General features: G+C 37.8%; 2 protein-coding genes and 1 pseudogene across 2 annotated transcripts; 1 reads left to right on the forward strand and 2 right to left on the reverse strand.

The window, feature by feature from the left end:
- The first annotated feature begins 21,274 nt into the window (after window positions 1-21,274).
- LOC136209423 (alpha carbonic anhydrase 4-like) lies at window positions 21,275-24,319 on the forward strand (annotated as a pseudogene).
- Window positions 24,320-39,513: 15,194 nt separating this feature from the next.
- On the reverse strand, window positions 39,514-43,105 carry LOC136208668 (uncharacterized). Its single transcript, XM_065999767.1, has 3 exons — window positions 40,675-43,105; window positions 40,404-40,583; window positions 39,514-40,303 (listed from the first exon to the last, which is right to left on the reverse strand). The coding sequence occupies exons 1-3, from the start codon at window positions 40,936-40,938 to the stop codon at window positions 39,614-39,616; spliced, it is 1,134 nt and encodes a 377-aa protein (XP_065855839.1). The 5' UTR covers window positions 40,939-43,105; the 3' UTR covers window positions 39,514-39,613.
- A 219-nt stretch (window positions 43,106-43,324) lies between these two features.
- On the reverse strand, window positions 43,325-45,593 carry LOC136208669 (calcium-binding protein CBP-like). Its single transcript, XM_065999769.1, has 5 exons — window positions 44,981-45,593; window positions 44,134-44,180; window positions 43,873-44,048; window positions 43,757-43,775; window positions 43,325-43,592 (listed from the first exon to the last, which is right to left on the reverse strand). The coding sequence occupies exons 1-5, from the start codon at window positions 45,501-45,503 to the stop codon at window positions 43,488-43,490; spliced, it is 870 nt and encodes a 289-aa protein (XP_065855841.1). The 5' UTR covers window positions 45,504-45,593; the 3' UTR covers window positions 43,325-43,487.
- Between the last annotated feature and the right edge of the window lie 16,054 nt (window positions 45,594-61,647).

Below are 61,647 nucleotides of genomic sequence, written 5' to 3' on the forward strand. Positions count from 1 at the left end.
AACATTGGAATCAGATTTTACATTTCATACCTTAAGGGTAAATATGGACTTCCCTCATAAGAATTTGAGAAAATTTGGACTTTATCCTATGAAAACAATTACTGATTCCGAAAATAACGTGTAAAATTTTACTTCTACTTTGTCTCCTCCATTGTAATTTCCAAAATTTAAAGCAATTGTTACATTTTCTTCTTTAAATTCATATTTTTACCTCTTTGAATTTCACGTGTTCTTTACATATCTGGTTAAGATTTCAGAATATAAGAAGTCCAAATTTATTATCTCGTCCAGTGTCTATAAAAGTTCAAAACGGGACATAGATATATTATATAGTGTTGATTTTTGTGTTATATATAAAAGGTACGATTTGGAGCTTCACATAGTTCATGAAAACCCTCAAGGAAATATAGCTGTTATTGGAATTCTATACAGCTATGGCCAACCCGATCCTTTCCTTTCCAAAGTACATTTCTTCTTTATTTAATTTAATTAAATTACTCTTTTAAATTTAATTACATTACTCTATACTTTTTATTTATTTATTTACTACTTTATATTATATTATATAATATGCAGTTGTTACCTTATATTAAATCAGTTACAAAAACGGAGACGGATCTGGGAATAATTAATCCAGGAATTATGGAATTTGGAAGCTGAGAGTATTACCGATACAATGGTTCTCTTTCATCACCTCCCTGCACTGAAGTTGTTATTTGGACAATCCTTAACAAGGTAATTAATTACTTCTAAATTTACACGTGACTTGTAAACATATTACACAAATCCAGCAAATTCTTAGATTAAAATCCACATCTGAGCTTTACAGTAAATTATGAGCTATCATATTAAGTGATCTAATTTAGTTTATGGACCTAAAGCATATATATACATATAAAGACTATGAGCTTATTTATATGTAGATACTCATTTGTAATATACAAATTCTATGATGAGCAGAATAGGAATTACAATAATTAGAATTAGGTTTTTTCTATAAATAGAAGGTTATGGTCTCTAGGATATGAACATTCAAAATCTACAACCTTTCATACTAAGTATAGATGTACTAGTTGCTTGTAGCCCTAGAAGACCTATCACCCTAAGACGTTTCAGATTCACTTCAATCTGATGCGTATGGATTCAGGTAGCTTCTGTCAGAGATTAATATAAGATATATGATTGAGCCTTAACTATCAGTTCAAGCTTTTAGTTCAATCGGTTCCATGACATGGTATCAGAGCCTCTAGGACCAAACGGTCGAGGATTCGAGTTGTGGCAACCTCATTAATTTGTGAAATTAAAAACACATGGCAGGATGGCCCTGTGTTGTGCATGCTGCAAGCCCAATGGGCATTTGCGTGTGGGAGTGTGTCAGAGATTAATATAAGTTTATGATTTTGTGGTTTGTGGATCTAATTCCAATAAGTAATTCCAACAAAATTGATATAAAATACTTAAAAATATTACTATGTCCTCCTATAATTTTAAATGTTAGCAGTAAGATAGGTACATAGTAAAATTACATGTGATATGAAAACACGACATTAATCACATTAGATTAACACGATTATGTTAAATTTGTTTTGGGTTGTTAGGATTGGTTTATTTAACATTTGTCGGATAGTTGATACGATATGAATAAGATAATGATATAATTAAGAAGATTTCATTAATTATATAGTCTTGGGGATATTTGATAGAGATGGTGTTTGACAGGTGGAGAGTGTCTCAGTGGATCAGGTTGAAGCTTTAAAGAATGTTGTTGATTCTGTGAGTATTTTTCATTTCTGTTTTTATTTGCATTTCAAGTATATTTAAATTGTATGAAATAGTATTAATATTTGATTGAATTTTGTTATTATTATTTATAGGGTTTCCAAATGAATGCCAGGCCAATTCAACCATTGAATGGGAGGGGACTCTATTTATACAATCCCTAGGACATTGGATTTTATTTCTCAACATTCCGTATGTAAAAGTCCATTGGACTTGAAGCGTGTGCAACACCGATTCATCTTATCATGTGTTTTTAATTTCACAAATTAATGGGATTGTGAAGATTTGAATCTTGATCTCAGAGGTTCTGATACTATGTTAAGTAACCAATTGATCCAAAAGGTTTAATTGATGTAGTTAAGGTTTAATAATAGTTTTTATATAAATCATTAGATATAATATCGATCTGAAGAAACTGAACAAGAATAAAGGAGAAGTAATATTATTGATATAATTATTACATAAGAAAATAAAAGTTACTGGATAATTTTGAACCATGTAGCAACAAATAGAAAAGGAGAAGGAATTGTTGAGGCTTGCATGAAACAATTTTTTTAAGACAGAATTTACCCACTATGGACTGGTCGTCCTCTTAGATATAAGAACACTTAATTGAACTCAACGCATCGAAAAGAGTTACCACCACAAATAAAGAGCAAGAAATGCAATTAAAATCACCCAACACAACCCGAGACCAGCAATTGAAGGAAAAATAAGCAGAAGATCCTCCATGAAAAGGCGCTTAAGCCTATCTAGTGGACAAATATATACAAAAGTAGGGGTGCACATAAAAATCCGAAAAACCAAACTGAAAATAAGGTTAACCGAAACTGATGGACTAGTGTACGGTTTTTAATTTTAAATATAATGATTAATGGTTACGGTTACGGTTTCTTTATTCCAATAACCGCGGTTAACCGAAACCGACCGAATCTCAATTAAATATTAAAAAAATATAAAAATGAATTTATTTATATGGATAAACAATTATTTAGTCCATATAGTTTTTCATAACTCATTAATCAATCCACTATTTAATTATAAGGTCTCTAAATTTTTTCACTTTTAATGGTTTAGTCCTATCAAATATTAGTATCAAATGAGATGAAAATATGTAAATAACTTTCAGTTAATTTGTTATTGTCTCTCTAATTCTAGTTTATACGGCTTTTTTTTTCTTTTATGTTTTTGGATTTAGAAACAAGGATAAAATTTTATTACTTGTTTTCCAAAACTTTATAGTCAGAAGTTTTATTAGGGGCAATTTTGCATTTTTTTTCCGTTTAATTGTTCTTTAACACATTTTTACACAGAGATTTGATATAGTGACTAAACAATTTAACGGAATCAAAATTGAGGGATCATATGATTATTTTAAAAAATTCAGGAACTAATAATTAGTGTATTATGTGAAACCATAAGGGTTAAATAATTAGTATATTATGTAAAATCACACGGACATAATGCACGTACATCTCCCTCTCTGCAATTAATCTCTTCAACTCGCCATTGACACGCTGTCTCCCTCACAATAAAATTATAATTCTTTTATTATTTTTATTTTTATTTACTAATGGTTAGAAACCGAAATAAAAGGTTAACCGGCCGAAATAATTGGTTAACCGATTAGTGGTTAACCGAATTTAATGGACTAGTGCATGGTCAGTGTCTTTAAAAAACCGATTAAATGGTTAACCGACCGAATTAACTTTAATGGACTGGTTAACCAACTACGTGCACCTCTATACAAAAGTAGCCCGGAAAAAGAAGACGAGCAAACTTACCTCCTAAGCAATGAGAAATACAGTGAAAAAATTGTTTATTCTTCTAAACATCGCAAATTTGAACTCTGCCAAAGTACGAAAAAAAAACCCAAATACCACCATTGAAGCCATATGTATCAACAACATCCACTTTAGAAAAATCGAAGTTTCCGACAAAGATCATAAGCTCAATTGTTAGGTATCTAAGTCTCCAACAAAACCAAAATGTGAGGATTAAGAGGATAGATTAAGGCCTTATTTATTTGGGGGAAAATACTCTGCAGTTTTTTAATTTTCTAGTGTTTGTTTGGGCAGGAAAATAAATTAAAAGAAAATAAATGGCAGAATTAAAATTAACTTTATAAATATTTGAAATATTCTATTAAATAAATGAAATAAATAATAAAATTTAATTTCATCTGAAAAGTTATCCTATATCCAATACCATCCTCTTGAGTTGATGATATTACTTTAAACAAATCTAAAAAGCTAACGAAAACAATATGTAAGTTCATGCTGACCAATCAATCTTTGAACCAAGTCCAAATGACTATTATTAAGGAAAAAAACTTCTAATACATAAGAATTATAGCATGAGTGAAAAGTAGGGCTGAGCATGGATCTTGGGGATTCTTGAATCGAACCGAATCCCTAAAAAGATCCAGAACTGAATTGAACTGTTGAATTTTTCTTTAGGACCGAACTGAATTAAACTGTTAACTTAATTAGGTACAATTCTGGAGATTTTTAAATTCCTACTATTACTGAGTAAATATGTTTGAGATTTTATAACTAGACCTAATATCCGAAAAAAAGAAGATCTAGAACCGGATTGAACTATTGACTTTTTTTAGGACCAAACCGAATTGTACTGCTGACTTTCATAGATACAATTTGGAGATTTTCAAATTCCTGAATTGTACCAAACTGTACTCACCCCTAGTGAGAAGGAATTCTAATCACTTGAATTAGATTTTGAGTTTAATTCTTATTATACTTAAAAACCCTTAATTGATAACACGGGATATTAAAAAAAATGCTTCATGTATCAAGAGTTCTATGAACTTGTCTCAAAATCTGCTTGATCCCTTGAATTTATAAAGTGTTTTATTAGCTCCCTCAACTTTTTAAAAGTAACTTATTGATCACCTAATTTTGTTCAAAGTGACGTATGGACCTTTGAATTTTCTTAATTACAGTGATCTATTAGTCCTAAACTTGTTTAAATTGATATATAGTTCAAATTGTCCAAATCTATGATAAAAAAAAAATCAAAATCTAAAAAATAAAGTTTGTGATTCTAAGAGTATCTCCAAGAGACTCTTAGTCCATTCTCTATCAGGGCCGGCTCAGGACCATTTGAGGCCCTAAGCGAGATATGAAATGTAGGCCCTTTATACATAAGTAAAATTATAGACATACCTATATATATATATATATATATATATATATATATAATCCTCTCTTTTGAGATAGAAATACCTTAAAATTGAAAAAAAAATTGAAAAATATATATATTCATGTGACAAAAAAAAAATTAATATTTATCTAAGAGCTACTTGAGATACAAAATCAATAATTAAATTTTACATCTCAAATTAAAATTTTAAATTCAATATCCTTTAGTGTCTCATTTTTAAAATAAAGTTAATCCATATCTTTGAGTAGTATATATATCAACTTTTTATGTTGTTTAAAGTTTAAAAAAAAAGACGTTGCAAGATTTTGATAAACGGTAAAATATGGATTTGTTAGATTGATATATAAAATATGGATTTGGATGGAAGACTAAATAAATTAATTTTTATGATGGGCCCTAATTCCATAATATATGATATATTATTCTTCTTTTTCTAAATTATATCTATAACATATTAAACTAAAAATATACATGAGGCTTCCATTTTTTTGGGGGCCTAGGTGGTGGCCTTGGTTGCCTTAAAGGCAAGCCGACCCTGTTCTCTATAAATAATATAAATAATTGACTCTTAGTGATTTGAGAAGTGACTAAAATATTGCAGCTCTAGCAATACTTTTCGTATTAACTCCTTATTTATTATTTTATCACTAAAATTATTAATTATTGTTATTGTTAGCGATATTTTGCGAATATACTAATTTTCAACCTTGTCACGTGTGGTTAGGGTGCGGGCGTGCCAGAGAAGATTACTTCTCAATTAAAATGGTTAAGTTTATGGAATTTGCGCGCCAAAACTTGAATTCTAAACGAAACGATTGGCGAGGGACGCAAGGATTGAAAAAGTCCCTCTTGGGTCTCTAGCGCCGTTATAGAAACTTTGCTAGATAAATTGTTTTATTTAAGCTAATGTGAATAAATTGAAAACGTGAAAAATAAAGAAATTGAAAGATGCGAAATTGACACAAGATTTAGTGAAAATTGGTATTTTATTGATGAATAAGTGTTTGAAACATGAAATTGGAAATGAATTACAATTGAGAAATTTCTATATTAGACATATAGGTAATCAATTGAATTGGAACAAACAAATCAATACAAAGAATTGAAATGCGATAAAATAAATTGAAATTCAACAACAAACTCGGAGCCACAATAGCTATCTCGGATTGAAGTTTAATTTTGGTGTAGGTGCGAGGTCCTCGGAGAGCTGCAACCGGTCGGGCCCGTACGGTATGTGCTTTGTGCAATGACTAAACGTTGGTAGGCAAATGGGGCAGATTTAAACTTTGACTTTGGGGAGCTTGGTTGGAGTGCTTAAGAACACGAAATTGGACGAGTAAATAGTGTAAATTGAACTTCGGGAGGTTAGGAACAACTTTCTATAAGGGATCGAAGGCTAAAACGAATTGTAAACAGACGAAATTGAGTATTGAAAATGACTAGTTGAATCTGGAAAAATCTGGAAACAAAATGTCTAAAATGATTTGAGGTGCAAAGATCAGCTTGTAAACGGAGTATCCGGACACGGAATTAAGTGAATCAAAAGGCTAGATCGAAATTCAGGACGTTAGGAACAACTTTGTCGAAGGGATCGAAGGCAAAAAATGACGTTAAATGGATAGAATTGGGCTTTGAAAAAGGATGGACGAATCTGGAAAATTACTTCAGAAATGAAATTCTAATTGAAAAATTGAGCAGAGTAACAACTTAGAAACACTAATTTGAGTTGAGAAACTTGAAAAGAGGCTTTTGGAACTTGAATTGAAGCTAAAGGAAGCTAAATGAAGGATTAAAACTAAGAAAAACGAAGAACGAAAAGAAGAACTTAGAAGAACTTGAAGAACTAGGAGCTAAGAGCTAAAAACTAAAAAAAGAGCATTGGGAGTAACCTTTAGAGAGCGGTTTTGTTGTGTGTTGAGTGTGTGTTTTAGTGTAGGGGAGGGGGTCTATTTATAGTATTTTTAAGTGGCGTTTTGGTAATTAGTTAGTGGTATTAGGGTATTTTGGTCTTTTCATCATCAACTAACTCAACTAACTCCAACTAACACTCCAACTAACTTCCTCAACTGCCGTTGACTGTTTCCGGAAGAGACGATACGCCCCGCGTAATGTCCTACTACGCCCTGCGTGTTGTGGCTCCTGGGCCTTGTGCGTTTCATTGATGATTTTTACGCGTGGCGTCTCTGGTGTCACGTCCCGCGCAAAGGAGTACGCCCTGCGTATTAGCGGATACGCCCTGCGTATCCGTGCTTCTGATCTTGGAACACTCTGCGGATGCGTCTTACGCATGACGTATTGGCAAATACGTCCCGCGTAAGAAAGTACACCCCGCGTAATGTGAAGGACGCGCTGCGTATTTAAGTCTCTGACGTTGATTTCTCCGGACGCCTTGTTTACGCGCTGCGTATTGAGGACACGCCCCGCGTGGTGCCGGACTCTCTCATGGGTTGAAGGTTAGCTTACACGTGTATTATTTTCTAGAAAATATAAACTATATCCTAAAAACATGACCCAAGCATTTTATATACATAAAAATAATTATTTTATTTTTTGGGCCAACAATTGCCCCCCTCTTTTGTACATAAATGAATTAGTAATAATAATATTTATGTACAAAAGAAGTTTTATTAAATACTTTTTCTTTTTTAAGATAATAGAGAAAAGAATCCTGCAGGATTTTAGAATTTGAATTCCTTGGAACTCTCTATCTTAATCAATCTACAACTCTTCTTTTTTCTTTTTCTTTTTGTTATCTTTGTTTCTGCCATTTTCTTTTCCCCAAGCTCAAGAACATTCAGAATCAAGCTCTCAGTCTCTCAAGCATGGGTATGCAATCTATTCTTCTTCTTTATTTTCTTTCTTTTTGATTTTTCTTTTGCTTCTGTATGTGTAGAATCACATTTTATGAGAAAATAAATTGAACTGGAATAAAACATAAGAATTTTAGAGCTTTTACGTGGAGATGGAATTGTATTGCTGAAATTTTGCCTCTGTCTGTCACAGCTGCGAACTCATATTCTGACACCATTCGTGCTGATTCTCGCCTAGGCATAACCCTTGGCTTGCAGAAGGTAATTTTTGTAAATTCATGATCATGTATTGGAAGGTGGCGTCCATAGGCTTTGATTGATTGTGTCTGTACTTCCAATTTCAGGACAGTGTCTTTACTATTAGCCCTGTCGCTATGAATAACTCGCCTTTGCCCCCTTATCCCATGAGTAGTGCTACCGAATTAGCCCTTCATAGAGAAACTTATCAATTTCCTGCGAATAAGAAAGGTCTGGTATTCCCTCGTTGTTACACTGGGTGGAATGACCTTGTAGATCGTTTAGAGTTGAGGTATGCAAGTGTTTGGGACCAGGTTAGCATCAGGGATTTTGTTCGTTTGACTCGTCATGAAATTACTCCTTGTGTGAATGTGCTTGAAGGAGTTTTGAATTATTGGTCACCGACATGCAACTCATTGATTCTCCCGCTGGGTCCTATGTCTATCACTTTACGTGATGTGGTTGCTTTGACGGGGTTGCCTATTATTGGAGAGGAAGTCCCAAGTTGTGTAGATACATACGCATTCCCTGGAGTGCAAGCCATCTTATCTAAAGAGGCTGGGACGTATGTCCAAATAATTAAGAAGAAATTGGATAAGGCGGAGTTGGATGATGAGGATCATGTGCATTTCCTGTGGATGATGCTTAGCAATTACATTTTTGAGCCGTTGGGTCTTAGGCCTACCGCTGAAATATTGATTATTGCTAAGGCTTTAGCTTCAGGCCGTCGTTTAGCTCTTGGCACCATGTTGTTGGCTTCAACCTTCCACCGTCTAGCTCTTACGGTTGAGGGGAGACCATTTGTAAAACCTCGGGGTGGCTTGTGGTTGTTACAACTGTGGGTTTTTATCTACTTCCCTCATTTGGCTACTGTTTCATCAGTGGGGGTTTCAGATCATCTTGGTGTAGACGTTTGCTACAGCTCTTCGAGTTTGGCCGTTGGTGTGGTTGTGAGATTTCTTCGTACTTTAGTGCCATCCCCTCACAATGAGTTGTTTCTCTTTTGGAATAAGAGTAATTCCTGTCTACCATCCTGGGCGCTTTCTTACTTGTCTGCTGCCCCCCATGAAGGTACTAAATGGTGGATGACGGTGTGTGCAACACGTCGGTTACACCACGGGGTGAACCGAACTAGAACCTCGAGATCTTCAAATCCTGGTCTGACTTTGTATGCACCTTGTCTTTGGGCACGTCAATTAGGATTTTTCCAAGCTATTCTAGGGCCACTCCCATTTCCTACTTCTTCTCAGCGGTATGGAGCTAGTGACGAAGATATAGCCGCTGCGGTTCTGGGCGCGGGATATGATCAGGGACCACTTCTGCTTGGATCGGATCGACCTTCGTTTGATGCTTGGTGGGATACTGTTTTTCAGCAGTGTATTCCACCCGTTGGTAAGCTCTTTTTTTTATTTTGTTTTGTATGTACGTTTTTATATATATACATTCTTTTCTTTTTTTTTTTTTTTTAGATTCGAGCGGTAGCTCGGGAAAGGATAACAATCTGACCCTTCTGGTCCCGAATGCTCTTGAGATAAATGAAACGGGCAAAGGTAAAGGCAAAGCAATCATGTTGGATGGGGGAGGGCAGGTACCTACCACGGCAGGCCCTTCTATGAGACCAGGAGAGAGAATTGATTCTGACGAAGACCTGTACTTTGGTTTTGAGGATGGAGCGCTGGATCAACTAGGGGCACGTTGGGACGTGACTTCTTCGATTAGAACCCTGTCTCTTGATGATGGCTCGACCGAGGTGGACATGACTCCATTGCAACTTCCAGCACGAACACATCTTCCTTCTGCGTCTTCTTTAAACCGATTGATTGCCGCACCATTGTCTCAGGTTTGTATGATTTTGTGACTTTATTATTTTATGAACTACGTTTGGGATGCTCGAGTCATATTGTTTGATTGAATTGTCATTTATGAATATGGCAGGAATCAGCTTTAGTGCGTTCTCCATTAGTTCATGTCGGTCTTAAGGCTGATAATCCTTTTGCTGGTTTGGATTTTTCGTTTTTGAAAGGACCGCCTAACGCCGTAGCTGACTCATCCTTGCCTAGTGATGATTCTTTGAGTGATGCTCGTGCCAATCTCAGTAAACTTGTCGCCTCTCCTCTTGACTCTTGGACTCCGACCCGTGTTGAACGAGCTATGATTGATTTTGACCTTATGATGGGTGTGTGTGTTCATCCCTTCAAGACTGAGCCGTTGAAATCCGCCAAGAACCACGTATTATTTTGCTATCAGTCCTATGTTACTGAGAAAAACGTGGCAGCAGGTCTCGCAGCTCGAGTTAGATCAAATATGGCAGAGTTAGAGGCCTACAGCAAGAAGTTTAATGCTCTGGTTGATGCTGAAGAAGCGGATAGGCAACGATTAGCCAAAATTGCAGCTGTAGAGGAGCGGCTTGCGGTATTGGAGAAGGAGGTGGCTGAAGCTCGAGCGTTTAAGGAAGATATGGTTAGAGCTAGCTCCGGGTTTAGGGCTTGTTTCCCGCGGATGGAGGAAGAGTTGGGCCGTGAGAAAGATCGATTGGCCAATCATTATGATGAGATGTTGGCATGGCACCGACAGAGCGAGCAACACAAAGAGGCTGCCTCCAAACTTTGTGAATCTTGGGCGAAATACCCAAAGCCTGATTTTTGTTTGTTTCCGTGAGGTACGTTCACGGGTTGCCCGTACTTTTCATCTTTGTTTTGAGTTTGTACGCTTATTCTTTCATTTATTTATTTGTGTAGCACAAATGGACATTGTTTTGTGAGTTGATTGCCGTTTGAACATTTGCTAAGTCATCTATTTTTGGCCATGGCACACTTATTCTTTTATTGATGAACATTTATAGCACTTGCAAAGACAATATATAAATGTCCAGAAAAATTGTAAATGCCCAGAAAAAGAGCGCATACGCCCTGCGTGCACCTGGTTACGCCCCGCGTATTCTCGCTCCTGGAGTACATCTTCTATGCGCGTCTAGTACACGTCCTGCGTCTTTGGGGCACGCCCCGCGTATGAGAATGCACGCCCTGCGTATTTGTGCTCCTGGAGCTGTCTTTTACACGTCTGGTTTACGCCCCGCGTATTGTCAAACACGCCCTGCGTATTTGAGCTTCTGATCTTGGAACATCTAAAGAAGAGATTTACGCGTGGCATCTTTGGCATTACGTCGAGCGTAAATGAGCCTCTGGGGTGTGACTTTCGTGCGTGCCTGAGTCACGCCCTGCGTGAAATAAAGACGCCCCGCGTACTTGGCTTTTAGAGCTGTCCTTCGGGATGTGTTTCCTCTATGCCTTGTTGGCTGGCTACTTCGCACGTTACGCATCATGTGTTGTGCGTGACGCTCCCATCGGTTCCTGTGTTAATTACGTCCCACATACTTTGAAAATATTTCTTCAAATATTTACCGTTAATGTATCTCCTATGTGGTTCTCCGTCTAAGCTCTTTAACCAATACGCGTTTCCAGGAAGCTCTTTGTGGACTTGAAATGGTCCTTCCCAGTTGGGCGACCATTTCCCAAGCTCACGGTCCTTCGTCCCGATTGGTAGAATTAGCTTCCACAATAGCTCGCCCTCTTTAAAGTTTTTCTTTTTTACTTTCTTGTTGTACACGTCTTCGATTTTCTTTTTCTGGATCATCATGCAATCGAGCGCCTTTTGTCTTTCATAATCCAAGTCTTCGAGTTCCATAGTCATGGCTTGCACATAATTATCCGGCTCTAAATCATGTTGACGCATCACTCGGAGTGAAGGAACGATGACTTCCAATCGTATTACCGCATCATGGCCAAAGGTTAGGAAAAATGGACTTACTCCGGTCGCCCGTGTCTTAGATGTTCGCATAGCCCACAGTGTTTCTGAGAGAACTTTGTGCCATTCTCTAGGATTGTCTTCTAGCATCTTTTCCAAGATTTGAATTAGAATTTTGTTGGATGCTTCGGCTTGACCATTTGCTTGTGCGTAAAACGGAGTGGAATGTATCAATTTAATTTCGTACTCTTCTACGAACTCGTTCATATCTTCGCCTGTGAACATGGTCCCTTGATCCGTGGTGATGGATTCTGGGATTCCGAATCTATGAATCAGGTTCTCTTTGATGAATTGGATCACTTGCGTTTGGCCGACTTGCTTCATTGGTGCTGCTTCTACCCACTTGGAAAAGTAATCTGTGGCAACTATGATGAAACAATGACCTTTTGATGAAGCTGGGAATATTTTCCCTATTAGATCAATAGCCCATCCTCTAAAAGGCCACGGCTTCACCACTGAGTGTAATTCTTCTGAAAGGACTCGTTGGATTTGGCCATACAGTTGACACTTCTTGCAACCCTTCGCATATGTGATGCAATCGCGTAGGATCGTTGGCCAGAAGTATCCATGGCGATTGATAAGCCATCGCATTCTCCTTCCAGACTGGTGAGCTCCGCATATGCCTTCATGGACTTGCTTCATGACTTCCATTGCTTTTGGGAAGCCGACACATTTGAGTAGCATTCCGTCGTAGCTCTTACGGTACAAATCACCTGCCATCAACATGTAATTTCGAGATTGAATGCTTAGTGAATATTTTACTTTTTTGGAAGGATCATTAAGGTAATCGATGAATGGTTTCCTCCAATCTTGAGCTAAGTTAATATCGATGTCGAATGATTCAAATTGGACGCCTCTATCCGCCACGGAAGGAAGGCCCTGTCTTCTGATGATAACGACTTTGTATGCTGTATCTTTGGAGATTTTCATTCCAGAAGTGATTTGGGCTAACTCGTCAGCTTCCCAGTTGTCATTTCTTGGAATATGCTCCAAACTGACCTCATCAAACATTTCCAGAAGTTGAATTGCAAACGCGAAATAAGGTAGCAAAGATAAACTTGAGCATTTATATTCTCCTGTTAGGTGCCGGATAACCAATTGTGAATCACCGAAAATCTTGACCTCTTTCGCTCCTAGGTCTATCAAGATTTCTAAGCCGATGATTAGAGCTTCATACTCAGCCTGGTTGTTCGTGCATTCAAAATCCAAGTTTACCGCTAATATTGTTTTAGTCCCGGATGGGGCTGTGATGATCACTCCTGCTCCGTTGGAACTGTCTGTGCTTGAACCATCGAACTTTAACTGCCACGGTTCTTTGTGCGTCAGATAAATTGGCAGTTCTGCTTCTTCGGGATATTGAAAGTTGGTTGGGTGGTCGGCCACAAAATCTGCAATTGCTTTCCCTTTTATCGAGGATTGCGGGAGATACACCAAAGTGAACTCGGCCAATGCTAGTGACCATTTTCCTATTCTTCTTGAGAGGATAGGCTGGTTTAGCATGTATTTGATTAAGTCGGTGCTAGCAATCACATAAACTCTCGCTTTGAGCAAGTAATGCCTCAACTTCGTGCAAGCAAAATAGAGGGCTAAGTACGTCTTCTCAACTGGGTTGTACCTCGTTTCTGCCGATAGCAATGTTCGACTTAGATAGTAGATGGCTTGTTCATGACGGTTTGCATTGTCTTGGGCAAGCAAGCATCCAATTGACTCGTCGGTTGCTGATATATAGAGCTTGAGTGGAGTATCCTCCCTTGGTGGCATCAACACAGGTGGGTTGCTCAAGTAAGTTTTGATCTCTTCGAACGCTGCTTGATGCTTGTCGTTCCACGTGAAGCTTTCTTCATCTTTGAGTCTTAACAGATCTGAGAATGCTCTGGATTTTCCAGCCAAGTTTGATATGAATCGTCTCAGGTAGTTTACTTGGCCCAAGAACCGCTGCAACTCCTTCTTGTTTTTCGGAGGTTGCGCTTCTTTGATTGCTTTTGCCTTATTGTCATCAATCTCGATCCCTCTTTGATGGACTAAAAATCCGAGGAAGTTTCCTGCTTTGACCCCGAAGGCGCACTTTAGAGGATTGAGTTTCAAATTGTACTTACGCATCCGCTCGAAGCTCTTCCTCAAATGGCCGACGTGTTCTGCCTCTCGCTTGGATTTGACAATGATGTCGTCTACATATACTTCCATGGAGGTGCCGAGTAAATCGTGAAAAATGGCATTCATTGCTCTTTGGTATGTGGCGCCGGCATTTTTCAAACCGAATGGCATGACGACCCATTCGAACGTACCAATTGACCCTGGGCATCGAAATGCCATTTTTGCAATGTCTTCTTCGGCAATGGGGATTTGGTTATATCCCGCATAGCAATCGCAAAGAGATATTAATTCATTTTTAGACACGGCATCTACTAGCATATCGGCAATAGGCATCGCATAGATGTCTTTTGGCGTAGCTAGATTTAGATCGCGGAAATCTACGCATACGCGTAATTTACCGTTCTTTTTTACTACAGGCATGACGTTAGATAGCCATACTGCGTACTTTGCTGGTCTGATGAATTTAGCCTTGAACAGCTTTTCTATTTCTTCCTTCACCTTGCCTTCAACCTCTTTGCTCATCCTTCTTGTTGGTTGTTTGAAGGGTTTGAACTCCGGTTTGATTGGCAATCTATGTTCCACTACGTCCTTGCTCAACCCGGGCATTTCATCATAATTCCAAGCGAAACAGTCTTTGAACTCCTGGAGCAAAACGATGATAGCTTCCTTTAACGTTGGTCGTAGTAAGCTACTGACGAACGTAACCCGAGGTTCCTCTTCTGTCCCTAGGTTCACTTCGTCTAGAGGGTCGACTGCCATGGAACCTTCATCTTCTAACTTCGGGTTTGCCCTTTTCAGATCTTGTAATTGGATTTCTTCTCCTTGAGGATCTAGTTCTGCTATTCCTTTGGGTGCTTCGATTTCTGAGACCCTCATGTCGTTCTCCTAGTATAGTTTCTCCGCTAGTTGTTGTGCATTCAGTTTTGATATAGCGGTTGAAGCCACCGCTTCTTTTCCGGATGTTGTCTTAATCATGGAATCTCTTCAATTATCGGTTCATCACGGAATGGCCTTCGACGGGGCACGATTGCCGTTGGCCTTAGGATATTATTAATCTCTTCGCCACATGATTGCTCTTTGTAATTGGATCCCACTCGGATTGGGCCTATAGATTCCTCGTAGAGTCTAGCCTCGACCACATCTGAGTAGGTTTCGAATGGTTTCTCGTTTTCCCGAATGACTTCCACCTCGTCTCCCTTCCAGAACAGAAGAAGTTGGTGTAAAGACGAAGGGATGCATGAGTTGGAGTGAATCCAATCTCTCCCTAACAGTGCCTGGTAGCTCGCGGTTGAATTTACCACGAAGAAAGCGGCCATGGTGGTGTGAGAGCCAACGGTGAGTTCCAATGGTAGGACGTCGTATGTCTTTGCAATTTCTCCCGTGAAGGCTGAAACTGACACTTCTGATGAGATTATATCTTCCTCTGATTTCCCTAAGGCTAGGACCACCTTCATAGGCATGATGTTAACGGCTGATCCATTATCGATGAGCACTCTGGAGATTGGTTTGCCATCTACATGAGCCTTGACGTATAGAGGTTTGATATGGCGAGTCATCCTTGGAGTGGGCTTGTCAAAGTAAACCCTCTTCATGCCCTCTTCACCCGGTGCCTTCGATGCTGCGTCTTCTTGCTCCTTGTACTTGGGCTTGGGGAATTCTTTCTTGATGTCTTCGCTTCTAAAATCCGAAGGTAAGATTAAAGAGGTAGCTGCACAATCTACCCGTATGATGAAATCTCCAACCCGGATTTGGAGGTTCTTCTCTTGGTTTTTTCCTCCTCTTTTCGCATCGTTGGAGTTGACGCTGGATGACTCCTTTTGACTATTTCTCTTTTCTGCCTCTCTTTTCCTTAATCTTCTCTTTGCATTCCTGGAGAGAGGCTTTGGGAATTTCTTGTGGCTATTCAATTGCCATTGATTGAGGGGTGACGTGCTCGAGGGTGTCACGAAACGTGGCCGTTGTTGTTGCACATCTCTTATCTTTGTATTCTGTGATTGCCTTGAGCTTTCCTCCAACTTTGATGGCGTCGCTTTTGGTACCCATATCTGTCGGGTTCTCATGTCACCCTGTTGCTTTCCTTTGCCCCCCCCCCACACTAGTGAAGTGGCATTGATCATATTGGCTACTGGGAATGGGTCCTCGTCGATCAGCATGCTTTCCTTCTTTTCCGGGAATTGGAGTATCCCGCGGTTAATCCTATCCTGCACGGCGTTTCTAAAACCAAAACATGCTTGAGTGTTGTGGCTCCAGTTGTCGTGATACTTACAGTAGTTTCGTCCGTGTATTTCTTCTTTGGATGGGATCACATGTCTAGGAGGCAATGTGATGAACTACTCCTTTAGCAGGTAGTCGAAGATCTCTTCCGTCTTCGAGACGTCAAACGTATATTGAGTGGTTGGGATCCTTTTAACTACCTCTGGTGCTTTGGGATTCTTTACCAACACGGGACATGTTCGAGATCCGGTGTTCGTTAAGTCGGCAATGGCTACCTCATGCATTTGTACCTCCCCTTGGTAGCTTCCCACAGAGTTCTTCTTACGTCGATGATCTTCCCTCATCAACTCCGCGTACTCTGAAACCTTGGCCACCAACTCGTAGTAGTCGCGAAAATCTATCCCCTGAAATTTCTTCCGGCTTTCGAATTCCAACCCACGTTGGGCAATCTTCACAAACTCGACCTCGGGGATGTTGATTCGACAACGATGTCGCATCTTTTTGAATCGGTTGATAAAATTTTCAATCGGTTCTCCATGTCGCTGCGTCATTCGGGACAGCTCCGCAACACAGATCTCGGGCTCCGTTCGATAGAACTGGTTGTGGAACAGTCTTTCCATTTGTTCCCATCCATGAATGGATCCGGATGGTAAGGTGGTGTACCAAGAGAAAGCTGGTCCCGTTAGTGAACCTGGGAATAGCCGCAAGCGTAACATGTCGAAGTTTGTGTCCATGCTCAAACCGCTGCACTGAAAGGTGAAGCGTGCCACGTGCTCCACAGTGGATTGCCCTTCTTCTCCTGAAAATAAAGCGAAATCGGGTACTCTAAAATTGTGGGGTAAAGGGTATAGCTGATCATAGTGCCGTGGATATGGTTTCTAGAACTTGGGTCGGTATACTTCCCTCACGGCTGGCCCATAGATCTCTTGGACGATGTTTCTTATGCGTTGGGCCTCTCCCAAGTTGTTGGTGGGCTCCATGCGTGTGTGCGTCGTCCGTTGTGGGTGAGAGTTGGTTTATCTCACATTGCCCCCCGCATTACGAGCATAGCTTTCCTCGTAATGTTCGGCATGGTTACTAGGTCCGGTATGAGATCTAAACTGTTGTTGAGGTGGCGGGATTTGAATAGGTTCTGGGTTGATCCTGTCACCGCGCTCATTGAACCTGAGATTCTCTTCTCAAGCTGGTGGCGGGGTATACCTTTCCCCAGCTCCTGATGTCGGTGTTTTCTTCCCATCGTCTACCGGTCCTTGAGATGTCGCCCTTTGTGTGAACAGCTCGACGCACTTTTCCGGGATTTTGCTGATCTCGCCGGTTAAATCAACGATCCTTTCCTCGAGAGCCGATCCCTTGTTGGAATTGTTCACCACCTCGTTGTTGGCTTGCAATGCCTTGCACACATCCTCATAACTTTCTCTCATGGATTGCGAAAATCCATGTAGAAATTGGTCGATCTGCTTCTCTAGTTTCGCTAAAAATGGTGCCATGTCGAATATGGGTGGGCCTTGAGGTTGTTGGTTTGCACCTTCGCTATTGTTCATGGTCTCAGCCGCACAACCTTCAGGCATGCCGGGTTCGTTGCTCTGATCCCGGTTCTGATTTTGACTCTCTTCGGAGTCTGATGGGATGGGATCTTTCCCCGTGTTCTTCCTAGGAGGCATTCTTCGTGAGTACTTATGGGTGAAAATTATGAAATTATGTTAGTAATCTAGTGCTAAAAAAGAAAGAACAAGGAAATAAATAAATGCTTATCAATGGAACAAAAGCAAGGCATGAAAAACAAGTGGTTTAAAAAATGAGCGTGAAGAATATATACGTGGTATGAAAAAACAAGTCTTACAAATTTTTGGCTAAGCCAAAACAAAAAATAAAAGGTCCCACTGGGCGTGCCAAAAATTGTTAGCGTTAGCTAATAAATTTTGATAAAGTGGAAGTGGGGCGAAAAAAATAAATGTGATATGAAAAAAGTTACAGAAGAAATAGGCACAAAAACGGGTTCTAAAATTTTTGGCAAAGCTTAAAAATCGGTCCCACTAGGCGTGCCAAAAGTTGTTAGCGATATTTTGCGAATATACTAATTTTCAACCTTGTCACGTGTGGTTAGGGTGCGGGCGTGCCAGAGAAGATTACTTCTCAATTAAAATGGTTAAGTTTATGAAATTTGCGCGTCAAAACTTAAATTTTAAACGAAACGATTGGCGAGGGACGCAAGGATTGAAAAAGTCCCTCTTGGGTCTCTAGCGCCGTTATAGAAACTTTGCTAGATAAATTGTTTTATTTAAGCTAATGTGAATAAATTGAAAACGTGAAAAATAAAGAAATTGAAAGATGCGAAATTGACACAAGATTTAGTGAAAATTGGTATTTTATTGATGAATAAGTGTTTGAAACATGAAATTGGAAATGAATTACAATTGAGAAATTTCTATATTAGACATATAGGTAATCAATTGAATTGGAACAAACAAATCAATACAAAGAATTGAAATGCGATAAAATAAATTGAAATTCAACAACAAACTCGGAGCCACAATAGCTATCTCGGATTGAAGTTGAATTTTGGTGTAGGTGCGAGGTCCTCGGAGAGCTGCAACCGGTCGGGCCCGTACGGTATGTGCTTTGTGCAATGACTAAACGTTGGTAGGCAAATGGGACAGATTTAAACTTTGACTTTGGGGAGCTTGGTTGGAGTGCTTAAGAACACGGAATTGGACGAGTAAATAGTGTAAATTGAACTTCGGGAGGTTAGGAACAACTTTCTATAAGGGATCGAAGGCTAAAACGAATTGTAAACAGACGAAATTGAGGATTGAAAATGACTAGTTGAATCTGGAAAAATCTGGAAACAGAATGTCTAAAATGATTTGAGGTGCAAAGATCAGCTTGTAAACGGAGTTTCCGGACACGGAATTAAGTGAATCAAAAGGCTAGATCGAAATTCAGGACGTTAGGAACAACTTTGTCGAAGGGATCGAAGGCAAAAAATGACGTTAAATGGACAGAATTGGGTTTTGAAAAAGGATGGACGAATCTGGAAAATTACTTCAGAAATGAAATTCTAATTGAAAAATTGAGCAGAGTAACAACTTAGAAACACTAATTTGAGTTGAGAAACTTGAAAAGAGGCTTTTGGAACTTGAATTGAAGCTAAAGGAAGCTAAATGAAGGATTAAAACTAAGAAAAACGAAGAACGAAAAGAAGAACTTAGAAGAACTTGAAGAACTAGGAGCTAAGAGCTAAAAACTAAAAAAAGAGCATTGGGAGTAACCTTTAGAGAGGGGTTTTGTTGTGTGCTGAGTGTGTGTTTTAGTGTAGGGGAGGGGGTCTATTTATAGTATTTTTAAGTGGCGTTTTGGTAATTAGTTAGTGGTATTAGGGTATTTTGGTCTTTTCATCATCAACTAACTCAACTAACTCCAACTAACACTCCCACTAACTTAACTTCCTCAACTGCCGTTGACTGTTTCCGGAAGAGACGATACGCCCCGCGTAATGTCCTACTACGCCCTGCGTGTTGTGGCTCCTGGGCCTTGTGCGTTTCATTGATGATTTTTACGCGTGGCGTCTCTGGTGTCACGTCCCGCGCAAAGGAGTACGCCCTGCGTATTGGCGGATACGCCCTGCGTATCCGTGCTTCTGATCTTGGAACACTCTGCGGATGCATCTTACGCATGACGTATTGGCAAATACGTCCCGCGTAAGAAAGTACGCCCCGCGTAATGTGAAGGACGCGCTGCGTATTTAAGTCTCTGACGTTGATTTCTCCGGACGCCTTGTTTACGCGCTGCGTATTGAGGACACGCCCGCGTGGTGCCGGACTCTCTCATGGGTTGAAGGTTAGCTTACACGTGTATTATTTTCTAGAAAATATAAACTATATCCTAAAAACATGACCCAAGCATTTTATATACATAAAAATAATTATTTTATTTTTTGGGCCAACAGTTATATTTACCAATTGTGAGAGAAGAAAGACGCTTCAACTATAAATTATTAATAAAAAAAATGAAATAAGAAGGACACTAAGAGTGGAGAGAGACTCTTTATTAATCGAGAGGATGGAAATGCTCTTAGTAATTTGAACAGCCACTAAGAGACTGTTTGAATTAATTTTTAATTCTCCTCACATTTTAACTTAAGAGCTATTGGAAATGTTCTAAATCTTTAAAACAAATTAATTTTTTAATTTTTTTAGACTTTTAAGGCCTTTTTACAAGTGTAAATGATTAATAATGTCACGTTAAACAAGTTTAAGAAGGTGACGGTCCTTAAAAAAAATGCTAGTAAAACACCATGTAAGTTAACATGGCTGATTAGGTTGTTTGAACAATTTAGGGACAAATGATTAAGTTTTCAAAAAAAAATAGTCTAATTTTCTTAAATAAACTAAACGGTGTTAACATAAGGTTTTGGTATGGTGGTAAAGGCTCCTCCTTTCTTAACTATATGTTCAGATTCGTTTATCATCTTTGAGAATGGAAAGAATTCAATGCAAATTTTCAGAGAGAAGGAATATTCATTGTTCAAATCCAAAAGGAAAAAAACTGAAGGGTAAATAATTTATTAGTCCTTCATTTTTTACCTAACACATTGTTTAGTTTTCTTATTTTGAAAAACACATTATATGGTCCTTATTTTTTGTCAATATTAATACTTTGGTCCTTATTTTTATTTTTTTTTAGATTTTTAACCGTTATATTTAGCATAAACAGACAGACAGAAAATAACATAGTAACATGGTCATTTTGTATTGTGCTATGGTTGTTCTGAAAGCTAAGATATGGTAGGTTAAAGATCTAAAACAAATAGACAAAAGGACCATAGGATTAATATTGACAAAACATATGGACCTTATAATGTGTTTTTCAAAATCGAAGGACTAAACAGTGTGTTATGTAAAAAAGTAGGGACTAATAAATTATTTATCCAAAACTAAATGTTTTTTTTTTAATTTACCAAAAAATTAAAGTATTTTTAATAATTGAATTAAAAAAAACGATACTTTTATCGTATTTTGAATTAGATCAAACAAAATAAATATTTTTGTAGGATATATGTTGTTTGAGTTTAATTTTAAAGTAGGAAAGATATCCGTTTTCCAGTAACGGAAGTACAACGGAGAAATCCGTGTAAAAACTGAAAAGGCCGATACTTCTCCGTTGTCATTCCTTTTTCTTCGTATAAGTAACAGACAGATACAAGAGAAGAAGAATGTCTCTCTGTCTCTACCTTTCTTCAAAACCTTAAAAACAACAAACACACTCTCTCTGATTCCTTCCTTGTCCAAAACAATGTCTCTATTTTCTCTCTTCATCCTCTGCTCCTCACTCTTCGTGGTCGTCTCCACCGCGCTTGTCTCCGAAGTTGGTAATTAAGCTGCTGCCTCTCTGCATTCTACAGTAATGTTCACATAGATCCTAATGATCAAATTTGATAGGATGTTTTGAATCTGGGCGCTAGGATTTTAATCGACTTATATCAAAATCAAATTCATTTGATCATCACAGTCACGTCAGGGTCCACATGAACATTACAGCTGTTATTTGGTCATCAGGTCCACGTGAACATTACTGATGTTATTCTTCTTATCTTATGTTGTGATAATTGTAATTGTAATTGACAGAGGAGGAAGCCCAATTTTCATATGTAGAAGGGACTGGAAAAGGGCCAAAAAGATGGGGGAAAATAAAGCCCCAGTGGAAACTTTGTGGTAATGGAGATATGCAATCGCCTATTGACCTTCTTCATAAAAGGGTAAAAACTGTTTCTGTTTTAGGTAAATTGCACAGAGATTATAAGCCAGCTCCTGCTTCTATTAAGAACAGGGGCCATGACATTGAGGTATGTTTTTATTTCTAATTTTGATTTGATTTGATTGATAGAATATAAGCTTTGTTTTTTGAGAAATGATTTTGATGATTATGCAGGTGATTTGGAAAGGAGATGCTGGAAAAATTCAGATTAATGGGACTTCTTACAAACTTAAACAATGTCATTGGCATTCACCTTCTGAGCACACCTTCAACAATTCAAGGTTCTTTTTCATTAATTTACAAAATTCATACTTTTAGCGGCACAGATTCCTATTTTTAGTGGCAGAATTAGATATTCCCCCACAAGTATATTGTCATTTGTATGATATTGACAAAAATACACATGATCCGGTTATACGACACAAAATCAACATGCAATTTTATTGTTTGGGTTTAGCTTAGTAGGTATTGTGTTATTTTTAGGTTAACACAAAATTGATATGTAAATTTTTGGGTTGAGTTAGAGTTAACCCAAAAACGACACGAAATTACACACGAATATTTAAGATTATTGTTATATTCTCTCATATTTTTATACATAATTACACGAAATTATATGTAATAAAATTATAATTATATCCTATAGATATGATTTGAACTTGTTTTTTTTAACACAACCCTCTGACATGATATTAACAGACTTCTTGATGGTTAGGGTTAACATATTACTCTAGAAATGATATACGATTTAACAATAGTATCATATCTTCTTATATTTTAAGAAGTTATCATCAATATATATGCACAACAAAATTACATATAACCTGAAAACACGACATTGGTTAACACGATTGTAACACAAAAAATTTGAATTTGGGTTCGGATCTACTCATTTTAACACGAAACCAAAAATGACGTGACATGACACGAACACGATAATTGTAAGGTGCGCAAAAAAAAGTGGTAATTGCGGAGAAATGTTATAATTTAGTGAGTATAATATATTCCGCCACAAAAGGTTATCTTTTGTGCCGAATATTCGCCACAACAACATTTAGTGACGAAAGTCTGATTATTCGTGGGACATATTTCCCCGCAAAAGATCGTGTGTTCTTTTAGTGATATTTATTTATGTCTGTTTGTTACTGGAAAGGTATGAATTGGAGCTTCATATGGTCCATTCGAGCTCTAAAGGAGAGATAGCTGTTGTGGGAATAGTTTACAAATATGGCCGACCTGATCCATTCCTTTCAAAGGTACGTATAATCAAAGTTTAATTGTAAACTATGTGCACTGACACTTCTCATCATTAGTAGTGTTTCCGCGTTTCGTATCCCTGTCCATGAGGCTATTTTATGAAGTTTATGTTTTAGAAATAACATTCCGGTGTACATGTACAATTGAAATCTAATATATTTTCCAACTGTTGGTTTGTGATAGTTGGTGCAGCATGTAAAGGGAGTGGCTAAAAAAGAGAGATTTAGGAGTAGTAAACCCAGGAGATATCAAATTTGGAAGCAGAAAGTATTACAGATATATTGGTTCTCTTACTGTTCCTCCTTGCACTGAGGGTGTTGTCTGGACTATAAGCAAAAAGGTCCTTAATTTACATATATATGACCATTTTTTTCATCTATCGTTGCTTACCTTTTCGATAAATTACATTTACATACGTGGTGTACAACCTTTGTCCTATTTCACAATTTGGTGTACAACTTTCAATTTTGCATACCAAACTGTACAACCTTTAAGTGACTTCCCACTAAAATGTACAGTCGGTAATTATGGCCGTTCAACGCGGCACATCAGCTATTTGACCTCTTTAAAAGTCAAAAATTGATGTGGCGCCACGTCAGCACCTTTGACTTGTATGGAGGTCTAATTGCTGATGTGACGTGTTGACCGGATATAATTACCAGGTGTACACTGGGAGGTCACCAAAAAATTGTACAGCTTTGTGTGCAAAATTGAACATTGTACACCAAAGTGTAAAAATGGACAAAAATTGTACGCTATGTATGTAATTTATCCTTATCTTTTCTGATTGTTCTCCTAAATAAAACATCTTTTATCATTATTATTGATAGGTGAGGACAGTTTCAAGGGACCAAGTACGAGCTTTAAGGGACGCCGTTCATGATGTAAGCAACTGATATTCTCAACTGGGAAAAGTTTTACTGTGAATCGGAATCAGTACTAATCACTCTATTCAGATAATGTCAAGCATTAATACTGGTTCCATCCCGTTGTAGAAATTTTCCGAGCAGTTTTACTAACACGGGATTCCTTAATTTGTATGTTTCAGGGATACGAGGCAAATGCGAGACCTACTCAGGCATTAGATGGAAGGGCAGTTTACATGTACCATCCAAGTGGCAATGGGAACTTTCTGTAGGGATGTTTAAGCTTTAAACAATGTTCAACTGATCATTGGCCTGCTTTATATATGGAATAATTGATCAGCTGTGTATATGTTTATGCTTTATGGTTAATGTTTTATGGGATGTTTGATCTTGTTTCTCAAATGTTACTTACTTCCATCAATAAGGCATTGCAAACGTCAAGAAACAGCAACAATAACAATTAAAAAGGATTCATGACAAAACATTAATGCTGAAACGGTAAAATATTCACAAATTAATGTGATCTTGAAACAATTTTATGTTGTGACTATTGAAATTGCCTAGAAAATCTCCAAGAATGCAACAAATTATATACCGTTGGACTTGTCTTAATTAGACGGTCATTTTAAGATCCCAGAAGCTCAGGTAAAAAAAATTCTGGTGAATATAATCCGGCGATTTGTTTTTCTGTGAGAAAAAAATATCCAGAAAATTTTTAAAAAATTCCAGAAAATGTAGAACATCATTCTGAGAAACTTTAATTCTTGACTCAAAGTGAGATTCCTTACGGTTTAGTCCCAAATCAACGGAATCCGACGATTAGGTGGGCGTTTTCCGGTGAGAAAACAGAAAGTACCCAGAAAATTCTCAAAAAAACTCCAGAAAATGTAAAACATTATTTTCATAAACTTTAATTCTTGGGTCGAAGCATGATTTCTTACGGTTTAGTCCCAATAAAATAATTTCCTTAATTTTATCCATTTTACATGCTTCAACAATTTATTGGGTCAAAACCGTAAGAAATATTTTGAGCCAAGAATTAAAGTTTCTTAAAATGATGTTTTACATATTTTAGAATTTTTTGATAATTTTCTGGGCATTTTTTGGTCTTACCTTTCAGTACTATGTGTTGCAATATTTTGTTGGAACAATATAACAATTCTGTTGGAACAATATAAGTATTATGTTGTAACAATATAACTATTATGTTGGTAGAATATAAAAATTAGAATTATTTTCTAAATAATATAACTAATATAAATTTGAAGATACTATATTAAATACTAAGAAACAAAAATGAAATTGAAAACATAGATAATAAAATTGATTTGGAACAATTGGTAAACTGATTTATTATGTTGGAATAATATAAGTATTATGTTGGAATAATATAAGTATTATGCTGGAATAATAGAACTATTTTGTTGGAAAAATTGGTACGCTGATTTATTTTGTTGTTACAATATAAGTATTATGTTGGAACAAATGGTATACTGATTTGGAACAATTTCGTACACTGTCGGAACGATGTAAGTAGGACAAAAAAACGTGCCCAGAAAATTATCAAAAAATTCCAAAATATGTAAAACATCATTTTAAGAAACTTTAATTCTTTTCTCAAAACGAGATTCCTTACGGTTTTGAGCCAACAAATTGTTGAAGCATGTAAAATGGATAAAATTAAGGAACAAGTTTTATTGGAAGTAAACCGTAAGAAATATCGCTTCATCCCAAGAATTAAAGTTTCTCAGAATAATGTTTTACATTTTTTGGAATTTTTTGAGAATTTTCTGGACACTTTTTTTTCTCCAAAAAACGCTCACCCGGATTCCGTTCACCGGAATTTTTTTTACTTGAGCTTCATGGATCTTAAAATGACCGTCTAATTTAGACGAGTCTAATAGTATAAAAATTTTCGAAAAACGAGGTTAGAAATGTCGGGAAAATGTATTTTAAAGAAAAGAAATAAAACAATTTTCTCTATAATCTCTTTCCTTTTATTTACAAATTTGTCACCTTGCCCTTTTCAATTATCATCAAAACTACGTAGTTTTGTTATGTCACACAATAAGCTCCTTGTCACATCCTAACCCCTTGTCACACTGGATCTCACCCCTATATATATATATATATATATATATTTATATCGTTTCATATGCATTGTCTTCTAAGTATCTTTTTGAATAACCTGAACCGAGAGAACAATTGGTCAGAGAGGGGTCGGTGTTTGGCGAACCCGCTCTAATGCTTAAATTAGCAAGGTTAAAAACAATATGAATATATGATATTTACATACCTTGAAAGGGGTAACCATCTTGTCTATTTATAGTAATTGTTGTAATATTGAGAATGTGTGCCCTAGTGACTCAGTAGACAAGTGTCATCATTTGATTGGTTCGGTCTGCTATGACGTCATGTGGTGCACCCTGGTACACAATAGACATCTTGACAAACATCATCATTTGATTGGTCCTGAGGTCTTCGGTCCGTTATGACCCCAGGCGATGCACTTTGTCATCTAGCAGATGTCCTTACATGATCCAGTGGCTCTCCTTCCTTCATCGTACTAACTCATATCCGGATGGTGGATATTGATCCATGTGGCTCTGCCTTGTGGCAGGTGCCCTTTGTATAACCGCCTCCAGTAATCTAATGGTTCTCCTGCCACCACAGTGTTGATATTGGGACAAACGGTGGATAATGATCCACATGGCCGCATGACACTAAGCATCTTTAGGGGATATTCCTCAACTCGAATCAGATGGTTCTTGTGAGTTATCCTAATTCAGAGTGACATCAATCCATGTGTAAGGGATGCTTTTTAGGAATATTCTTGGAAAATATTCCCTAGGATATCAGATGTCCCCCTCTTAGTCTTGCCTGAGCCCTTTAGGGTTCAGTTCTTACTTTGAACACAGATCTTGGGGGACTCGCTTGGTGGAACCTTTGAAAAGTTAAACACCGTCGTTCTTGCTCCTCCAAATGGATCCACAAATGCGTGATGCCGCCTTCTACTGAGGTAGCTAGCCATAGGGAATTGCACATTTCCCACTTGCACACGGCATGCCAGGTGTCAGTCGAATCATTACTCTCTCCTTTTGGGATTGACTAGGGTTCTTCGAGCCTTGAGCCTCATCAGTATCCTCATTTAATGCTGGTTACTGTAACGTCATTGTTGTTTGAATGCTTGAGACTGCCTATAAATACCTGTTTTCACCCTTTTCCTTCTTTTTACGTGCGTTATTTTTCTCCAACTTATGTTGCAATTTGCTTGCACCGTCTTCTTATCTTGCAATATTTTCTTCCTCCGATCAAGTAAAGTTTATCCAAATTTGTCCTTCTTGTTCCTTTTCCTTTCTAATCATGGCCCTTAAAAAACTTGATCCATTAACCCAAGCAAGTACTAGCCAACCCAAAAAAGCCCCGAGAGCACAACCTAAAAACTCTGAGCATGTTTCCCTTATGAACAACTTTTTATTAGCCACACTCACAGATAAATATCAAGAATTTTCTCACCTAGAGGTGGTGCTCCCTAGTGATGATCAAGTTACCACCCATGCTCGGGAAGGCCATCTAGGTTTCTATAAGATTTTTCCGAAGCTAGGGGTGAGGCTCCCTTTTATCGATGGCATCGTGAATGTCTTGAACGAATTTGACCTTTCCCTAGTCAAATTACCTTAAACAATTGGCTCGACCTCCTCTCTATTGTCAAGATTTGTGATGACCAAGAGGTTATTATGATCGGGCTACTCTTTCATCATATCTAGACCCTTGCCCTTTGGCCTGCTACTGATGACATCATGTGGTTTAACAAATAACCCTCGGAGAGAAAGCCCTTCATTGCCAATAAATCTTTTAGTGTAAAGGATTTCTAGCCCTATTGGTTATGGATCTAGATCATGGGATAAGGATGGAAAATACCTTGAAAGTACCTTATATCCTGAGGGGTTCCCCTTTCAGACCTTTTGGAACCCTTCTCTCGTAGACATTAGTCATAAAAAGCCCATCTTGTCTATTTATAGTAGTCTTCATAATCTTATTGGGGACGTGTACCCTAGTGACTAACTGGGTCGTTATGACTTCAAGCAGTGCACCCTGTCATCTAGCAGACGTCCTTGCACGCCTGGTAGGCGTCCTATGTATAGAAATCAATAAAAAAAACACTAAATGTTGCTAGTGGGAGTCAAACCTGGGCACTTCCATTTACACTTCACTCTACTTACCACTGAGACAATTGCTTCTCTTGTGTATTACATACACGCGCTGCTTAATATACCATTGTGCTAGTAGCTTTTATTGTTTAATATTTGATGCATGCACTTATTAATATCGATTAAATATGCATAATAATGACTTATTAATAGAAAAAAATGTGCATAATAATGAATTATTAATAGAAAAAAAAGAAATGTGCATAATAATGAATTATTAATAGAAAAAAATCTAAGAACATGCTCTAATTTCTTATTTATTTAATTCCTTTATATTTTTGTAATTTATGTTATATAAGAAACTATTTTTTTTAAACATACGTTAGAACATATATTTTAACTCTTAAAACACGAACTATGAAGTTTAGAACGTACGACATATTTTTTAGAACATATGTTATGTTTTTTAGAACATGTGTTATGATTTTTCGAACATGAGTTATAAATTATATTATAGAACAAATGAAAAAACGATCCAGATATCTACTGATTTTTTTAGAACATTATACTTAATTTTTGGAACACAAACTATATATTTTTTAAAACATACGTTAGAACATATATTTTAACTTTTAAAACACGAACTATAAAATTTAGAACGTACAACATATTTTTTTAGAACATACGATATGTTTTTTAGAACATATATTATGTTTTTTCGAACATGAGTTATAAATTATATTATAGAACAAATGAAAAAACGATCCAGATATCTACTGATTTTTTTAGAACATTATACTTAATTTTTGGAACACAAACTATATATTTTTTTTTAAAAACGTTAGAACATATATTTTAACTTTTAAAACACGAACCATGAAATTTAGAACATACGACATATTTTTTAGAACATAAGTTATGTTTTTTAGAACATGTGTTATGTTTTTTCGAACATGAGTTATAAATTATAGGGTTAAGGTGCAAAAATACCCATAATGTTTTGGGTCAGGAGCAATTTTACCCCTAACGTCTAAAATGGTTCAATTTTACCTCTAATGTTTGTAGCCAATAGCAATTTTACCCCTAACGTTCATAATTTGGGTCAATTTCACACACTATTATAAAACGCAAATATTTTTCTTTCTTATTTTGCACCAATTGCATATCAATTCGTTCTAAAAAAAGAATTTCATGTCTTTTATAATTTAATAATAGAATTGGAGATTATATTTGTAAATTCTGTGAATTTTTTCAATTTTTTTGGTCTAATTCGGACAAAAGACAGTATATTTTTTTTATTTTTTTCACATCCCAACATATGTTTGTAATTTCTTACTGATAAAATGGTGCACTTGTGAAGTGTAGATGACAAGATTCATGACTGGGAAGATACTTTGATTAATTATTTCTCAAATTGATCCAATTTATCAACGTTAGGAGTAAAATTGCTCTTGGCTTCCAACGTTAGGGGTAAAATTGCACCATTTTAGATGTTAGGGGTAAAATTGCTCCTGACCCAAAATGTTAGGGGTATTTTTGCACCTTAACCCTAAATTATATTATAGAACAAATGAAAAAACGATCGAGATATCTACTGATTTTTTTTATAACATTATACTTAATTTTTGGAACACAAAATATAAACTTTAGAACATACGTTATGTTTTTTAGAACATACGTTATGTTATTTAGAATATGAGTTATAAATTATATTATAGAACAAATGCAAAAATGGTCCATATATTTACTATTTTTTTTAAAACATTATACTTAACTTTTAGAACACAAATTATAAAGTTTAGAACATATGTGACAATGGTGCCTTCTATGGTTACTTTGTTTTTGACATAGTAATAATATTTAGAACATCGTCCTTAACATTTTAAAATATAAATTACAAAAATATAGAGGAATTAAATAAATAAGAAATTAGAGCATGTTCTTGGATTTTTTTTTTCTATTAATAATTCATTATTATGCACATTTCTTTTTTTTCCTATTAATAATTTATTATTATGCATATTTAATCGATATTAATAAGTGCATGTATCAAATATTAAACAATAGAAGTTAAAAGGGCAATGATATATTAAACAGTAATTGGCTAAGTGGTAAGCAATGTGGAGTGTAGTTGAGGAGTTCAAGGTTCAAACCCCCCTATAAGTAGTTTTGAGTGTTCTCACCATAAGGAAGTGTCCTCACCTAAAAAAGGGTTCTCACAAGAGCCCTCCCCTATATATATAAGGTGTAAAACACTCTTAACGTTGGTAGCCAAGAGTACATTTACCTCTAACGTTTAAAAATTATGCAAATTCATCGCCAATGTTGGCAACCAATAGCAATTTTTCCCCTAGCGTTGACAAGTTTGGACAATTTGAGAAATAATTTATCAAACTGTGTCTTCTTAGTCATGAATCTTTCCATCTCTAGTGCATATATACGTTATTTTTTCACTAATCAGTAACAGATCATAAACATATATATACATGTGAAGAATAAAAATTAAAAATTTTGAAATTATATTGTGTTCTGTAGTTGGATAAAAAAATCCAAATATTTTTTTGAATTTAAAAATATTAATTTTTAATTCTATTATGAAATTACAAAAATGTAAAAAAAAAACTAAGAACCAACTTGTCAATGTTAAGGGTAAAATTTCTCTTGGTTGCCAAAATTAGAGGTAACATTGCACAATTTTAAACGTTAAGAGTAAAATTGCTCTTGATTCTCAACATTAGGGGTATTTTTATGCCTTATCCCCCCAACACACATATATAATACTCGGGTTCCATCAGAGTAATTAATGGCGTGTGTCATGAGAAGAGCCTTTGGATCAAACTGAACAAAATACATAACCGCTACATCATATGGACCAATAGAAAAAGACTTCCAAAATTAAACCAACATTCTCCTTGATTCTACGCCTGGAATAATGGGATGACAGTTTTGCCCAACGGAAATTGTCACTAGCTACTAGCAGACATCTCCACTCTAAGGAGGACATGTGTCCATAAGCTGAATTAAAGCGTATAATCTACCAGACTACCAGATTTACCTCGGACACCCTATAATAGAACAGATTGCTATGTAGCTAAAGCTACACATACATTCCCTACATTATAGTTGTAAGTGCATAGTTTATATTATCTATCTTACTCAACTCTGTTAACTTTAGCATCGGAGTCGAGCGATGATCCCCAATCCCTCATTTGATATCCTTTTTTGTATTAGCTCATGCATAGAAGGAACGTTAACCCGCGTCAGAACGCGGATTTGCTCACATCAAATTTGTGTGATTAACGTGGATCGAATAGACCCATACATGGCTCATCTAGACAAAGCTTTAAACTCATCATCCTCAAACCCTACCCGAGAACCTAAAACCTCCGCAGATGTCAGGGACAATCCTCTCGGATTCCTTACAGTTACCCTTGACCTCGATAAGCGCCTTGAAGTATGCCTAGGCTCGCTTGAGCCTAAAAACAGGAAGTTCATGGACGAAATAGCCAAACAACTCATCTACAATGTGGGAACCGTTTATGAAGCAATAAATAAGAATGTAGTTGCAATGAAAAACACGAAGGAGAAGCAGGAGAAGCTAGACGAAGCTGAAAAATCCATCAAGTGTTCAAACCACCAAGATTCGATCGATATTCAGCACAATTGACATATATCAGTACGATTGCTTATATCAGCCATGCAGCACGATTGCCTATATCATCAAAAGCGAATGCTGAGGTTGATGGTTGTTCCGCATCATAGGTGACAGAGAGTTGTTGAAACAGAACATACTCATTTGCAAAAAAAAAAAAAAAGGGTTCAGAAACAACAACATTAAAGGGTTCTGGAATGTATGGGTACAATTTAATTTTAGTGGGTAACAAGGGTTCAGAAACAACAACACACTGAAATCCCAGAACCAAAAACACAATACATAAATAAGGAAAGTTGAACTCAAATTCAGGAGGACTTTCCTAATATGAACGAATGAGGTCGCAAAGTGGCAGCAAATGTTATTTCAATGCCGGAACAAGAAGGTGGTGACAAATCGGTGGCGTCACACGTCGACGTGTGCAAATGGCAAGAAAGTGAGTGGCATCACATGAGGAACAATTGTTGCACAAATGACGACTAAATTAAGAGGAAAGACAACAAGAAGAAATGATTGAGAGGGGCAGGGAAACCAACTAAACCCTTAAAAAGAATCACTCAAGAGACCAAGCTTTCTGACAGTCGCTCACTCACTAGGAAACACAAACCAGAGACGGAAACTCAATTTTCTAGAGACCTAAGCTCGCTACAATGTCACATCATTTAGAATTATGGCTGTGGAGATGTCACATGGAATTAAGGTTTTGGGGCTTCGACACGTGTACTAACCGGAAACTTAGTGACTAATTGGACACGTGGATCAATAGCAACACCGCATTCCAAAGGTACGCTCCTAATCCCAATATTGGGCCATGAAATACGGAAAAGAGAAAAATGCACGGTGCATAAACCAATCAATCAATCACATGTGAAAAGGTTTGATGACTCGCGAAGCCAAACCGGGCCGAATTCATTACACGGGCCCAGCCCATACTTAGATCCATGGTCTAAGATGGGATGGGACCCGAATAGAGGAAGCGGGTGAAGTGAGTAACCGCCCCGAATTCCTAAATGGAGCATTAAAACTCCCACTCAGGACAAACGATACCACGTTTGTTGCCACGAAAGCCACGAGAGGGGGCATGACCTAAAAAGGGGTAACCGCTCTCGGAACATGGCCTGGAAGGGGTAACCGCCCTCGGCGGTTACTTAAGAACACTTATAAAAAGCCCTAAGGCCAAAGGGGGAAAGGGACATTCACATTTTTCCCACAATACTATTGTCAATTTACCAACCCTCCTACAAAAACTGACTTGATCGTCGGAGAGTTTTCCCGGAGATCCTGTCTCCGGTTCTGTTTTGCAGGTAACTACGGAGGAGATCATCAAATCGGATCCAGCAAGTTATCATTGGTGCGGTGAAGGTGGAGCTTTTTTACCAACATTTGGTTAAAGGTACACAAAGAACATGTCAGAACCATCACGAACGACCGGCGTTACAACCAGATCCACTAGTATGAACTCAAGGGGTCCACGGATTGCGAATTCGCAACCTGCAAGTACGCAGCCTGTGGTGCCTAGCTCGTCAAGCCCTTCGGGACAATTGAGTCCCTTATTGGAGGTTCAAGTGCAAAATGAAATGGAGATGTCCAATAGCGATTTCGTACAAATGGCAAGACAAGTCTTGGCTTCAAATATGAGCCAAGCGGCGGGGGATCGAATGATTAGTTTGTTAACCGCAATGGCCGATCATAATACCGCCGTGGCGGTTGCTCCTCAACAACCTGTTGTTGTCTCCACACAACCATCGACTACTGCCGCCATATCTGCGCTTCCGCAGCCATCTCGAGAGCTAACCCAGATAGGTCAGAGTAGTCGCATGAACCCACGCAGCCATCCAAGCAACTACTCGTACCACGATCCTAGTATGACGATCCATCCGACCTGGCAAACATCCCAACCGACATCGGGAATGCCAGGAATCCTTCCACTACAACACACGGAACCCTTGGTTAACGGGCATTCAGAATTAATGGCGTCTGGGGCGAATACGTTTGGGCAGGAGCATACCTGGAACTTTGATCCTATAACCGGACGACGGCTAGAACCACGGCGAGAACAAATCTCAACATCAATTGGCGGGTGGATGCCACCTAGAGTTCACCAGCAGCGGATGGAAGAGGTTCGGCGAATACCCAATCTTGAGTTGGAAGATCAACTACGGAACATGATGGAGCGAATGGGGTACACGCCTAGGGCGAGAGCAGAGGTGCAGAGTGATTCGCCTTTTGCTCCGTCGTTGCGAGAATTTATACCAGATCACAGGATAAAGGCCCCGGCGATACCTAAATACTATGGGGATCCTAATTCTGATCCTGAGGCTCATGTCAGGAACTACAGAGAATTAATGGATGTTGCAGGAGCGAGTGAAAGTATAATTTGCAGATTATTCTCGACCACTTTGGGCGGAGCGGCATCTGATTGGTTTCGGTCTTTACCTGCTGAATCTATTCACAACTGGAATCAATACAGTCGTGATTTCTGTGCCAAGTTCGTGGGCTGTAAAGCGGCAGATGTGACGGATAGGCAGCTGAAGGAGATCAAACAGAGGAACTATAATTCCCTAAGGGAATTTGTTATCGCATTCAACGATATTCTGGTGCGGTTGCAGAACCCGGATATCGTGAGCATCCGCAACATCATGGCGGATGGAACCACGGATTGGAGCATGCGGGAGGAAATCATCCGCAACAAGCCGCGCACAGTGGCCGAACTCATAAAGATAGCAAAGGAATTCATGAAAGTGGACGATGTCAACAGAGAACATAGAGCTCAAACCCGGAGAGAGAAAGATGCTGCTAGATCCACTTCGGACAATCGACGCCAGACCCAGTCCAAGGGTAATTTTGTTCGCAGAGGCGATCGCTCCTTTCAAGGGGGAGGATATCAAACACCATTGAATACGACTCGCCATGAGGTGTTACTTTGGATCGAAAAGAACCCCCTGAAGAAGGATGTGCGGTTCCCCGAGGCGAAAGGCCGAACTAGTTTAGGGCGATATCCTAACAAATATTACAGGTTCCACAGATTGAACGGCCATGACACGAACGATTGCTATGAACTGAAGAAGGAAATAGAAAAGCTGATTGAGAGGGGCAAGCTAGGCCAATTCGTAAGAAAAGAAACGATTGATGAGAAAACAACGCTCCCGCATGAGGGAGAAGCAAGGCCCGAAAAGAAACAGAAGAAATGGGTGATAAACATGATAGCTGGCGGGATCTATGAGCCGCCAACAAAGAGGGCTCGCCGTGAACAGCGAAAAAGCAACACGCATAGGGGGGATGCCCTCAATTACTCATTTGCGCGAATCACGGAGCCGCATGCGGATGCTTTGGTGATTACGATGGCTGTAGAAGGATGGGACGTCAAGCGGGTCCTTATTGATACTGGCAATTCTTGTAATGTTATTACTCGGACTGCATTCAACAAGTTGGGAATTAATGACGAGCGAGTGGAACATACATTCATGGATGTAACTGGTTTTGGAGGTCAATCGTCTCAAACAAGTGGACAAGTGGTGTTGGAAGCAGAAATGGGCGATAAGAATCTAAAATGGCGAGGTGATCTAGAATTCGCAATTGTTGATCTCCCGTTGGCCTACAACATAATTCTGGGGCGTCCGTTCCTATCGAAAACGGAATCGCTCATCTCAATGAAGCACTTGACATTACATTTGCCAACACACCAAGGGCGAGTCATAGTTGAAGGTGATCAACTTGTATCTCAACAAGCCTATACATTGTCACTTGAACTAAAGCCAGGTGAAGAGGATAAAGTTGATGAGAAGTTGCCGGCAGAAGCATTAGGAGAAACAGAACTATTCGCCATCTCAAATGACAAGAATGTACGAATAGCGGCAGGACTCCCCGAGGAAACGAAGAAAGCCATTACCGAGGTGTTGATCCAATGCGAGTCGGCATTCGCCGCTCCGAATGAAGTGCTGAAAGGAATAAGTCCAGATATAGCAACCCATCATTTGAATATGGACAAAGGTGCAACCCCAGTGCGACAGAAAAAGAGAGGACACGCTCCAGAGCGGCAGAAGGCGATTGAAAAAGCTGTGGCGGATTTGCTAAAATCAGATGCAATTCGAGAAGTCACCTATCCGGAGTGGCTAGCCAATGTGGTGCTAGTCAAAAAGCCAAATGGAACGTACAGAATGTGTGTCGACTTCAATGATCTGAATAAAGCTTGTCCGAAGGATATGTATCCGCTACCTAACATTGATATATTGGTAGATGGAACTGCAGGATTTAAAGCTTTATCGTTCACCGACGTGAAATCCAGTTACCACCAGATACCCATGGAGAAGGCGGATGAAATCAAAACATCATTCATAACTCATCAGGCGACTTATTGCTTCAAGGTGATGCCCTTCGGATTGAAAAACGCAGGAGCAACATACCAGAGGATGATGAACAAGATATTTTCAGACAAGTCAGGCGAGAACTTCTCAATCTACGTAGATGACATGATCATCAAAAGCAAGAAGATGCGAGACCACCCGCAGGATATCAAAGAAATCCTGGAAGTGCTAATCAAATATGGCCTCAAGTTGAACCCAGAAAAATGCACGTTCGGAGCAAGGGCAGGAAAATTCCTGGGTTTCATTGTTAGTGGCAAGGGAGTTGAGGCGAATCCTGAGAAGATTAGAACAGTAATGGAGATGAAAACTCTGAGGAACGTAAGAGAAGTACAAAGACTAAATGGGCGGTTGGTGGCATTAGGGCGATTCATATCATGCTCGGCTAGAAGATGTCTACCTTTCTACAATGCCATCAAAAAATCTAAGTCCTTTGAATGGACGTCGGATTGTCAAGAGGCATTTGAGGGTATAAAGCGACTGCTATGCTATCCGCCCTTAATGAGCAGGCCGGAGGACGGAGAAGATTTATTTCTTTACGTATCCGTCACCAGTATGGCGATATGCACTGTAATGGTGCGAGAAGAAGAGGGCCAACAATATCCAGTGTACTATGTGAGCAAGGTCTTGAAGGATGCAGAACTTCGGTATTCGAAGTTGGACAAAATGGCTCTCGCGGTGATAACCACGGCGGCTAGGCTAAAACCATACTTTCAGGCGCATACTATCATTGTGAGAACCGGAATTCCAATGCGGAAGGTACTGCAGAAACCTGACGCATCCGGCCGATTAATGGAATGGTCAATTCGCCTGGGGGAATTCGATATTCGCTACGAAGGAAGACCAGCACTAAAGGGTCAAGTACTTGCCGATTTCGTGAATGAATTCACGTGGGATGAAGATGAACGTCCAAAGGCACAAAAAGAAGAGTGGAGCATGTTCACGGATGGGGCATTATCCACAGATGGGGCTGGACTGGGAGTCGTCATCAAAGGCCCGGAGGTTATTCGCATGTACTATGCGGCAAAGTTAACTTTCAAAACTACCAATAATGCCGCAGAGTATGAAGCAATGATATGCGGATTGAAGCTGCTTAATGAACTTACGCCAGAAAGAGTGGTGATCTACAGCGATTCTAAACTCATGATAAATCAGATCACAAAAAACTATCTGGTGAAACAAGAAGATCTGGTCAAATACCATCAGATAGTCGGCAGATTGACGCAGGAGTTAACACACAAGGGAGTCGTTTGGGAAATGGTGCATGTTCCAAGAGGCCAAAACACAAAGGCTGATGAACTGGCAAAAGCAGCGGCGAGTAGAGAACCATGGAATCAAAAAGCATGCAATTTGGAGATAAGATCCGCACCAGCATTTGAAGTCGATCAGATTATGGTCATTGAAGAGCTGGAAGATGATGAAGATTGGCGGATACCTATCCGCCAATATCTGGAGCAGGGAGATTTGCCAGATGACAAAAGCCTAGCCAGAAAGCTAATTGGACAATCAGCGAGATACTCAATTCGAGATGGAACTTTGTATCGAAAATCATATACATGTCCATGGTTGAAATGTGTTAGCCGCAATGAAAGAGACTACGTACTGCGAGAACTCCATGAAGGAATGTGCGGCGCACATGAGGCATCCGCGGCGTTGGCAAGAAAGGTCAAGTTGATGGGATACTATTGGCCAAGGGTGATGGAGGATTCCCAGAAGATGGTAGCGGAATGTCACAGCTGTCAAATCCATGCGAATGAAAAGCACGTTCCCGGAGCCGAACAAATCTCTATAATGACGGCATGGCCATTCGCAACATGGGGAATCGATATAGTGGGTCCATTCCCAGAAACGACAAAGAAAAGGAAGTACTTGGTAGTCGCAGTTGACCACTTCAGCAAATAGGTAGAAGCGGAGGCGGTAACCGCTCAAACACCTGAACGAATGATCGAGTTCTTACGAGAGAACATTATCATGTGATTTGGAATCCCGCAAAATCTTATAACTGACAACGGCACCCAGTTCAACTGTGTCAAGTTCAAAGCATACTGCGAAAGCATGGGGATCAAGAATCATTTTTCTTCCGTAAACCATCCCCAATCGAATGGTATGACAGAGGTTACCAACAGGGCCATGATTCAAGGTATCAAGAAGCGGCTAGGTGATAAAAAATAGGTTGGGCGGATGAGATACCCCATATGTTATGGGCATACAGAACTTCTGTAAAAGCAGCAACTGGCGAAACACCTTTCTCGCTGGTTTATGGAGCCGAAGCAGTCCTACCTGTTGAAATCAAGTCGCCTACAGATCGAATAATTTATTATTGCGACACACAAAATCCTATCAACATTAGAAATGCATTGGATTCTGTTGAAGAACGAAGAGAAAAAGCTTACATGCGAATGGCAGTGTACCGCAATAGAATCAAGAAATATCATGACAGAAGGGTGCGAAAAGTGATAATCAACGAGAACGACTTGGTCTTGAAAAAAGCGGACAAAATACAATCCAGAGATGGCAAAGGCAAATTAGGCGTCAACTGGATCGGACCATACAGAGTATCCAAGAAGCTGGGACCATCAACTTTTGAAATAGAAGAAATGAGCGGAAAAAAGCTCCCGCGCACCTGGAATCTAGAAAATCTGCGCCTATATAAACGGGCCGGGTAGTTCAGGGAAATGACGAGTACTCTTTTTCCTTTTATGAGTTTTTTCCCACTGGGTTTTCTGATAAAAGGTTTTAATGAGGCTTTGATCCGCACATTTCATATACCAATGTAACAAAAAGTCTTTCCTTTTATCAATAAAGATATTCAATTGTTGCATACGGCGTTTGAGTGTGGATCCTTTTTAGGACAACCACTTCAGTGTGTTATCTACAAACAAAAGGCGGGTAAATCGCGCAAAAACCTTATGGTTAAACTTAAAAACACATAAATGTGTTGCCTATTAAGAAAGGCGGATGCATGATTACGCATCACTCGCAAAAACCTTATGGTTGAACTTAAAAACACATAAATGTATTGCCTCTTAAAGAAATGCGGATGCATGATTACGCATCACTCGCAAAAACCTTATGGTTGAACTTAAAAACACATAAATGTGTTGCCTCTTAAAGAAAGGCGGATGCATGATTACGCATCACTCGCAAAACCTTATGATTAACCTTATGATTATATTATTTTCGAAAGAAAAATTATAAGATAAGGCATAAAATTAAGCGAATTAACGAGTACTCAAAAAACTGCAAAAAGGGTCTGGCCACCCTAGCGGAAACGAAACTAAACTACGAGGAAATACAAATATGGAGTCGGCAAAAGGGCAAGGGTCACGTATGAAAACAAAGGGCAATAAGGAATAAAGCAACAATCGCACGTATAGGTAAAGCGGCAAGCAAAAGAAAATATATATATACGGGCAGTTTGTTACATACAACAGTCCAGATATAAATCAAACTATGCTACAGCTTCCTCTCCTTCACCCCTATGGCCCTCCTCGCCTTCAGCGGCTCCCTCATCTCCTCCAGTGGGCGGATCTGCTTCAAGCGAATCCTCAACCCTCGAATCAGTAACCGCTTCAGAGGGCGGTACCTCTTGCTCAGGCTGAGAAAGGTCTTGTGGTGCCTCTTTTTCCGCGTTCTGAGTAGGGATCTCGCAGCTAATTGGAGGGTTCTGAAAACTCTGCCAATCTAAGAAGAGTACCTCATCCATATCAGCATCTTCGGCTTCCAGCTTGTCCCACTTCTCAGTTAGATCCTTTTCGGGGATGGGAACCTTGGGGCGGCTAAGTACTCGATCTGGATGCCCATGCTCATAAGCAGCATGAATTCGCTCCCCATACCAATAGATGCGAGCACCATCTTCGGCTAGAATCTCCTCAGCTTTCTTCTTTTGCATCTCCAGAGCCTCCTTGGATGAATTTAGATCATCAAGGACCTTTTGCAGCTCGTCGGACTTAGCCTGGAGGGATCTGAGAGCTTCCTCCTTCTCGCTCATAACCTTCTGACAAGCGCCTTCAAGAGCCTTTACCTTCCCTTGGACATCATCATAAAGCGACTTCTGAGTCGCCAATTCAGTACCAAGGTTCTCCAACTCTTTAGCGCGTTCAGCGTCCCTTAGGAGAGCACCCTCCGCGAAGTTAATAATCTGCATAAAAGATGATTCGCAGATAATAAGAGCGGATAGAAATGTGCGGTTACTACAAATGCAAGATCCTTGAAAGAGAATATCACAAGTAACAATATACCTCTATGGCCCGCTTCTCAATCCCCTCCATAGCAGTAGGAAGCGGCACTTGCTCTCGCACGCGGGAAGCAGAGGGGAGTCGCCCAAGGACATTGCATATGGAAGAAACAATGTCCCTACACGAGAAGCTCACAGCCATGCCAAAGGTCCTAGTCCACCACCCGCTGATATCGGGAATTGGCTGCGAATGCATAAGGAGAAAGATCAGGAGAACAGCAGATAACTCATAAGGAAAAATTAACAACATAAAAAAGGGGAATAGATCAATATACCTCGTGGATTGGTGTACTGCTTTTTCCTTTGGACGAGGCGGATACAGGTGTACCGCCAACAGTGAGGGACACAGAAGCATTTTTCTTTCTGGGACGAGAAGACTCTGTATCCGCAGTATTCTTCCGCTTCCTAGTTAAGGGAAGGTCCTCGGAAGCAGAAGCTGGACCTTGTGAAACGGAGGCCCTTGCGAGAGAAGCCGTCTCGATAGAAGTAATCGCCCCTCCAGGAGAATTCGCCCCTGCGACTGAAGTATTTCCCTCCATTCGCCTCTTCCTTCTCGCTAGGGCTTTAGCCTCTCGATCTGCAGCGAGTTGAGATAAAGGATCACCCCTGCAAAGGGTTAAAAGAAATCATCAACTTGGAAATAAAAAGTACCTTGTACAAAAACGCGATAAGGGATATAGACAACGTGATCCCCCTCGCGATAGGCAATCGCCACTCGGCTCCTTAGCATGTGGAAAGCCTGATCATATGTCCATACAAAGGGAGGAGTACTCTTCAAAAACTTGATCACGACGGATTCTTCCTCGCTGGGGTAACCGAAGTTCAAACTCTTTACATTTGGTCGGCCCCAACGGCGAAGGAAGTTCGGATTCCCTTCGTGAAACTTGATGAAGAAATAAGATCGGTCCCACTCGCGGATTTTGTTCAGCTTCTCGTCAAAACCGTAGTAACCGCTCTGACGGATGAAAGTAAAATACCCCGCCGAACTTTTGAAATGATGAAGCTTGGAGAAAATTTTGAGCGAGAAGGGAACCTCCAGACAATCCGCCAGAAATTTGTCCAGAGTTAAATCGGCCCATCCATTGGGATGCAACTGACCGGGTGCGATTCCGTAACCGCCAAGGATGGAGGCAACCTCATCCGCCAGCGGATACGTGAAGCCGCAGATGATCTGGGCGACGAAAATGGTGAAATACCCGTTTGGGTAGTCGCCCGGTCCTTTATCCTCCCCGGGAATAAGGGTTTCGAGGCCTTGGAGCCAAGGATACTGCTCCCGCAAATCGTCAATTGTCTCTTGACAAACTAGACTTCCCGACCTGTCCTTCTTCGGTAATAAACGGGGGGTTGGGACAGGTGGCGGAATCAACTTTTTAGGGTCAAAACCTAGGCCCTCATCGGTTGTATTCGCCAGGTGGAGGAAGTCGGCGGGATGAGAATCAGACCCAGGAGAGCTGGTTGAAGCTTCATCAACCATCTCCTCGACCTCATGGGAGACCTCGCGGACGTAATTTTCGTCGAATGGTACGAAGTCGAGGTCAGGGTTCGACATATTGATGAAGGAAAATGAACAGAAGTAAAGAATCGAGCGAGGTACAAATTCTGGAAAGGAACACTTACATATGAAAGACGACACAGAGAAGAACGGACGCAAAAAGGTTGATGCCGGAAGAGAAACGACGCAAAAGGTCGATGCCGGAAAAGAAACGACGGGAAAGGGAAAGTCACAATTTTTTAATTTTGAAAATCCAGACAAAAACGAAGAGTCTCCTATAAAAAAGACCCTAAAGGGCTCTTGCCAAACTAAGGGGGAGGCATGTGATGACCCGCGAAGCCAAACCGGGCCGAATTCATTACACGAGCCCAGCCCATACTTAGATCCATGGTCTAAGATGGGATGGGACCCGAATAGAGGAAGCGGGTGAAGTGAGTAACCGCCCCGAATTCCTAAATGGAGCATTAAAACTCCCACTCAGGACAAACGATACCACGTTTGTTGCCACGAAAGCCACGAGAGGGGGCATGACCTAAAAAGGGGTAACCGCCCTCGGAACATGGCCTGGAAGGGGTAACCGCCCTCGGCGGTTACTTAAGAACACTTATAAAAAGCCCTAAGGCCAAAGGGGGAAAGGGACATTCACATTTTTCCCACAATACTATTGTCAATTTACCAACCCTCCTACAAAAACTGACTTGATCGTCGGAGAGTTTTCCCGGAGATCCTGTCTCCGATTCTGTTTTGCAGGTAACTACGGCGGAGATCATCAAATCGGATCCAACAAGTTATCAAGGTTACTTTGTTATTTCGGTTATTTATATATAGTCCATCTCTGAGACTACTTTTCTCTAAGTACCTTACTGACTTAAGCATCGGAAAGAAAACGTCGGATTCCGGCTCCTCTCTAACTATTTGTTCATTCTATTCAGACGTCGTTACATTCTGTAGATTGAGAGACATGGTGCATGTAATTTACAATGTATTAGAATCTCTAATTTTTCTGGATTAGATGCACACATATATATACAACTAGCTCTAGATTATCACTCCCAAAATCAAGGAAACATATGGACTCCACAAGCAGCTCTCTTTTAGAGAGCTTGTTATTCATTAATTACAGGTGTAAGGGAAAGAAAAGAATATTATAGTAAACTAGAGGCAACATCCTTATCGAAATTCTTAAATCCTGTTTCCGCTAAGTTACGCTCTTTTCTGATTTATCAACCATTTGGAAAAGGAAAATCAACACCACCAGCATTAGCAAGCGTCCTTTTGTGAAAATATACTTTTTGTGGCATTAATTAGAAAGTCATACATGCAGAATGAGATCTCACAAATTGGAACATATGAAAAAGGAAATTCATATATTCGGCCCTCAAAGAAATTCTAACCAATTAAAGATTGTATATCAGAAACTGGAAACCAAGTCAAAAGCAGAACAGAAACCTCTATCTATCTCCATTACTAGAATTTCTTAAAAACAACCCTGCTACAAGAACACCAAATATAAACGGACTTAGTTCAAAGTAAAATACGATTACAATCAGCTTAACTCTACAAGAGAGGAAGGGAACTAAACTTTCAACAGTCGTCCTATGCTATGAGGAATGGCAGAACAGTTAGCATGAAGGCCTCGTAGCTGAAGGTTGCCGAGCCAGTGTAAGTGCTGTCCTTCTCCTTGAATTTCTCTGTCAGACCCTGAAAAACATTCATTTTATAATTGAAGATCGTCAAATTGCATAACACTGATAAATAACATATTTGGAAGCCAGAATTTTGATGCATTCTTCGCCTCAAATTTCAGTAATTCATTTAGCCATATTACTGTGAATATTAGAATACTAGATAGTTAAATAGTTCACCTTCACTGTAAGACAGCACCTGCATTTTTAGGATAAGAAATGAAAAACAAGAACAATTAGCTGCAGATGTAATTGAAATTTGAAAAATTAAATTGAAAACAAGGATGAAAACATACTCGATGAAATTGTCATATTCAATAGCCTTGTTCTTGCCTCCAGTTTTATCAAACTTAGAGACTAGCAAATCCAGAACCACGGGTGACACTGCAAATCCTAAACCATACAAAGCATCTCGCAGCTCGTTTGAATCAATCTTCCCACTCCTGTCCCTATCAGATCTATCAAAAATAGACTGCAATCCAAATATTGCACCAACATTTAGAACAAAAATATATTATATATGCAATCATCAATGTAAAGCAAAGCAATAAACTTACCCTCCAACTCTGTAGACTGTAGAACACCTGAGTGAACTCCTTTGGGCCTGCAATCAGAGTTTCCAAATTAAATTAATGAATTCACCAAATCTAATGTACAGGTTCAAAACTTGCTCAATAATACTGGATAATCACATCATTGGTCACACGCATGTTTGGATAACATTTCAATAAAAATCACAAAAATTCATTTTATCTCAATAAATAATAAAATAACAAATCTTTTGATATTGTAAAAATAACAGTCATATGAAACGTTTTCCAACTATATTCCTTAATCCAAAAATTTATCTTACTTAATCCAATGGTGAAAACCTACTAATCCAATGTGAAAACCATCCTTATTGAAATATTAGTCAATCATATGTGATTGAATGTGTGATTTAGCTGACGCATTGCAGATTCGGACGCGTAAAACAATAAATGTATATGAAGATGTGGGCCGTTGATCACCCATCTCAATCAATCCACTAGAGAAAGAAAATTATTGTGTGCTTCCACGTGTACACGGTTTGTGTCAAATCTTCAATCCAGTCCAATCAAAATCTTACTTGAAAGGGTATTTTCGTAAAACAGTGCACTACCATGACACGCGTCAATTTATTTAAAAAACTGCATGCACCCAATTAGCTTTATTCCTAGGCGCAGTATAGCAACAAACTAAAGAGCCAATAGTTGATAAGTAATTCCGGCGCAAATTAGAAATATACTAAAGCTAAATCAACAAACCACGAGCATAGTCCATTCTGTGCGCACGGTGGGAACATTTTGCTAAAATACGCACACACTAGAAATAGAAGAAACTGAAGAAGATGAAATTGATGATTATGTAAATGAGAAATCTCACCGATCTTCCTTGTATTGCTATTTGTGAAAAGATACATCATAAGATGAACGGTTCTCAAGCTGAAGCTCTGATTATAACTGGAAAGCGCTCTCTGCAACTCCTTGTCGTCGATAAACCCGCTGCCGTCCTGATCGGCGAGTTGGAAGCACGCGACGACAGAAGGATCCGTTCCGGGAGGAAAAGTCGAGGGCAATAGTGAGGCGAAAGGGCTACCGTATGAAGCCGATGGCGGATAACCGCCGGGTGCTGAGGCATGAGGCTTGTCTTTTGGTGGTTTGTCGCCGGGAGGGTGCGCATAAGGTGCACCGTAAGGAGCTGATGGCGAGCCATATGATTGTGCTGGTTGTGGTGCGCCGTAGGGCTGTGCCGATTGTGGCGCACCGTAGGGCTGTGCCGATTGTGGGCCGCCGTAGGGCTGTGCTGTTTGCGGCGCACCATATGGAGAAGCGGCTCCGTAAGGCTGTTGTTGCGGTGGTGGGCCGCCGTAGCCGTAACCGGACGGTTGATGAGGATAGCCGGACATGATTAGTTATAGAAGCAAAAGAGTTTTTCAGATTTCAAGAGAGAAATGAAATGTTGTACTAGATAAATATGTAGATCTTGTTTAAAAGGCCGTAGTTTCTGGTATTTATATTATGTTACAAATTAGCGTGTCACAATTTAACATTATTATAAGGACGCCGATTATTTCATGTACATGTATTTAATACATAAATCTCTAATGTACAATTTGGAATAATCATTAAAATTATTTTATATATGATTGAGATAAATCGGATAAATTTGACAAATTATAGAAAAACAATATTTAGTCCATTGCATGAATATTCAATCCATTGTTTAAATAATCATTTTATGCATTTGATGCAAATAAAATGAGATTAAAGGAAGGATACGCGATTTTACTCTAATGTTAAAATTAGTAGAATTGAGAAATAATGATAAAAGTATGCAATTAGAGTTTGTGTAGAAAACGATTGTGTATTTTTAGTTGGATGTCGATCTATTATATTCATAGAGCGTTAAGGTAAATTTGATCGTCTAACATATTGTATATCCTAATTCAGCATAATGAAATATGCCTGCTTTTAAATAGAAAATGTTGGCATCTAGTGAAGTTTGCATTTGCTACTATTTTTATTCTGTTATTCCCAAATGTGGAATCAAGTATGAATATTGGTTTGATTTCAGAACACTTCTTTTATTGGTCCATGTGACTTAATGGTCATATACCTTCATTCAGCTTGATCATGAGGCTCTTTTCATGACTAATTGATTTCAATGTGTCAACCAGAACCGCTTATGGAATGGTGTAGAGTTTGAGTTTATTTTGACGCGTAGGAATAATAGGACGAAGAAACTTTTCTTCTTTTTTTTTTTTTTTTGTTAAATTTAATATGGACGTGGTAGTTTATATCAAAGAGAATTCTCTGAGACAACAAACTTAAACAACTCTAACACTTTGAATATAGAAAATAAGAATGCAAAAAAAACTTGGAAAGACAATTTAGAAGAGTTTTAGTTTTGGTAATTTGTTGTTTACGTTGTTATAGTTTTTGGTGCAAATACTTATTTATTTGGGTTAATTATAAAACTGCCCGATTGAGAAGCATGTTTACATTTTTAGACCTATCACAACACATCTTATCAAACTAGACACTTTTCAATGTTAACTTTTTCGAAATACCCTTACTATATATATTATCACTTAACACCACTTATACTTTACTTATCATCCTTTATGCAATCCAATTTCAATTTCATACATCAATCCAAGATCTAAGCTCTTCATGTAAGTAGTTTGTTAATGTTGCATACAGAAATTCCTTTATATAGTTTAGTAATATGTATTTTAAGTTAGTTAGCACCATGGGAGATAGAAATTTGGAGGGTATATCTAACTCGATCGGTTCGCAATTTGAGATTTTGCTTTGTAGAATCATACATTGTGAAGCAACTGGCTTCGTAGAATCATAAACTGCGAAGCACAAGCCTCCGCAGTGCGGAGGTTTTACATTTATGGGAATAGGGTTCATAGTTAATTTAATTGCGAAGCAAATTGACTTCACAGTTAAATTAACTGCAAACCAAATTGTTTTCGCATTTTTTTGCCATGTTCCGCAGCTGTTTAAATTGCAAGAACGATATGATACTTTTGACTATTTTTTTTTAATTTGTTTTGCCAATGTAGTTGTTTCTCAATAGTATTAGTATGTCAACCGACCATGTTTTGTGTGTGATCACGTGGAATGGCCAATGAAAAATATAGGGAAAATCTATGACATGCATAGGTGTGTATTAATTCAACCTCATTTGACCTACATATGAGCATGCAAACAATTAACAGGTTACAAATTCAACCCATCATATAGTGCAATTTGTGCAACTTAACCCAATATTTTAACATAACAACTTTTGCTTTCAGGAACGCCAATTACATTTGTCATATTGGGATGAGAAGAAGATGATAAGTCGTGTAAACAAAGAAGACACTTGTATGTTTTATAGAGTAAACATTCACACATTTCAGATCGACGATCGAACAAAGGGGGATTTGTCGACTTAAATGCAATAACATGCACATGTAGGACACGACAACTTCCATAGTTTCCATGTAAACATGTAGGCAAAGTTATGTGTGAGAATCGGCTAAGTAATGCATAGCAGTGGGTAGATCGTTATTACACCAATGGAGTAGTTAAATTGTCTTATGTTGGGTCTATATATCTAGTTGGACATCATCATAATGGACAAACTTTGATCCTCCTATGAAAGTCCCCCCTATAAAAGGTGGTGCACCTATCGGTCGATCAAAAAGTCAAAATAGAAGACCATCTCAAGATGAAGATGTAGTTCCTAGAACATGTAGCAGGTGTATGAATATTGGGCATACTTGGTCGAATTGTCATCATCTACTACAAAATACAACATGACCTCCAATTACAGTAGCAAGTTCTCTAAGCTCTAGGATGTGAAGATGTACTCTTCCATTATGTGTGAACTTTCATTGCTATTATTTGAACTCATATATTAAACAACAATTCAACATGTGTGCTTAATTGTATCTTTTAATGTGTGTGCTTAATCTTTCATTATGTGTGGTTAATTGTATCTTTGAAGTTTAGTTAACAATTAAATAACTAGTCATGATCAATTGTAGTATATATAATATGTTGGCTTCATAGTTAAAAAAACCACTTTGCAGTAGCAGTGACTCTGAATTTTTTTATATACACGGCCATTTCGTAGTTGAATAAACTACGGAATAGGCTCACAAATTGCAAAAACATTCATTCTGCAATTCAAGTAATACCTTCACAGTTGATGAAAGTGCAATGTATAATATACTCATTTATTCTGCAGTTCAAGTAATATTACCTTTGCAGTTGATGAAACTGTGAGGTATAATATACTCATTTATTCTGCAGTTCAAGTAATACCTTCAGATTTGATGAAACTTCGAGATATAATTTACTAATTTAATTTTGGATTCAAGTAATACCTTCACAGTTGATGAAACTGTGAACCTGAATTATATACAATACTCAAACATGTTCAATACTCAACCTGAATTATATACAATACTCAAACCTGTTCAATAAATTATATGGTACTATATGTTCACAATATCAATCACAATATACATTTTTAACATAATTAATACGGTAAGATTTTCCCGCAAAACAACTCAAGTGGAATACTATACCGGAAAAAAGATCCATCATTTGCGGTAAATGTAATAGGCCTATCATCATATAAATATTGTTCAAAAACATAAATGAATATACCAAAATCATTTGAGAACATCTCGTGTTATGGAACATCATTGACCCTACTCGATGTTATGGCTCGTCTATCATTTGTGTTCGACCAATATCTCGACTGTTCAACGGCCCTAGAAAGGGTCAATAGGTGTCTAGATAGGAAGTCACCTAGAGATGCATCATTGTTGTTTATAATCAGACTATCATATATGTATAGATGCATCTCCGCCAAATCAAGAGCCCCAAGTATCCAATGATTGCTCTTGACATTTATAGGTTTGTAAACCTTCTTGACTTCCTTCCACGGTCTCATGTACTTGGAGTCTTTTCCCTTGATGGTTTCAATAAAGAAACTATTTGTCGTGTTATCATTGAGCATTCAATTAGTGAATTGGCTATCGGTCGTAGTCCAATCCGCATGTACACCAATATTAAAAGACTGACGCCTCAATAACCAAAGAAATGCATCGATGTGTTGATTCAATAAAAACAACATATATAAGATCATCAATTAATAATATGTATATTAAAATATAATATAAACAATGAATATATGTACTTACCTCTCCTTCTTGATAGTTACACTGTTTTTAAGGCTATAAAACTATTATAATCCTGAATGTAGTAGTACTAACCCTTATACAGTCTTAGTAATATTATGGTTTGCAGTAACTTTCCAGTTCTCGTAGACCACAACATCTTTTGAATCAAGATGAGCATTCCAATCTAGGGGCATGTGTACTCCAGTAAGAACACCATTGACATTATTTTTCACACCCTCCTTATTATTATCTGGATTAGTGTAAGGTGTATGCACATGTTGTAATTAACCTTATTCTTGCGCTTAATTAAATCATGTTCTCTTTAGGCTCCTTCTTACTTTTTTTTTCAATTAAAGAAATCGCAATTAACTCTCAAATAGAGCCAAAATACCACTTTACTCACTTCTCAAGCCAAAACATTCAATTAAGTTTATATTCCTAGTTCAATTTCTTAAAAAAAAATTTGATGCCAAGCACAAGTAATTATGGATGAGTTTCTCAACCTTTTCCTTCAAATCCTTATTAAAAATATTAATTCAAAAAATAATAAAATAAAAATAATAAATGAAATAATGTTATAATTGAATTACAAGTAGACCTGGGCATAGGCCGGGCTGGTCGGGCTCAGACGGGGCATGTCGGACTTTTAATAAAACCTGACGAGTCCAAACCTAGCCCACAATAAATTGAGTCGAGTTCGGGCTCAGGCCTAAAATATGAATCTCAAGCCCGTCCATCCAAGCTCATCTGTATATTAAAAAAAATAGAATTAAAATGTCACACTAACTTTTCTTAATAAAAGATATAATTAAAATGTCACACCAACTTTTCATAAAAGTATAATTTATATTTATAAATTATAATATATATATATATCGGGTTGGGTCGGGCCGGGCCGATGGAAAATTCATATAGCCCAAGCTCGCCCAGTTTCTGGCAGGCTTATACGGGCTTAGACTGGACTTGACACCAATTTTATGTGTCCAAACCTGGTTAAATGGGTCTAGGCCTGTGCGGACCGGGCGGGCTCGCCGGCCCATGCCCAGGTCTAATTACAGGCAATATAACAATCAATGTAATTAGAATTACAGTGATGAAAAATTACATAATACTAAATATATAATAAACCTTTCAAATAAATGACAAACGAAGATGAAGATTTAGAGGCATGATATTATTAGTAGGGATGTAAACGGGGCGGGGATTTGATTTTCCATCCCCGTCCCCGCCCCACGGGGAAACCGCGGGTACGGGGAATCCCCGTTTACCCAGTTAATACAAAATTATCAATTATAATTTATAGTAAATTCTAAATCACCTAAAAATTAAAATGTACCATATTCATAATTCCATTAAAAAAAATACCAAATCACACCACAATCGCCAAAAAATACCAACAAAATTATCCATATAATTACCTAAAAATACCAACAAAATTATCCATAAATAAATATAAAAAAAGTACCAAATTACATTAAAAAAAACATTCCTTCATTGCTTCTTGATCATTCTCGTTCATTCTTCAAGATTGACTTTCTGTTGTAATTATTGATACCTAACATTAAAAGATTTATAAATGAAAATTAGAAACTACTATATAATAAAACAATACAATTAACTTAAAATTAGTACTTCGTAAATAAATTACCGCTTCATCCGGGTCTTCATTATCAATCAATTGATTATATTGAGCAAGAACATCCGTACTCAGATGAGTACCTAAAAAAACAATAAGATAGAGATTTTAATTCAAATTAATCATCATCAACAACAACAACAAAGCCTTAGTCCCGAAATAATTCGGGGTCGGCTAACATGAACCATCATATAAAACCGTGAAATCAAGTCGTGTCACTGACACAAATTCGCTCCCTCCACTCCGTCCTATCCACTACCATATTTTCCTCAATTCCCAGTAAACTCATATCACTCTCGATCACCCTCCTCCAAGTTAGCTTAGGTCTTCTCCTACCCCTCACCACTACGTCCCTTTGCCACTCTTCGGTTCTCCTAACCGGCGCATCAAGCACTCTACGTCTCACATGGCTAAACCACCTTAGTCGGTTTTCTCTCATTATATTCTCAATAGATGTGACCCCTACTTTTGTCCTAATTATTTCATTACTCACCCGATCCTTTCTCGTATGACCACAAATCCATCTCAACATATGCATCTCCACCACCGACATCTTATGGATGTGACAGTGCTTCACTTCCCAACACTCCATACCATATAACAATGCTGGTCTGATTGCCGTGCGGTAGAATTTTTCCTTCAATCTATTAGGCATGTCGGGGTCACAAAGGAAACCCGTAGCACTCTTCCACTCCGACTAACCAGATTTAATCCTCTGAGCAACATCTCCATCTATTGCTCCATCCGTTTGGATAATAGATCCTAAATACCGGAAGCAATCCGAGACCTGAACAATTCTCCCATCTAGGGTGATTGTCCCTGCCTCCCTACTCATATGGCCGTTAAACTTACACTCCAAATATTCTGTCTTACTTCGGCTCAACTTAAAGCCTCTAGATTCTAGAGTTTATCTCCATAGTTCCAACTTCCTCTCCACTCCTTCTTTCGTCTCATCAACCAACACAATATCATCTAAAAACAACATGCACCATGGTATACCATCTTGAAGTGAACTTGTTAGTTCATCCATAACGATGGAAAAAATAAATGGGCTTAGTGCGGAACCTTGATGCACTCCAATCGTAATAGGGAACTCTTCAGTCTTCCCAACACTAGTACGTACACTCGTGCATGCTCCCTCATACATGTCCTTTATGATGTCAATATATTTCCGTGAAATGTCTTTCCTTATCAAGGCCCACCAAAGTACTTCCCTTGGTACCTTATCATATCCTTTCTCCAAGTCAATGAAAACCATATGCAAGTCTTTCTTCTTATTTCGATAGTGCTCCATTAATTGTCTCATTAGATGGATGGCTTCCATAGTTGATCTTCCCGGCATAAAGACAAACTGGTTTTCCGAGATCTTCACCGTCCTCCTTAGCCTTTGTTCGATCACTCGCTCCCAAAGTTTCATAGTGTGACTCATTAATTTGATTCCTCGATAGTTGGCACAATCTTGGACATCGCCTTTGTTCTTATACAAAGGGATTAAGATACTTTTCCTCCATTCTGATGGCATCTTATTGTTTCTCCAAATTTTGTTAAAGAACGTCGTCAACCATTCGATTCCTCTTTCTCCCAAACATCTCCAAATCTCAATAGGGATGCCATCAGGTCCTACTGCTTTCTTCAACCTCATCTTATTTAATGCCATTTTGACTTCACCATTTTGAATTCTCCGCAGGCATTCATGATTTATCTTATCGTGAGGGATACTTATATCTCCAACATCTTGACTGCAATCTCCATTAAATAACTCATCAAAATATGACCTCCATCGTTCCTTGATATCCTTATCTCCAACTAGGACTTTCTGGTCCACATCCTTCACACATTTAACTTTTTCGAGATCTCGCGTCTTCCTATCTCTCATCCGAGCAATTCTATATATGTCTCTTTCCCCTTATTTCGTATCCAATCTTGTATACAGATCCCGATTCACCTTTGCTCTAGCATCTCGTATGACCTTCTTTACTTCCCTTTTAGCCTCTTTGTATTTTTCGTAGTTCTTGTCACTTCTACATTTCCCCAATATTTTATAGGATTCTCGCTTACTCTTTACTGCTTGTCGTACTTCTTCTGTCCACCAAGATGTGTCCTTACCCGGTGGCATGCTACCTTTAGATTCCCCTAGAACTTCCTTCACTACTTCCCTTATACTATGCTCCATCTTAGTTACTTTCAATACCTTTATATTCGCTCCATAACCAATTTTGGGTGCACATCAATGCCTCTATCGTATCTGGTTTAAGTTTGCTTCAATGATCACTAACAACCCTTCCACTTGTGCTAAACGCAGACTCTGAAGCCACGGTGGATATAGGAATATCTAATATATCTCTAGCAATTAATTGCAATGTAGGATACTTAAAAGCTTGTTTCCACCAACCCAATATATCAAAATCCTTAGACTTTCTAGGTATCAAACTCTCTTCTAAGTACAAGTCTAATTCAGACTTAGCACCATTATCCCCATCTGAATCGTTATCAAGAAACTCCTCATACGGTTCTGGTTGATAATATTCCTCAATAAGTGGAAGAATATTGGAAGACTTAGACTCAAAACATGAATTACTAGCATTATCCATCTTGACTCGACTAGCATATTCAACAATCAAATCATCACAAATATCTCTAACCTTTTTAATCCTAAGTTTTGCCTCTTCCTCACTATACAAGATAGGATAATAATACTTCATCAATTTTAGCTTATACCTAGGATCCAACAATATTACAACACCCATAACACCATGTCTTTCATTCCAATACTTGTCAAACTTTGCAATCATTTTAGAAGTCATAACCTCAAAATACACAACACCACAACTCATTCATCCATTAAGCGCTACTTTAATGTCATATATCTTAGGAAAAAACAAATTGGTAGTTGGATAGTTTGTCCCAGAAAATAGTTCAGTGACAACATAAAACAAGTGTAATTTCTTACACATTTCCTGAGCAATATCTCACTCTTCCTCTGACGGGAGACTCTTATATTGAGGATCTTTAAATTGCAAACGCTCAAATGCATCTCTATATGAAAGAACAGACCTAAGCATCAAATATGTAGAATTCCACCTAGTGCTACAATCTATGGCTAACTTTTTAGTCAAAGGAATTTTCAATTGATGCAAAGCTTCTTCAAATTTCTCAACTCTTTTAGGTCCACGATTACAATAAACAACAAAATCACGAATTTTTTCAATGCATTCATTAATATGTTTCAACTCATCTTTCATAATCAAATTTAGAATATGAGCACAACACCGCATATGCAACAATGACCCTTTCAACAACAAATGTTTCTTTGATAAGTTATCTAAGACCAACTTTATCAATGAATCATGTGTAGTACAATTATCTACTATCAATGTAGATAATTTGTTATCAAGATTCCAATCCATTAAGGTTTTAGTAAGCAGATCACATAAAACAGCAGCAGTATGCGGAGTCATCACATAAGCAAACCTAATCAAGTAAATAATAAACAAACTTAATATCGAAAATCTAAAAATATTAAACAATAAACAAGTTTCATAATATAAATTTACCTGATAACTCGGCTCTGTAAACTCCATGAATCATCAACATAATGTGTTGTAACAACCATGTAACCTTTATTTTGATTGTTAGTCCACAAATAAGTTGTAATGGAAACTTTACTGGTGTTACTCTTAAATAACTTCATCATTTTGGATTTCTCAAACACATACAACTTCATGACATCAGATTTAGCTGTAGTTCGAGATGGCATCTTAAAGCATGGTTAAAGAGAACTTACAAAGTCTCTAAACGGCTCATATTCAGTTACCATGAATGGTAGCTCATTCATGATAATTAATTTAGCCAACTTAATTCTAGAAACCTCTTGATCAAAGACAATTCCGCTCCCGAGCACTGTTGTGCCACCACTATATGTGCCAACTTTCAAAATTGTTTGCTTAATATCTTTTGACTTTTTTCGTGGACATCTTTTGAGATGTTCATGAAAATGCGTTGTCCCATCATTTGATGATCCTCCAAGTTTCTTCTTACAATGATGACATATTGCTTTGACTTTGCCATCAATGGTTTCAGTATCGAAATCATTCCATACAATTGATGTACGAGATCTTTTGGGTCCCAACTTTACTTGTGGCTCCGTTGCATCAGATGATTCTAGTGGTTTTGAAGATGTTGTTGGTTTTGAAGATGCCGTTGTTTGTGTCACACTCAAAGGTGCATTTTGCTCTATGGATTTATCAATGTCTTGATTATGGGAAAGCTTGTCTAATAACTACTGACTAACGTCATCAACTGATTTCATTTTAACACCTACAAAAAATGAGTAAAGTAAACATTTACCAATAAATAAGGATGCAACTGGGGCGGGGAATACCCGTACTCGTACCGATGAAGCTCCGTCGGGGATCCCCGATTAATCCCCGTTTATAAATGAAATGCAAAAACATTTACTTAAAATGTAGATATGGAGGATTGACCCTCTAACCAATTGAAGCACCATCAAACGTCTTAATCATACAAACCACTCTTATTTCTTGTTAACCATTCACTAATTAAGCAACAAATATTATAATGTTGAAATATTAGAATTTTCAAACAATTGATAAAATAAGATTCATATTCTTATCTCTTTTCTTTCGAGATACGCACACCACTCCATCCTCTGCGTCCTTTCTAGGGTTCATCTCCACACTCCCCTCCATCGCCGCCACCACCTCGCACACCTCCACCTCCACCTCGCACACGACGCCAGAAACAGGGAGCGGCTTGGCTTCTCCTACTCGCTCTCCACTCCACCTCTCGATCTCCACCTCTTCCACCACCACCACCGCCTCCACCTATTCGCTTCTCCTACTCGGGTAATTTAATTAAGTTGTGGACCTCTCATTTATTGGAAATTAATTTGAGATTCATGTTTGTTTATTAAGTTTTGTAATTTCATTGAATTTATTTAGTTTGTAATATCCTTATATGTTTGATTTAGATTCACTTACAGTACAACCCTTATATATCTGAGTTTATTTGTTAATTATTTGGTCATCTCTCTTAATTCCCATCCACACCACAAACTTAATCTGAATATCTCTAATCAATTCAACTTTCATGACCCATATTTTACAGAAACAATCCTAGGCATTTATAATTGTTTTTTTTCACTCATATTTTACTTATATTCATAATATTGATCAATGTTGTCCATCAATTTTGGAGATTTATTCTTGATTTCGATTTGGCAGATGCTTATTTTTTCATATAAATGATTGTTTTGCCCACTAATTAAGTAATGTCCTGTATGTCTTGCATAGTAGTAAATAACTGATGAATGCTTACTTTAGTTTTACCCACTTCCACTAATAATTAATTAATTGATTATTACAATAAACTGTTTTATTTGTAAAATTTAAGATAACATTTCATTTGTAAATTAATGGATTATTACAGTAAACTGTTTTACTCTATGGAATATATATTGAATAATGGGTAAACGGGGATTCCTCGTACCCGTGATTTCCCCGTGGGGCGGGGACGGGGACAGTTTTTGTCCCTGTTTAGGTGGCGGGGATGGGGACGGGGATGGAAAACCAAATCCCCGCCCCATTTACATCCCTAATTACAGCTTATGTTGGCATGTCTGGCATGACATTCAAAATATAGAATACTTATATTTGCACCTTGGTACAAAAGAGAGTTTATTTGTTTCCTGATGGGTTTACACAATAAAATTAGTATGTTGATCTTTGTCAAGATAAATGTTATTAATTAGTTAATAACATTAACGAACCTTATTAGTTAGTTCGGTTGGTGAAGAATTTTGCTTTAGAAAATTTTAGTTAATTTCTTAAACTTGTTGTTATTGTTTAAGAATAATTAATTACATAAACTTTAATCCAATTCATGGATGGTAAGCACTGAATAATAAATCCAAAGTCAATATAAAGCGGCAACAAAGCATTGAATAATAAATCCAAAGTCAACACAAAATGATAACAACACCTTTGTAATACGTCATGAGACAAGTCATATCCCATAACTTGGTTCTTTGTGCACAAATATTTAGCTAGTTAGGTCGAACATCAAAGTGTAAAGGGTAATTTGAGTCTCCTACAGTTTCATTTTCAAATCGATATCTAATGTGAAAACTTTATTGGTTAGATATAAGTTGTGTAGAAAACTTGCACGTATTGTTTGTGAACTTCTAGTTAACTCGTGCAATTAAAATTTCCATTGTAGATCAACCTTTTATAATTGTTTCAACTTCGAAAGACATCATTATTGAACGAAAACCTAAGTCTTACTGAAAATATAGTTAAGGTTATGAGTATTGTTAAAATCCAATATGTGCTAGAAGAGCAAAAGGCTCAAAGACCCTTCGATATTAATTATGACTAAACCCGAAAATGAGCCACAAGTAAGCATATAAGGAACAAATGAGAGTTTATTCTATAGCTCAAATCATCTTGCTCGATGTAATGACGATAACATCACTAAAAGGTTTCCTAAGTGTGAGAACAAAGCATTTATTGACTGTTTTGAAGGACGAGCTCAGATATATGACTCTGACATAGCTCTATTCTCTGATGGTCAAGATCGACACTTACTAAAAACGTTATGATAATACTATGTTGAAACCCTTAAGGAGGATTTCAAATATGAACATTGAACTTAATGTTGTTGGTCATAATTTGACCAATGATCATATGGTCCAAGTTGTTATATGTTCCTTACCGAAGAGTTGGGAGCATACCAAGATGCACCTAACACATACATAATGTCAATACTTTTGATGATGTTTCTAGCCACCTCAAACTTGAGGAGGATTGCCTATCATCGATTTATATTGATGTTGAGCCACATTATGATGAGGCATGTTAAATTGAAAATAACTCCAATGATCAAGGCAATAAAGCATAAGCGCTTCAACAGTAAGAATAAGGAAATTGCTAAAGAAGCTTGAGAATATGAAGCAAAAAGGGAACAAGAGGGCCAAGAAAAGAATATCGAACATTTCACAAGTGAAATGATTCAAATGCCTTCAAGGGGCGTTATGTGATAGATCACAAGTTTATTGCTTAGATATATTTAGTTAACTCATAAGTGAGTAAAATATGTGTATCAAGTATTGTTTTATTAATTGAATCTAACCATATATAGATTATTGATTCAGGTATCATGGACACTATGACAAAGGATCTAGATTCTTTTGCCAAGTTCTGACTAATCCTAGTTGGATCAATATAGATATATATGGACAACAACTCAAGAGCTGAAATATGGAGGGTTAGAACCTATAGATTAGTTCTACATGGTGGTTGGGCCCTTTTCCCACACTATATCATATTGGTTCCCAAGATTCGAAGGAACATGTTTTTTGTTATAACTATGTTGAACTTTGGATTCAATACTAGCTTAAGGATAACAGTTCTAATGCTATGTTTAGAAGAGTATATTTCATGGTTATACTTATAGTTTGAATGGTTCAGTTGTTAGACATCAACATCAACAATTTCTATAACAATGTCTTTTCCCACATATTATTTCTTCTCCTAGGTGTGATGAAGAAAATGATATGATGCCATGATAAATTAGATCATTTAGGCTTAGATCGAATAACTCGGTTGGTCAACGAGGGTTTACTAGGTAGTTTAAATAAGTTGAATTGCCCAATGCCTTAAGGGAAAAATGTTCATAAAAATTGTTTGGAAAGTCAACTAGAACTTAATATCCGTTTGCAAGTTAATCCATTATGATGTATGTCTTTCAATGAATACAAGGGAAATGCATGAGACTTTACATTCTTTCCTCACTTTTGTTATTGACAATACTAAATATGGTTACGTCAATTTGATTTCTCACAAATCTGAAGCCTTAATATATTTTAGAAAGGTTACAAACTTTGTTGAGAACCATTAGATAGAGAGATTAAAGTTTTGACAACTGACCATGGTCAGATATATCTTTTAGATGAATTCAAAGTTTTATATGATGAAAAGGAATTGAACATTAGTTATCAATTTCACACACTCTGCGACAAAATGATGTTGTCGATAGGAGAAATGTAACTCTTCTCAATATGGCTACGTCTATATTGGCTAAAGCAAATTCATTAATTTCCTATTAAGGAGATATTTTCTGCTTATGGCAATTTATGTTTTTAACTGAATGCCCTCAAAGGCTATCACTTATACTCCATATGAGTTATGGATGGATATCAATCTAATTTAAGTCAATTTAAATCGTGGGATTGCACCATTTTTCTCATAATACCTCGAACAAGTTTTATGAAACTAGTACTAGGAGGTAAAATAATATATTTATAAGATATTCAGATGTATCGAAAGTATATGTCCTAGTGGGAGAAAACAATAAAGAATGGTAGAATCTGAATCGCGAAGATATTGTCTTATTATAGAACAATTTCTACAACTTAGGCAAAATTAACCATGATCTCACTTTATTCAAATAATTAGATTCAAATGGATCTCTCTGTTCAATTGGGGGAAATCTTGGGGAGAAAGAAAATTATATAGTACCTCAAGATGTTACGAATGATCTAGATCATACCTTAAGTGGGAGTATGATTCCTAACTCTAGTGGGAGTATAAAACATGGCTCAAGTGGGAGTATTCCAAACTATGATAAATGTACAAGATATGTTTATCTATATTGAGAAATATGTCATACTAAAGGCAAAAAGTCAAATTCCAATGATTTAGTCTCGAAGGCATAACTCCTTTAGTTACTCAAGACGTGGAGCCCAAAAATATCCAAGAGGCTCTCTCATGGCCTAGAATAGACAAGTGGATTAAGGCAATGGAATAATGCATGCCTTCCATGAGATCTAACTATGTTTGGCATTTGGTTGATCTAAAATAAGGACACAGAACCATTGGAAGCAAATGGGTTCTCAAAGTTGAGCGAAAGGTTGATGATGATATCGAAAGATACAAAGCTCATCTGATTATTAAGGGCCATACACAATAGGAAGGGATAGACTTTGAGGAGACCTTCTCACATTGTGTGAGGTTTATATCATTCTAGATATTATGACAGGTTTGGACCTGAAGCTATATCAACTGGATGTAAAAGATTGTATTTCTCAAATGGAGAACTAGACGAAGAAATTTATATGGGTCAACCTATCGATTTCATTGAACAAAGGTTGTGAACGAAATGTTTGCAAATTGAGTAGATCAATTTATGGCCTTAAACAGTATTCTAAACAATGGTATATTCAATTTCACAATGAGTTGATATCGAATGACTTCAATCTAATTAAAGAAGACCATTATGCATTATATGTTATTGGAATTAAGGTTTCAATAAATTGTTCAAAGAAATTGTTAGGCTTGTCCCAAGAGACATACATCAATAAGATTCTTGACCGATTCAATATGCGAGATTGCAAACTCGTAGATAGCCTAATATGTAAGGGTATAACCCTTAATATTGAAATGTATCCCTAAACACAACAAAGAGGATTGAACATATGAGAAATTTTCCATGTTAACATTGTATATAGTTGTGATGTGTACAAGACAAGATATCTTCCATACCATTAGGATAATGAGTAGTTATGAGTCTAACTCAGCACAAACACATTAGGTTATTGTAAAATAGTACCAAGGTAGCTTAGAGAAATTATAGTTTATTTTTGTGTTATCTGAAAGGATAATAATACATATATGCAGACTGGATAGAAGACTTGGACATGAGAAAATCCATGTCTACTTGAGTTTTCTCATTACGCTAAAGTGTCATACTAATTGGGTAATGAGAAAATCAACAAGTCCTTATCTATCATAAGAGTAGAGTATGTGTGATGCTCGTTTGTAATATAAAAAGTAATATGGTCAAATCGGTTTACGGACCATTTAAGTATTAGTACCTCAAATACTCATGTAGTGACTAATAATGATAGTCAATCTGCTATGAGATTTTGCTAAGGATCCATAGTGATCCAAAGCACATAGAGATTATGTTTTGTTAGAAGTTTAATTGTAAGTAAAGAAGTCAATACATGAAGTATTATATACTCATGACAATGTAGCAAGCCCGCTTACCATACATATCATGAAAGATGCCAGTGTGAAACCTGCTAGATCCCAAGATTTGTATTAGATATAAACATACTTCTATTTCATTTATTTGAGAACATGATCATTAAAATAAGTTTGCATGTTTACAATACACGAGTGTGAATATTATTTGTTGATGTTTGTTGTTATTTTATTGAACAAAAAGCAAAAACAATTTTTAACCGTTTGAAACACATCGTTGGGATTAAAACTTGCAAATTTTGTCAAGCGTTAGATAAAAAATATTGCAACACTTTCAAACTGTTGCCTTTATATATATAGATCAAAAGTTGCAACGCTTTCAAATCGTTGCCTTTTAATATAAAAGTTTGTTTTCTTAAAAAAAAAGCGATACAAAGCCTTTTTTTCTTTACAAAGGATTTTTCCTTATTATTGTTATTCTTTTTAAGCTCGATTAAGAAAGAAATCTTTCATTTTGTCCTTATGTTCGATATGTATCTTTGTTCGGGTGATAACTTATACACAAGATTCGAGTTCTTATCTTGTATCATGGGAGATCATAGTCAATTACGACTAAATATTTCTTAAGGAGACTAATAGCCTATAATTCATTAATGTGCTCAAGTGTTTCACAAATCTAATTACGACTCATTCATAATGATTTTTAACTTTTTAATCAACA

This window comes from Euphorbia lathyris, chromosome 10 (assembly GCF_963576675.1).
Source record: "Euphorbia lathyris chromosome 10, ddEupLath1.1, whole genome shotgun sequence".
In the NCBI taxonomy this organism is placed as follows: Eukaryota; Viridiplantae; Streptophyta; class Magnoliopsida; order Malpighiales; family Euphorbiaceae; genus Euphorbia; species Euphorbia lathyris.

Coding starts and splice junctions, on each gene's coding strand:
- LOC136208668 (XM_065999767.1), bottom strand. CDS start 40,938: ATGGAGGGAAATACTTCAGTCGCAGGGGCGAATTCTCCTGGAGGGGCG. Junction 40,584..40,674: donor GCAGTACACCAATCCACGAG/GTATATTGATCT, acceptor ATGCATTCGCAG/CCAATTCCCGATATCAGCGG. Junction 40,304..40,403: donor TTGAGAAGCGGGCCATAGAG/GTATATTGTTAC, acceptor TCTTTTATGCAG/ATTATTAACTTCGCGGAGGG.
- LOC136208669 (XM_065999769.1), bottom strand. CDS start 45,503: ATGTCCGGCTATCCTCATCAACCGTCCGGTTACGGCTACGGCGGCCCA. Junction 44,181..44,980: donor TAGCAATACAAGGAAGATCG/GTGAGATTTCTC, acceptor CTCTGATTGCAG/GCCCAAAGGAGTTCACTCAG. Junction 44,049..44,133: donor ACAGTCTACAGAGTTGGAGG/GTAAGTTTATTG, acceptor TTTGGATTGCAG/TCTATTTTTGATAGATCTGA.